The 72089-nt window shown below is 40.1% G+C and overlaps 1 protein-coding gene across 8 annotated transcripts; it reads right to left on the bottom strand.

Annotated features, from left to right (window-relative positions):
• Positions 1–38089: 38089 nt before the first annotated feature.
• PGBD2 (piggyBac transposable element derived 2) lies at positions 38090–70914 on the bottom strand. Of its 8 annotated transcripts, none has more exons than XM_060092633.1 (5): positions 70685–70914; positions 61526–61961; positions 61292–61429; positions 42272–42335; positions 38090–40148 (listed from the first exon to the last, which is right to left on the bottom strand). In XM_060092633.1, the coding sequence occupies exon 5, from the start codon at positions 40062–40064 to the stop codon at positions 38268–38270; it is 1797 nt and encodes a 598-aa protein (XP_059948616.1). In that variant the 5' UTR covers positions 40065–40148; positions 42272–42335; positions 61292–61429; positions 61526–61961; positions 70685–70914; the 3' UTR covers positions 38090–38267. The 8 variants fall into 8 exon arrangements, with proteins under 8 accessions (XP_059948616.1, XP_059948623.1, XP_059948617.1 ...); XM_060092640.1 differs by having other exon boundaries at positions 38090–40029; XM_060092634.1 differs by lacking the exon at positions 61292–61429.
• Between the last annotated feature and the right edge of the window lie 1175 nt (positions 70915–72089).

Raw genomic sequence — 72089 nt, 5'->3', positions numbered from 1 at the left:
GCACATTTTCAAGTACCTGTTCACCATTTGAATATCTTGTTTGGAAAAATATCTATTCAGGTCTTTGCCCATTTCTAAATTGGATTATTTATTTGCTATTGAGTTTTGTAAGAGTTCTTTATATGTTTTGGATATTAATCCTTTATCAGATATATCGTTTTGCAAATAAGTTTTCTCATTCCATAAGTTGTGTTTTCACATTGTTGATTGTTTCTTTTGCTGTGCAGAAGTTTTTTAGCTTGATGTAGTATCACTTGTTTTTTATTTGTTCCTTGTGCTTTAGGTGTCGTATTCATTAAAAAATCATTACCAAGACCTCTGCCAAGAAGATTTTCCCTTATTTTTTCTTCTAGAAATTTTATGATTTCAGGTCTTACATTTAACCCTTTAATCAATTTTGAGTTAATTTTTGTGAGTAGTATAACATAGGGGTTTAGTTTCATTCCTTTATATGTGCATATCCACTTCTCCCAGCACCATTTATTGAAGAGACTGTCTTTTCTCCACTGAGTTTTCTTGACTCCCTTGCCAAATATTAGTTAACCATATTTGTATGGATTTATTTCTGAAGTATTGATTATGTTCCATTGCTGTTTTTAATTCAGTACCATACTGTTTTATTACTATAACTTTGTAATATAGTTTGAAGCCAGGACATGTGATGTGTCTGGCTTTGTTTTTTCTTTCTCAGAATTTCTTTGGCTCTTTGGAGTCTTTTGTGGTTCTATATAAATTTTAGGATTTTTTTCCTTTTCTGTAAAAACAAATGTCATTGAAACTTTGATAGAGATGGCTTTGGGTAGTATGGACATTTTAACAATATTAATTTTTTCAATCCATGAACACAGGATACTTCTCCATGTCTTTCAGTGTAGAGATCTTTCAACTTCTCGGTTAAATTTTTCCTAAGTACTTTATTGTTTTTGATGCTATTGTAAATAGGATCATTTTCTTTATGTCTTTCTCAGATAATTTGTTGTTAGTGAGTTTTGTAGTACAAGACTTGTAGTTTTAGTGTATAAGACTTTCACCTCTTTGGATAAGTTTATTCCTAAGTATTTTGTTCTTTTTAATGCTCTTTTAATGGGATTGTTTTCTTAATTTTCTTTACAGATTCTTCATTGTTAGTGTATAGAAATGCAACTGATTTTCATGTGTTGATTTTGTATTCTGCAACTTTGCTGAATTCATTTATTAGTTTTAAGTGTGTGTGTGTGTGTGTGCAATCTTCAGGGATTTCTTCATATAAGATTATATTGTCTGTGGAATGAGATAATTGTCCTTTTTTGTTTCCAGTTTGGATGCCTTTTATTTCTTTTTTTGCTGAATTGCTCTGACTAGGACTTACAGTACTATACTGAACACAAGTGGTGAAATTTAGCACCTTTGCCTTGTTTCTGATCTTAGGAGGAAACCTTTCAGTCCTTGTTGATTTGTAGCTATGGGCTTCCTATATGACCTTTATTATGTTGAAGTACTTTCTTTCTCTTCCTAGTTTATTGAGAGGTTTTTTTCTTAAGAGTTTGAATTTTGTCAAAGGACTTTTCTACATTCCTTGAGATGATACTATGGGTTTTTTCATCATTCAGTTATGTTGTGTATTACATTAGTTGATTTTTGTATGTTGAGCTATACTTGCATCCCAGGAATAAATCCAATTTGGTCATGATGTGCAATCCTTTTAATGTGCTGTTGAATTCTCTTTGTTAGTATTTTGTTGCAAACTTTTACATGGATATTCACTAGGAATTTTAGTCTGTGGTTTCTTTCTTCTTGTCTTCATTTCCTTTGGTATCAGGGTAATGCTGGCTCATAAAATCAGTCTAGGAGTGTTCCCTCCTCTTCAACTTCTTAGAGTTTGAGGAGGATTGGTGTTAACTCCTATTTTTTAAAAAATAGTCATTTTTGGCTGCATTGGGCCTTCATTGTTGCACGCGGGCTTTCTCTAGTTGTAGTAAGTGGGGGCTACTGTTTGTTGCGGTGCATGGGCTTCTCATTGTGGTGACTTTTCTAGTTGCAAAGCACAGGTGTGCAGGCTTCAGTAGTCGCAGCATGAGGGCTCTATGGCATGCAGGCTTCAGTAATTGTGGCATGTGTGTTCAGTAGTTGTGGCTCACAGGCTCTAGAGTGCAGGCTCAGTAGTTGTGGTGCACTGGCTTTGTTGCTCCACGGCATGTAAGATCTTCCTGGACCAGGGATTGAACTCGTGTTCCCTGCATTGGCAGGTGGATTCTTAACCACTGTGCCACCAGGGAAGTCCCATGACCTAATGCTTCTTTAAATGTTGATAGAACTTACCAGTGAAGTTATCTGTCCTGGGATTTTCTTTGTTGGGAAGTTTTTGATTAATGATTAAATCTCCTTACTAATTATAGGTTTATTCAGATATTTTTATTTCTTCATGATTTAGTCTTCATAGGTTCTGTGTTTCTAGGAATTTATTCATTTATTCTACGTTATCCAGTTCTTTTGCATACAGTTGTTCATAGTATTCTCTCATAATACTTTTTATTTCTGTTGAATCAGTTGTAATGTCTCCTCTTTCATTTCTGATTTTAATTATCTGAGTATTCTCCCTTTTATCATGGTTAGTTAAGTAATCAATTTCATTGTTCTTTGCAAAGAACAAACTCTCTTGTAGTTTTTCTGTATTGCTTTTCTGTTTTTATTTCATTTATCACTGTTCTAATTTCATTATTTCTTTCCTTCTGCTATATCCAGGTTTAGTTTGTCTTACTTTTCTCATTCCTTGAAGTGTAATGTTAAGTGGTAGATAAGAGATATCTCTTCTTTTTTTAATGTAAAATTTACAGATATAAATTTCTTTCTTAACACTGCTTTTGCTGTATCTTATAAGTTTTGGTACTTTGTGTCTTCATTTTCATTTATATCCAGGTACTTACTAATTTTCCTCGGCATTTCTTCTTTGCTCCATTGGCTGTTTAAGAGTGTGTTGTTTAATTTCCACCTATATGTGGTTTTTTTCAGTTTTTATCTTGCCTGTTGAATTTTAGTTTCATTCCATTGTGATCAGAAATGATACTTTGTATGATTTTCAGTCTTTTAAAATTGCTAAGACTTGTTTTGTGACCTAACATATGGTCTATTCTTGAGACTATTCCATGCGCACTTCAGAAAAATGTGTATTCTTCTGTTGTTAGATCAGTGTTCTGTACGTCTGTTAAGTTCAGTTAGTCTGTAATGTTGTTCAAGATTTCTATCTCCTTATTGGTTGTCTGGTTGTTCTATCCATGGTTGAAAGTGGGATATTGAATATTCCTACTATTATTGTGGAGCTGTCTATTTCTCCCTTGAACTTCCTCATATTTGCTTCATATATTTGGGACCTCTGACCATATATATATATTTGTTGTGTCTTCCTGATGAATGGAAGATATCTTTCATTATCTTTCTATAATGTCCTCCTTTGTCTCTTATGATGATTTTTTACTTAAAGTCCATGTTGTCTGATTTAAGTAGCTACCCCTGCTCTCTTTTGGTTAACCTTTGTGTAGAATACCTTTTTCCACACTTTTACTTTCAGTCTATATATGTCATTAGATCTAAAGAGAGTCTCTTGCAGATAGCTAACAGATGAATCTTGTCTTTTTACCCATTTAACCAATCTCTGTCTTTTGATTGGGGAGTTTAATACATTTATGTCTAATGTACTTACAGTTAGAGAAGGACTTACTATGCTGTTTTCTTAACTGTTTTCTGTGTGTCTTATAGCTACTTTGTCTCTCTTTAGCTCTTTTGCTGTCTTTCTTTATATTTCATTGATTTTTTAATATGCTTTGATTCCTTTCTCATTTTCTTTGTATCTTCTGTAGGTATTTTCTTTGGGGTTACAATGGGGAGTTCATAAAGTTTTTGCATTTATAACAATGTACTTTAAAGTGTTAACAGCTTAACTTCATTCACATACAAAAACTCTTCTCTTTACATCTCTTTCTGGAAGGGCCATTATTTTTCCTACCACAATTGCATATTTAGTTTTATAAGATATTGCCCATCTGTTTTTCCAGAATGACTGTAGCATTTTACATGTCCATCAGCAATATGTGCATGATCAAATTTCTCTGCATCCTTGCTAGCATTTGTCATTGTTCCTATTTCTTATTTTAGTTATTTTGATATTTATACAGTGATATCTCCTTAGGGTTTGAATATGAATTTCCCTAACACCTAATGAAGTTAAAATCTTATGATATTCTAATTTGCCCACTGTAAACCCTCTCTAGTGAAACATTTGTTCATGTCGTTTTCTCATTTTCTAATTGCATTATTTGATTTTTCTCTGTTGACATTTGAGGGTTCTTTTTATATCCTACATACTAGTCCTTTTTAGATATATGATTTTTTTTAATTTCATTTTATATTAGAGTATAGTTTATTTACAATGTTGTGGTAGTTTCAGGTGTACAGCAAAGTGATTCATTTGTACATATACATATATCGATTCTTTTTCAGATTCTTTTCCCATATAGGATATTGCAGAATATTGTGTAGAGTTTCCTATGCTATACAGTAGGTCCTTGTTGATTAATTTTATATACATAGTAGTGTGTATTTGTTAATCCCAAACTCCTAATTTATCCCTCCCCCTCACTTTTCCCCTTTGGTAACCATAAGTTTGTTTTCAAAGTCTGTGACTCTGTTTCTGTTTTGTAAATAAGTTCATTTATATCATTTTTTTTAGATTCCACATATAAGTGATATCATATGATATTTGTCTTTCTCTGTCTGACTAACTTCACTTAGTATGATAATCTCTAGGTCCATCCATGTTGCTGCAAATGGCATTATTTCATTCTTTTTTATGGCTGAGTAATATTCTATTGTATATATGTACCATATCTTCTTTACTCATTCCTCTGTCAATGGACATCTAGGTTGCTTCCATTTCTTAGCTATTATAAATTGTGCTGCAATGAACGTTGGGGTGCATGTATATTTTTGAATTATGGTCTTCTCCAGATATATGCCCAGGAGTGGAATTGCTGGATAATATGTTAGTTCTATTTTTAGTTTCTTAAGGAACCTCCATACTGTTCTTCATAGTGGTTGTAACAATTTGCATTCCCACCAACAGTGTAGGAGGGTTCTTTTTTTCTCCACACCCTCTTCAGCATTTATTATCTGTAGAATTTTTGATGATGGCCATTCTGACTGGTTTGAGGTGATACCTCATTTTAGTTTTGATTTGCATTTCATAAGGGTAGAGTCTTCATAAGTGGATTTAGTGCCTTTATAAGAAGAGGCTAGAGAGGTAGTTCACTCTCTTTCCATGATGTGAGGACACTTCAAAAAATGACCCTCTAAAAAGCAGAAACTGGGCACTCACTAAGAACCCAATCATGCTGGTACCCTGATTCAGACTTCTAGCCTTCAGAAATGTGGGAAATAAATGTTTGTTGTTGTTTATGATAATTTGTTATGGCAGCCCAAGCTGAATAAGGTGCTTCCCATTCCTCCCTCTTTACAGCCCCTGGTAATAATTGATCTACTTTCTAACTCTATGAATTTGCTTATTCTGGACATTTAATTTAAGTGGCATCATAAATATGTGGCATTTTGTGCATAGCTCCTTTCACTGAGCACAATGTTCCTCAAATTCATCCATGTTGAAGCATGTGTAAGCATTTCATTCTTTTCTATGGCTAAATAATATTCCATTGTATGGTTACCAAATTTTCGTTATCTATTCTTCAGATGATGGACATTTGACTTATTTCCATCTTTTTTGGTTACCATGAAAATGCCGCTATGGACATTTATGTACATGTTTTTGTGTAAACCTTTGTTTTCAATTCTCTTCGGTATATACCTAGGCTTGAAATCACTGGATTATGTGGTAATTGTATGTTTAACTTTTTAAGGAGCTGACAAAGTGCTGGTCACAGCATTTGCATCATCTACATTCCTACCAGCAATGCATGGGGATTACAATTTCTTCACATCCTTGATAACACTTGTAATTTTCTGTTTTTTCTTTTTTTTCATTATATGAATCTTAGTGGGTAAGAAGTTATATCTCACTGTGTTTTCTTTTAATTGAAGTATAGTTGATTTACAATATTTCAGGTGTACAGCAAAGTGTTTCAGTTATATAAATAAATATATATTATATATACATATATATATTCTTTTATAGATTATTTTCCATTATAGATTATTACAAGATATTGAATATAGTTCCCTGTGCTATATGGTAGATCCTTGTTGTTTATCTATTTTATATATAGTAGTGTGTATCTGTTAATCTCAAATTCCTAATTTATCCATTGCCCCCTTTCCACTTTGATAACCATAAGTTTGTTTTTCATAAGTTTTGAGTCTATTTCTGTTTTGTAAATAAGTTCATTTGTATCATTTTTTTTAGATTCCACATATAAGTGATATCATATGATAGTTGTCTTTCTCTGAGTTACTTCACATACTATGATAATCTCTAGGTCTATCCATGTTGCTGCAAAAGGCATTATTTCATTCCTTTTTTATGGCTGAGTACTATTCCATTGTATATATATACCACATCTTCTTTATCCATTTATCTGTTGGTGAACATTTAAGTTGTTTCCAAGTATTGGCTATTGTAAATAGTGCTGCTTTGAACTTTGGGGTGCGTGTATCTTTTTGAATTAAAGTTTTCATCTTTTCTGGATATATGCCCAGGAGTGGGATTGTAGGATCATATGGTAACTCTATTTTTAGATTTTTAAGGAACCTCCATACTGTTCTCCATAGTGGCTACACCAATTTACATTCCCACCAACAGTGTAGAAGGGTTCTTTTTTCTCCACAACCTCTCCAGCATTTCTTATTGTAGACTTTTTGATTATGGCCCTTCTGACCAGTGTGAGATGATACCTCATTGTTGTCTTGATTTGCATTTTTCTAATAATTAGTGATATTGAGCATCTTTTCATGTGCCTGTTGGACATCTGTATGTCTTCTTTAGATAAATGTCTATTTAGGTCTTCTGCCCATTTTTTGATTGGGTTGTTTGTTTTTTTGATATCAAGCTGTATGAGCTATTTCTATATTTTGGAAATTAATTCCCTTTTGGTAGCATCATTTACAAATATTTTCTCACAGCCCATACATTGTCTTCTCATTTTTTAATGATTTCCTTTGCTGAGCAAAAGATTTTAAGTTTACTTATGTTCCACTTATTTGTTTTTATCTCCATTACTCTAGAAGACAGATCCAAAAAAATATTGCTTCACTTTATTTCAAAGAGTGTCTGCCTATGTTTTCCTCAAGTAGTTTTATAGTATCTGGCCTTACATTTAGGTCTTTAATCCATTTTTAGTTTACTTTTGTATATAGTGTTAGAGAATTTTCCAATTTCATTCTTTTACATGTGGCTATCCAGTTTTCACAGAACCACTTATTGAAGAGACTGTCTTTTCTCTATTGTATATTGTTGCCTCCTTTGTCAAAGATTACTTGACCATAAGTGTGTGCATCTATTGACGGGCTTTCTATGCTGTTCCATTGACCTATGTTCTGTTTTTGTGCTAGTATCATACTGTTTTGATGACTGTAACATTGTAGTATATTCTGAAGTCAGGGAGCCTGATTCCTCCAGCTCCATTCTTCTTTCTCAAGATTGTTTTGGCTATTTGAGGTCTTTTGTGTTTCCATGAAAATTTTAAATTATTTTGTTCTAGTTCTGTGAAAATGCCCTTGGTATTTTGATACAGATTGCATTGAACCTGTAGATTGCCTTGTGTAGTATGGTCATTTTGACAATTTTGATTCTTCCAACCCAAGAACACAGTGTATCTTTCCATCTCTTTTTGTGGTCTTCAATTTCTTTCATCAGTGTGTTATAATTTTCAGAGTATAGGGGTTTTACCTCCTTAGGTAAGTTCATTCCTATGTATTTTATTCTTTTTGATATGATGGTAAATGGGACCCTTTTCTTAATTTCTCTTTCTGCTATTTCATTGTTATAGAAATGCAACAAGTTTCTGTATATTACTTTTGTATCCTGCAACTTTATCAAATTCATTGACGAGCTTTAGTAGTGTCTTTAGTAATTTCTATGTATAGCATCATGTCATCTGCAAACAGTGACATTTTTACTTCTTCCTTTCCAACTTATACTCCTTTTATTTCTTTTTCTTCTCTTATTGCTGTGGCTAGGACTTCAAAAACTATATTGAATAAATGTGGTGAGAGTGGGCATACTTATCTTCTTCTTGATCTTAGAGAAAAGGCTTTCAGTTTTTCACCACTGAGAATGATGTTAGCTGTGGGTTTTTCATATATGGCCTTTATTATGTTGAGGTATGTTCCCTCTGTTCAATTTCTGAATAATTTTTTTCATAAATGGATGTCAATTTTTAAAAATATTTATGTAGGGGGTTTCCCTGGTGGCACAGTGGTTAAGAGTCTGCCTGCCAATGCAGGGGACACGGGTTCGTGCCCTGGTCCGGGAAGATCCCACATGTCGCAGAGCAGCTAGGCCCATGAGCCATGGCTGCTGAGCCTGCATGTCTGGAGCCTGTGCTCTGCAATGGGAGAGGCCACAACAGTGAGAGGCCCACATACCGAAAAAAAAATTATGTATTTATTTAATTGGGTGCACCAGGTCTTAGTTGCAGGAGGCAGGCTCCTTAGTTGCAGCTCCTGGGTTCCTTTAGTTGTGACTTGCCAGCTCCTTAGTTGCAGCACATGGTCTCCTTAGTTGAAGCAGGCGGGCTTCTTAGTTGTGGCTCACTGGCTCCTTAGTTGCGGCAGGTGGGCTCCTTAGTTGTGGTATGTGAACTCTTAGTTGCAACATTCATGTGGGATCTAGTTCCCTGACCAGGGATCGAACCCAGGCCCTAGGCATTGGGAGCATGGGGTCTTATCCACTGCACCACCAGGGCAGTCCCGATGTCAAATTTTATCAAAAATTTTCTGCATCTTATGAGATGCTCATATGATTTTTAATTCTTCAATTTGTTAATATGGTGTATCACATCGACTGATTTGTGTATATTGAAGAATCCTTGTTGAGGATTTTTGTGTCTATGTTCATCAATGATATTGACCTGTAGTTTTCTTTTTTTGTGATAGCATTTTCTGGTTTTGGTATCAGGGTGATGGTGGCCTCACAGAATGAGTTTGAAAGTGTTTCTTCCTCTGCAATTTTTGGGAATAGTTTCAGAAGGATATGTGTTAATTCTTCTCTAAATGCTTGGTAGAATTTGCCTGTGATGCCATCTGGTCCTGGACTTTTGCTTGTTAGGGGTTTTTTAATTACTGATTCAACTTCATTACTGGTAACTGGTCTGTTCATATTTCCTATTCCTTCCTGGTTCAGTCCTGGGAGATTGTACCCTTCTAAGAATTTGTCCATTTCTTCTAGGTTGTCCTGTTATTGGCATATAGTTTCTTGTAGTAGTCTTTTATGATCCTTTGTATTTCTTTGGCATTAGTTTAACTTCTTCTTTTTCATTTCTGATTTAATTAACTTGGGACCTCTTCCTTTTTTTCTTGATAAGTCTGGCTAAACATTCATCAATTTTGTTTATCTTTTCGAAGAACCACCTTTTGGTTTCATTGATTGTTCCTATTTTTTTTAAGTCTGTATTTCATTTATTTCTGCTCTGATTTTTATGATTTCTTTCCTTCTACTAACTTTTGGTTTTCTTTGTTGTTCTTTTTCTAGTTTATGAAGCATAAGGTTAGGTTGTTTATTTGAGATTTTTCTTCTTTCCGGGGTTAGCTTGTATAACTATGAACTTCCCTCTTAGAACTGCTTTTGCTATGTCCCATAGGGTTTGGATCACTGTGTTTTCATTTTCATTTATTTCTAAGTATTTTTTTATTTCCACTTTGATACGTTTAGTAGCATATTGTTTAGCCTCCAGATATTTGTGGGTTTTGGCAGGTTTTTTCTTGTAATTGATTTCTAATCTCATAGCTTTTTCACCAGAAAAGTTGCTTGAAATGATTTCAAGATATAATTTCACATAGAGACTGAAAGTGAGGGGATGGAAAAGGGTATTTCATGAAAATGGAAATCAGAGGAATGCTGAAGTAGCAATACTTATATCAAACAAAATAGACTCTCAAATAAAAACTGTTATAAGAAGAAGATATAACAATTGTAAATATATATGCACCCAACATAGAGCCATAAAAGCAAATGTTAAGAGACATAAACTGAGAAATCGACAGTAGCATGATAACAGTGGGGGACTTTAACACCCTACACATGTTAACATCTGTAACACCCATGGACAGACCATTGAGGCAGAAAATCAATAAGGAAACACAGGCCTTAAGTGACACATTAGATCAGATGGAATTAATTGATATTTATAGAGCATTCCATCCAAAAGCAGTAGAATACACATTCTTTTCAAGTGCACATGGAACATTATCCAAGAAAGATCACATGCCAGGCCACAAAACAAGCCTTGGAAAATTTAAGAAAACTGAAATCACATCAATAAATGATACTTTCAGAGAAACCAATTGTATTCAAACACATTCTCACCAGCAATATATTTTAAAAGTTTTTGTAATATGATATATATGGGCTTTTGGTTACCTCAATAAATAATAAAGTGATACATTTAACATATAGGCAATTTAAAATGCATAGAGTGTGAAAACAATTGCTGTTTAGCTTGAATAAGAACATCAATCTGCTTTGGGTGGGGGCGGGGGGTCATGCTGACAATCCATGCTCATGTCATGTTGGCTATCCATCATGTTCATATTTTGATTTGATGGTTACAAATGTTGAACTCCAGTAGCAGTAAGAATTCTGTCCTGAGATTGAGGAGTTCATCTCTGACTCCATCAACATCATCAGTACTGTGTGATAAAGAAAAGCATGGCAGGTTCATGGCACAATGTTGATGCTGTCAAGACAGAAATAACTTTTCAGAGCCCTGAGGTGTTTCCAAGTATTTACAAAACTCTGTTTTCAAATATGTGGACAAAGAACTTTGTAGACAGGGGACATCAGACAGCATAGACTTGCCATGCAATTGAGAACATGGAACTTCACATCTGGTGGGCACAGCTCTGCCCTGGCTGGCCTGCTGTGTTGCATGTGCTCCCAAAGACAGAAAGACTCAGTCATGTGCAGTGAATTTCAGGCCTGACTGTCACCATGATTTGCAGCAGAAATATGTGTGAATGATATTTTTAGATACCAGTAGGAACTATATTTTAAATCATATATGAAAATGTCTATGGTTTCTGTGGGTGACAAAGTCACAGGTATTGCTAACCTTATTGCAGTTTGTTGCTGACAACCGTAACCAAAGAAATGCTAGATTTTATTACAGGTTAGTGAACTTGAAAAGTTTACTTTTTTTCTCCTCAAGTTCATTGACCCATGGAATTGAGAGCTCTGCAGTGAATTGTGAAGAAGGAAGTGGCTGGGGATGTGCCCAGAGCTGCAAGGAAGGTTCTTAGGGCCAGGGCCAGGGACCTTAACTCTTTTGTGGTCAGTGGGACATGACTGAAATGTGTCAAGTGAAAAAGTGATGGCTCAGATTTGTTTTAGATTCTGTGGGAGGGGGTTTTGAAGGGGATAAAGCCAGGGTCAGGGAGGTGAGCAGGGAGACTATTTAAGAAGTTCAACTGAGAAAAGAAAGGACTTGAACTGAGGTAGTGACAGAGGAAGGAGAATTTGAATATATAATTTATACATTTAAACATTATGCTTACATGTATCTATATTGATTTATAAGCGGTGCACTTAATATTTATATATACCCATATACTTTGGAGATAAAGTGAGTGGGGTTGGTTGTTTACTTGATGTGGTGAATGAGTAAAGGACAGAAAGGTGGTAAGAGTGACTTCAACCTTTTTAGCTTGAGTGACTAGGTGGGTGGTGATGACCCAAATAAAAAACAAAATGATGCAATTGATTTGAGACATGTTGGGCTTTGAGGGGAACCTATTTTTCATGCCCAAGGTAAAACTATATCAGGTGATGAAGAAATTATTGAACAAAGTAAACTATAGGTGGAATGAAGTTGCTTAGAAGAATCCATATGTTAAGAAAAGTCATAAAGCTGGTAGCAAAGTATTTAATGCATGAACAAGATGTGGAGAAAGCTTGCTGTTGACAGTAATAAGGAGCTAAAAATGGAAAAACAGAATGTTATGGACTGCAAAGAAATAGGGTTCCTTACTCAGGCATACGTGTTGGGTTATTTCATGGGGATGGGAGCCATATTGGAATTTGAAATGCGGGGCACACCGTTGCCATATGATGGTCATGGATAGACACACAGGGCATGAGCAAAGAGAAGGTACAACCTTAGGATTTGGGAAATTTTAAATCACACCTCCCCTGAATATGAGATTTATATACCAAGTAGTTGCAGATGTCCCCACATGGGTGATCATAATTATTGTGATCAATAAAGTCACAGTAATTTGTAGTGATTGAATTCTTACTAAGTTTCATGCACAGTTTTACTCAGATTATCTTATTTGATCCTACAACTGCCCAATAAGCAATTTCTAATTTTTCTTTCCTCTTTATGGATGAAGGTGCTAAGGCTCAGAGAGGTTCCACCACTTGTCCAGCATCACACAGTTAGTTAGTAAGGCAGTTGACCTTAGAGGCTGCTCCATTGACCACCATAATCAAAATGTCGCCAATAGACCTCCTCATCCTTCCTTTTTTTCCTGTCATGAATGTCACCACCAGATCTGACTCTCCCTTCTCAGCTGACTGCATGAGCTTTTTAGTAATTCTGCCAAGATGTGTGTTCTTCAAGCACTGTCCTTCATTTCACTGTTCAAGAAACTAAAAGGCTCTTTGTTGGATGAGGCCATGTTTCCCATGGGAAGATTCTGAGAAAACCAGGTTCAGGAGATATTTATTAGGTATTACATGAAGACAGGATCCTGTGGTCAAATACATTCCACCCCTGAGCTTTACCATGAGATCTACACTCTTAATAGATTTTAACGTGCACAGTTAAGTATATTGTTTGTACTGTTAATGGTAGGCACTATGTTGGACGGCAGATTTCTGGAATTACTCATCTTGTGTAACTGAAACTTTATAGCTCTTGAAGAGCAACTCCCCGTTTCCCTGTCCCCCATCACCTCATAGCCATCATTCTACTGTTTACTGCTATATGTTTGACTGTTTTAGATGTCTCATATAACAAGGATCATGGAATATTTGTCCTTCCATGTTTGGCTTATTTCACTTAACATAATGTCCTCCAGGTCCATGCATATTGTCACAAACGGCAGGATTTCCTTCTTTTCAAAGGTTGATAAAAGAGCTCAATAGCAAAAACTAATAACCCAATTAAAAAGTGGGTGAAGGAACTGAATAGACATTTTTCCAAAGACATAAAAATGGCCTACAGGTTTATGAAAAGATATACAGCATCGCTAATCATCAGAGAAATGCAAATCAAAACCACAATGAGGAATCCTCTCACACCTGTTAGAATAACTATCATAGAAAGACAAGAGATAACAAGTGCTAGTGAGGGTGTGAAGAAAAGGGAACCCATGTGTACTGTTGGTGGGGTTATAAATTAGTGCAGCTAGTATGGAAACTAGAAAATTATGCAGCTAGTATAGATGTTCTTCAAAATATTAAAAATAGAACTGCCATGTCATCCAGAAATTCCACTTCTGGGAATATATCCTAAGGAAATGAAAACACCATGTTGGAGAGAGATTTCTATCCCTATGTTCATAACAGCCTTATTTACAATAGCCAAGACATGGAGACCACATAAGTGTCTGTGAGTGGATGAATGGATAAAGAAGTGGTGTATATATTTACAAAGGTCTGTCCCTGTCTTCATCCACACTCTGCCTGGCACAAAGTGGTGATGGATGCTGTAGATCTCAGTTGCTGTTGAATTCAAGGAAGTGTACCACAACACTTGCCTCTCCACTGGCTGCAATTGTTTCTTTTTATCAACAGGACCCACTTGGGGGATCCCATGCCAGTTGAAAGTAACTGGGTTCCCAGGGGTGAAAGGGAGGAGGTGTAAACCTGGAGAAGTGTCTGGGTGCTTAAGTGGGACTCTTCACCCTGGCACCTGACCTGCTGGGGAGTGTCCAGCTGGGCTTACTTCTTTTGGCCTCTGCCTACCCACCCAACCCCCCTCCCTGACTCCTTCCATTGGGGGAGGTCTGCCATTCTCCCCTTTTTGACTCAAATCCCTACACTACCAGGAGGGGGAGAATGCCAAGCTCTCCACCTGTGGCCAGGAATGGCCCCTGCCGTGGTCATCTCAAGCACCCAACCAGCATCTGCCCAAAAGTCAAATTCTAGCCTGTTGGTCACTTTCTGCAAAGCCTCCTGCAAGTTACAACAGGTCTGGACATGAGTTTGCTCGTCTACAGCATGGCTGTTGTTATTAACTAAATTGTGACCCCTCAAATTCATATGTTGGAGTTCCAACCCCCAGGACCTCAGAGTGTGACTCTATTTGGAGACAGGGTCTTTAAAGAGGTGATTAAGTTTAAATAAGGTCATTAAGGTGGGCCTTGAACTTACACGACTGATGTCCTTATAAGAAGAGGAGATTAGGACACAGACACATAAAAGGTTGACCATATGAAGACATAGAGACAAGATGGTCATCTACAGGCCAAGGAGAGAGGCCTCAGGAGAAGCCAGCTGTGCCTACACCTTGACCTTAGACTTCTAGTCTCCAGGACTGTGAGAGAATAAATGTCTTGTTTAAACTGCCCAGTCTATGGTATTTGTTATGCAGCCTGAGCTGACTGACACAGCAGTCATGATAGTTCTTACCTGAGAGCAGAGTAGGTGGGTTGAACATGTGAGTATAATATACAAAACTGGCAATGGCAGGTCTTGTGTTTGCCATCACCATCCCTCCACTATTAATTGTTTCAAACACTTATCAGAGGCCTGATGACCAGCATCTTTCCTGCTCTGACCGCCTCATGCTCACAGCTGACCCAGAAAATGTGAGTCTTCACTTTCATGCATGCTTTATGCATGGAGAAACTGAGGCATAAGGAGAGTGCACGAGTTGCCCAAGCTCAAGAGCAAGAAGCTGGAGAATCCCAGGTCTGAGTTGAAGCTTTCTCTATTCCCCGCTTCCAGTGAGCTGGCTCCTCCACCGAGCCTCAGTACACATACTCACCTCCTTTCATATGTTATGTGGGCTTTCACTACCGTTGTCACCATTTTACTGAGGTGTGACTGACTACAGTAAACTGCACATTTGAAATACACTTTCTGACAACATACGTATATACCTGTGAAACTGTCACCACAATTAAGATACTGAAGGTATTTACCATTCTCAAGTTTCTTCTTGCCCCTTCATTATCCTTCCCTTTAGACCCCCTACGATGTGTGTGTTTTCCAAAACCACCAAGCAATTAACTCAATTCCTACACTATCTACTTGGAGGTAGTATCAGACCTCACAGGTTAAGGGCTCAGTCCTAAAAGACTGCCCCCTAACTTCAGGTGCCAATTGCAAGTCTAGATTGTCACCTGTGCTTCTCACCAGTGGGCTGTAGATCAGAGGTTCCCACGAACCCCTCCTTGGGTTTGATTAATTTGCTAGAGTGGCTCACAGAACTCAGAGAAACATTTTACTTAGTAGATTACTAGTTTATTGTTAAAGGATGTAACTCAGGAACAGCCAGATGGAAGAGATGCATAGGGCGTGGTTTGTGGGAAGAGGCATGGAGCTCCCATGGCCTCTCTAGGCCTGCCACTCTCCCCAAATCTCCACACTTTCACTGACCTGGAAGCTCTTCAAACCCAGTACTTTTGGGTTTTTATGGAGGCTTTATTACATAGGTATGGTTGATTAAGTCACAGGCCTTTGGTGATTGATTCACCCTCTAATCTCTCTCTGGAAATCCGGGGGTGGGACTGAGAGTTCCAACTGTCTAATCATGGGTTGTTTTCTCTGGCAACCAGCCCCCATCCTTAGGGGTTTTCCAAAAGTCATCTCATTAACATAAACTCAAGTGTGGGGTTGACAGGGACTTATTGTGAGCAACAAAATACAACTTTATGGCCCTCATTAGGACAATTCCAAGGATTTCAGGAGCTCTGTGTAAGGAATGCGGTTGAAGACTAAATATATATGTATTATAAACCACACTATCACCCCCCAACTCCAGGCCTCCAAGAAACCACTGATCTGCTTTTTTTCCATATTGATTGGTTTGCATTTTCTAGAGTTCTTTATAAATAGAATCTTTCAAGTTATAAAAGTTTTAGTGTGCTTTCATTCTCTCGGCATGATTTTTCCAAGACTCATCCATACTGCTGCATCTATCAGAAGCTTAATCCCTTTTACTGCTAGTGTGGATACCAAGATTTGTTTATCCATTCACCTGTGGATGGATATTTGGGTTGTTTCCAAGTGTTTGGCTATTACAAAGAAAGCTGCTAAGAATGTTTGTGAGTCTTTCTGTAGACCTATGTTTTCCTTTCTCTAGATGAATGCCAAGGAGCAGAATGCCTGGGCTTTCTGTTAGGCATATGTTTAACTTTTAAAGAAACTATCAGTGTTTTCAAAAGTGGTTGAAACATTTTACATTCTGACCTGCAGTGTATGAGTGTTCTGGTAACTTCACATCTTGCCACCACTGGTAGGGCCTGTCTTCTACATTTTAGGCATTCTAATAGTTGTGGCATGTTGCTGCATTGTGGTTTTAATTTCCACTTCCCGAATAACTAACCATGAGCCTCTTTTTGTGTGCTTATTTGCACACAAATATCTCATCCTTGGATAGTGTCTCTTCAAATCTTGTTAATTTAAAAAATATGTTTGTTTGTTTCCTTACTGAGTTTTGAGAGTTCTTCTATGTTTTCTTCTAGGAGTTTTATAGTTCTATGTTTTATATTATTTTTATCATCTGTTTTGAGTTAAATTTTGTGTATGACATGAATTATAGATTCAAAGTAAGTTTGGGAGGATATATTTTATCAAATTATTCCAGTACCATTTCCTGGAAGGACTATCCTTTCTCCTTTGTTAAAGATCAGTTGGGGGCTTCCCTGGTGGCGCAGTGGTTGAGAGTCCACCTGCCGATGCAGGGGACACGGGTTCGTGCCCCGGTCCGGGATGATCCCACATGCCGCGGAGCGGCTGGGCCCATGAGCCATGGCCGCTGAGCCTGCGCGTCCGGAGCCTGTGCTCCGCAACGGGAGAGGCCACAACAGTGAGAGGCCCGCGTACCGCCAAAAAAAAAAAAAAAAATCAGTTGAATATATATATATATATATGTGTGTGTATATATATATATATGTATATACATATATAGATCAGTTGAATATATATATTGAATATATATATATATATAGCTCTATTTCTAGACTCTTTATTTTGTTCCATTGATTAAGTTTATCTTTTTATCAACACCACACTTTTTTTTTTAATAAGAATTTCTTTTATGTAAGCATGGCTACATACTGGATTTATCTCCCCAGTATGGGTCATTACCAATGTCATGTTTCCAGAAAAGGTTTCTGTCATTATTACTAAGTTCTTATTAGCAATTGAAGGGTGGAAAATGTGACAACAGATTTTCTGCTAATACCACACTGTCTTGATTAGTACAGCTTTATAATAAATCTTGAAGTTATGTAAATTTAGACCTTCTTTTCTAAGTTGTTTTGGATATTATAAGTCCTTTGCATTTCCACATGAATTTAGAATCAGCTTGTCAGTTTCCAGACAAAAATCTTCCTGGGGTTTGGATTGGGATTGCATTGAAATTATAAATCAATTTGGGGAGAAGTTTTCTGATCCATGAATAAGATGTATCTCTTTATCTATTTAGGTTCTCTTTAATTTCTCTCAGCAATGTTAGTTAGTTTTCAGTGTCCAGATCTTACACATCTTTTTATCCCTATGTGTTTAACATCTTTTATGCTATTGTAAGTGATACAGTTTTTTTTATTGTATTTTTCCTTTTATTTTCTTTTTAAGAATAGGATCATACTGTTTAGTACTCTTTTTTTCCCCTTGAATATCTTTTTTAAAAATTGTCTTAGAGTCACATAACATACATAAAGTGCATATAAAGTGTACAACTCAGTGAATTTTTACATATGTATAGACGTTTGCAACCATTGCCCACATTAAGAGATAGAGCATTTCCAGCCCCCAGGAAGGTTCTTGTGCCCTCTTCCTAGCCATAAACCTTCCCAGAAGTAGCCTCTATCTGGACTTCTATCATGATAGACTAGCTCTGCCTGTCCTTGAACTTTATATAAATATAAATCTTCAACAGCATGTTTGTGTGTGAGTGTGTCTGGCTCCTTTCTCTCAACATATTGTCTGTAAGATTCATTCTTGTCATTTGACTATATTTTCATGTCAACTGTTCTTCAAGGTTATTTTTCAGCTGCTAAACTGGTCAATATTCCCACAATGGACATTTAAATTAGTTCCAGATTTTCTTGTTATACCCAGCACTTTGAAGCCCAGCCTTGTAACTAGCTCTTTATACTCATCCCTGATTATTTGTAGACTTGTCATGGACTTGGTGGGCTCTGTGAGGCCCATGGAGGGAGTCGGGTTTCACAATCAATTGTTTTCAGTATCTGGAATGAGTTCTCGATTTTTCCATCTCTCATTCTAAATCACCTTAAAGAAGGATGCTAAGGAAGGAAGGAGAGGAGGGAGAGCAGTGGCCCTGCTAAGGGATCAGGGCTCTTTTCCCTTAACCCAAGAACCACCTCTTTATCCAAAAACTGTTCCAGCCAGCGTCCTCCTTTGGCCAGCAGGGAGCGTCGGAGGCTCTTAGTGCGTGGAGAAAGTCTCAGCCTGAGTTTCCCTCCTCCTATCCCGTCCCTAAAATAACTCCCCTAACATTTCCCAGCCTTCAACTCCCTTAATCCCAGCACCACGGCATTTCACAGATGCCATCGTGTGACCAAAATCACACATCGAATAAGGAGCAGGATCAGAATTCAAACTCCAGGCCATCCAACTCCGTGGTCTTTGCTCTGGTCTACACCACTGATGTCCTCTGGTGCACGGTTTCACTGTCCACTTTGTATAAATTGGAGAGACTACGGACGTAAATTAGAATCTCCTCTCCATCGTTTATCAGCCCCGTGCTGTCCCTGCAGTTAATCCACGTCTCCAAGATCTCAGGTTCCTCATCAATAGGATAACAATAGTTCCTCCCTCATAGGTGTATATAATACAGTTTATAAAATGTCAACTTCTGACTGTGTGCAAGCTTAGAAAAATACAATTGATTTTTAAAATATTGCTCTTGTATCCTACAACTTTTCTGACTCATTTATTCAAGTAGTTTTTTCATATATTCTGTTGGATTTTCTACATAGACTGTCATATCATCTGTAAATATAGACAGTTTTACTTCCTTTCCTATCTGGGTGACTTCTGTTTCTCTTTCTTTCCTTATTGCACTGGCTAGTACCCCAAGTACAACACTGAATATCAGTGGTGAGAGCAGACATCTTTGTCTTATACCTGACATTTGAGAAAAAACATGCTGTCTTTCACCATTAAATGTGATAAGAGCTGTAGGTTTTTCATAGATACCCTTAATCAAGTAAAGTAAATTTTATCTTAGCTTGCTGAGAGTTTTATTGGGAGTGATATTCGGTTTTGTCAAAAAATTTTTGTGTGTTTATGAGGTGATTATATGGTTTTTCTTTCTCTTTTCTTTTCTCCTTTCTCTATCTGTTAATATGAGAAATTATTGATTTTGGAATTTAAGCCTACCTTTTATTCCCAGAAGAAATCGCACTGGGTCATGATGTATTTTAATTTTCATATATTATTGGATGTAACTTGCTAATATATTGTTAAGAATGTTTGCATCTATGTGTGTTAGGGATATTGGTGTGTAGTTTTCTTTTCTGATTATATCTTTTTTGGCTTTTTGTATCAGAGTAATGCTGGCCTCATAGAATGAATTTGGAGGCATTGCCTCTCCTTCCACTTTCACAAAGAATTTGTGCAGAATTGGTAATATTTCCTCCTTAAATGTTTGATGGAGTTTGCCAGGGAAGCCATCTGGGGCTCGGTTTTCTTTGTGGGAAAGTATTTTTTTATTATAAATTCAATTTATTTTAAATAAATAAGTTTATCTATTCATTTTATTATACTTTTCAGAGTGAAGTTGGGTAGTTTATTTTTTCAATATAGAAATGTTTATTATAATGATCTACTATTACCCTTTTAATATCTGTAGATTCTTTCCTGATGTCATCTCTCTTACTCTTTTTTTTTTTTTTTTTTTTTCTTTTTGCGGTATGCGGGCCTCTCACTGTTGTGGCCTCTCCCGTTGCGGAGCACAGGCTCCGGATGCGCAGGCCCAGCAGCCATGGCTCACGGGGCCAGCCGCTCCGTGGCATATGGGATCCTCCCAGACCGGGGCACGAACCCGTATCCCCTGCATCGGCAGGCGGACTCTTAACCACTGCGCCACCAGGGAGGCCCTCTCTTACTCTTGATATTAGTAATGTGGGTCTTATTTCTCTCTTGACCAGTCTGGCTAGACTTTTGTCAAATTTATTGGTCTTGTCAAAGAATCAACTTTTGGCTTCACGGATTTTTTTTTCTTATTGCTTTTCCTTTTTACATTACATCAATTCCCACGCTGATAGTTATTATTGTTTTTCTGCCTACCTGGGGTTAATTTTCTCTTCCTTTTCTGGTTTCTTAAAGTAAAAGATGAGGTCACTGATTTGAAACTTTCCATCTTTTCTAATATAGGAAATTTTGTGCTATAATTGTTTTCATAGATAATTCTTTAGTAGCTTCCCCAAAATTTTGATATGTTGTATTTTCCTAACTATCTAGTTCAAAATCCTTTCTAATTTTCATTTTGATTTCCTGTTTAACACATGGGTTATTTAGAAGTATGTTATTTAATGTCCAAAGATTTTGGAATTTTCCAGAGATCTTTCTGTTATTATTTCTAATTGAATTCAATTGTGATCAGAAAACATACTTTGTATGACTTGAATCCTTTTACATTCAGTGAGAATTGTTTTATGGTTCAGAACATGGTCTATCTTAGTAAATGTTCTGTTTGCATTTGAAAAAGATGTGTTTTCTGCTGTTGGATTCACTTTTCTGTAAATGTCAGTTTGGTTCAAATCAATCAATCGTGATTGATAGTCTATCAAAAGTTCTCTAAATCTTTGCTGATTGATTTGATGCCTATTTATTTACCAATTATTGGAAGAGGGTGTATTGAAATCTATAACTGTAATTGTGGATGTGTCATTTCTTCTTGCAGTGTGATCGGTTTTTGCTGTATGTATTTCGAAGTTCTATTATTGGGTGCACAGATGTTTAAGATTGCTATATCCTTCTGGTGAATTATCATAAAATAACCTTTAACTCTGGTAGTATTCTTTGCTCTGAAATCTACTTCTGTTATTCCTGTAGTCACTCCAGTTTTCTTTTCTTTAGTGTAACATGATATGTCTTTATCCTTTTCCTATTAACTTATTTGTGTCTCGTTATTTTTTTTTATTTATTTTTTACAACTTTATTGGAGTATAATTGCTTTACAATGGTGTGTTATTTTCTGCTTTACAACAAAGTGAATCAGTTATACATATACATCTGTTCCCACATCCCTTCCCTCTTGTGTCTCCCTCCCTCCCACCCTCCCTATCCCACCCCTCCATGCAGTCACAAAGCACCGAGCTGATCTCCCTGTGCCATGCGGCTTTTTCCCACTAGCTATCTATTTTATGTTTGGTAGTGTATATATGTCCATGCCACTCTCTCACTTTGTCACAGCTTACCCTTCCCCCTCCCCATATCGTCAAGTCCATTCCCTAGTAGGTCTGTGTCTTTATTCCTGTCTTACCCCTAGGTTCTTCATGACCATTTTTTCCCCCTTAGATTCCATATATATGTGTTAGCATATGGTATTTGTTTTTCTCTTTCTGACTTAGTTCACTCTGTATGACAGACCCTAGGTCCATCCACCTCACTACAAATAACTCAATTTCATTTCTTTTTATGGCTGAGTAATATTCCATTGTATATATGTGCCACATCTTCTTTATCCGTTCATCTGATGATGGACACTTAGGTTGTTTCCATCTCCGGCCTATTGTAAATAGAGCTGCAATGAATATTTTGGTACATGACTCTTTTTGAAATATGGTTTTCTCAGGATATGTGCCCAGTAGTGGGATTGCTGGGTCCTATGGTAGTTCTATTTGTAGTTTTTTAAGGAACCTCCATATTGTTCTCCATAGGGGCTGTAGCAATTCACATTCCCACCAGCAGTGCAAGAGTGTTCCCTTTTCTCCATACCCTCTCCAGCATTTATTGTTTCTAGATTTCTTGATGATGGCCATTCAGACAGGTGTGAGGTGATATCTCATTGTAGTTTTGATTTGCATTTCTCTAATGGTTAATGATGTTGAGCATTCTTTCATGTGTCTCTTGGCGATCTGTATATCTTCTTTGGAGAAATGTCTATTTAGGTCTTCTGCCCATTTTTGGATTGGGTTGTTTGTTTTTTTGTTATTAAGCTGCATGAGCTGCTTATAAATTTTGGAGATTAATCCTTTATTAGTTGCTTCATTTGCAAATATTTTCTCACATTCTGAGGGTTGTCTTTTGGTCTTGTTTATGGTTTTCTTTGCTGTGCAAAAGCTTTTAAGTTTCATTAGGTCCCATGTGTTTATTTTTGTCTTTATTTCCATTTCTCTAGGAGGTGGGTCCAAAAGGATCTTGCTGTGATTTATGTCATAGAGTGTTCTGCCTATGTTTTCCTCTAAGAGTTTGATAGTGTCTGGCCTTACATTTAGGTCTTTAATCCATTTTGAGCTTATTTTTGTGTATGGTGTTAGGGAGTGATCTAATCTCATACTTTTACATGTCCCTGTCCAGTTTTCCCAGCACCACTTATTGAAGATGCTGTCCTTTCTCCACCCTACATTCCTGCCTCCATTATCAAAGATAAGTTGACCATATGTGCGTGGGTTTATCTCTGGGCTTTCTATCCTGTTCCATTGATCTATATTTCTGTTTTTGTGGCAGTACCATTCTGTATTGATTATTGTAGCTTTGAAGTATAGTCTGAAGTCAGGGAGCCTGATTGCTCCAGCTCCGTTTTTCATTCTCAAGATTGTGTTTGCTATTCGGGGTCTTTTGTGTTTCCATACAAATTGTGAAATTTTTTGTTCTAGTTCTGTGAAAAATGCCATTGGTAGTTTGCTAGGGATTGCATTGAATCTGTAGATTGCTTTGGGTAGTATAGTCATTTTCACAATGTTGATTCTTCCAATCCAAGGACATGGTATATCTCTCCATCTATTTGTATCCTCTTTAATTTCTTTCATCAGTGTCCTATAATTTTCTGCATACAGGTCTTTTGTCTCCTTAGGTAGGTTTATTCCTAGATATTTTATTATTTTTCTTGCAGTGGTAAATGGGAGTGTTTTCTTGATTTCACTTCAGATTTTTCATCATCAGTGTATAGGAATGACAGAGATTTCTGTGCATTAATTTTGTATCCTGCTACTTTACCAAATTCATTGATTAGGTCTAGTAGTTTTCTGATAGCATCTTTAGGTTTATGAATGTATAGTATCATGTCATCTGCAAACAGTGACAGCTTTACTTCTTTTCCGATTTGGATTCCTTTTATTTCCTTTTCTTTTCTGATTGCTGTGGCTAAAACTTCCAAAACTATGTTGAATAAGAGTGGTGAGAGTGGGCAACCTTGTCTTGTTCCTGATCTTAATGGAAATGGTTTCAGTTTTTCATCATTGAGGACAATGTTGGCTGTGGGTTTGTCATATATGGCCTTTATTATGTTGAGGAAAGCTCCCTCTATGCCTATTTTCTGCAGTGTTTTCATCATAAATGGGTGTTGAATTTTGTCGAAAGCTTTCTCTGCATCTATTGAGATGACCATATTGTTTTTCTCCTTCAATTTGTTAATATGGTGTATTGCATTGATTGATTTGCATATATTGAAGAATCCTTGCATTCCTGGAATAAACCCCACTTGATCATGGTGTATGATCCTTTTAATGTGTTGTTGGGTTCTGTTTGCTAGTATTTTGTTGAGGATTTTTGCATCTATGTTCATCAGTGATATTGGCCTGTAGTTTTCTTTGTTTGTGACATCCTTGTCTGGTTTTGGTATCATGGTGATGGTGGCCTCGTAGAATGAGTTTGGGAGTGTTCCTCCCTCTGTTATATTTTGGAAGAGTTTGACAAGGATAGGTGTTAGCTCTTCCCTAATTGTTTGATAGAATTCGCCTGTGAAGCCATCTGTTCTTGGGCTTTTGTTTGTTGGAAGATTTTTTATCACAGTTTCAGTTTCAGTGCTTGTGATTGGTCTGTTCATATTTTCTGTTTCTTCCTGATTCAGTCTTGGCAGGTTGGGCATTTCTAAGAATTTGTCCATTTCTTCCAAGTTGTCCAATTTATTGGCATAGAGTTACCTGTAGTAATCTCTCATGATCTTTTGTATTTCTGCAGTGTCAGTTGTTACTTCTCCTTTTTCATTTCTAATTCTATTGATTTGAGTCTTCTCCCTTTTTTTCTTTATGAGTCTGGCTAATGGTATATCATTTTTTTTTATCTTCTCAAAGAACCAGGTTTTAGTTTTATTGATCTTTGCTATTGTTTCCTTCGTTTCTTTTTCATTTCTTTCTGATCTGATCTTTATGATTTCTTTCCTTCTGCTAACTTTGGGGGGTTTTGTTCTTCTTTCTCTAATTGCTTTAGGTGTGAGGTTAGGTTGTTTATTCGAGATGTTTCCTGTTTCTTAAGGTGGGATTGTATTGCTATAAACTTCCCTCTTAGAACTGTTTTTGCTTCATCCCATAGGTTTTGGGTCGTCCTGTCTCCACTGTCATTTGTTTCTAGGTATTTTTTATTTCCTCTTTGTTTTATTCAGTGATCACTTCGCTATTAAGTAGTGTATTGTTTAGCCTCCATGTGTTTGTATTTTTTACAGATCTTTTCCTTTAATTGATATCTAGTCTCATAGCGTTGTGGTTGCAAAAGATACTTGATACAATTTCAATTTTCTTGAATTTACCCAGGCTTGATTTGTGACCCAAGATATGATCTATCTTGGAGAATGTTCCATGAGCACTTGAGAAAAATATGTATTCTGTTGTTTTTGGATGGAATGTCCTATAAATATCAATTAAGTCCATCTTGTTTAATGTATCATTTAAAGCTTGTGTTTCCTTATTTATTTTCATTTTGGATGATCTGTCCATTGGTGAAAGTGGGGTGTTAAAATCCCCTACTATGAATGTGTTACTGTCGATTTCCCCTTTTATGGCTGTTAGTATTTGCTTTATGTATTGAGGTGCTCCTATGTTGGGTGTATAAATATTTACAATTGTTATATCTTCTTCTTGGATCGATCCCTTGATCATTATGTAATGTCCTTCTTTGTCTCTTCTAATAGTCTTTATTTTATTTTATTATTATTTTTTTTTATTTTTAATTTTTTTGCAGTACGTGGGCCTCTCTCTGTTGTGGTCTCTCCCGTTGCAGATCACAGGCTCCGGACGCGCAGGCTCAGCAGCCATAGCTCACGGGCCCAGCCGCTCCACGGCATTTGGGATCTTCCCGGACCGGGGCACGAACCCGTGTCCCCTGCATCGGCAGGCGGACTCTCAACCACTGCGCCAACAGGGAAGCCCAATAGTCTTTATTTTAAAGTCTATTTTGTCTGATATGAGAATTGCTACTCCAGCTTTCTTTTGGTTTCCATTTGCATGGAATATCTTTTTCCATCCCCTAACTTTCAGACAATATGTGTCTCTAGGTCTGAAGTGGGTCTCTTGTAGACAGCATATATATGGGTCTTGTTCTTGTATCCATTCAGCCAGTCAGTGTCTTTTCGTGGGAGCATTTAATCCATTTACATTTAAGGTAATTATTGATATGTATGTTCCTATTCTCGTTTTATTAATTGTTTTGGGTTTGCTATTACAGGTCTTTTCCTTCTCTTGTGTTTCTTGCCTAAAGAAGATCCTTTAGCATTTGTTGTAAAGCTGGTTTGGTGGTGCTGAACTCTCTCAGCTTTTGCTTGTCTGTAAAGGTTTTAATTTCTCCATCAAATCTGAATGAGATCCTTGCTGTGTAGAGTAATCTGGTTGTAGGCTTTTCTCTTTCATCACTTTAAATATGTCCTGCCAGTCCCTTCTGGCTTGCAGAGTTTCTGCTGAAAGATCAGCTGTTAACCTTATGGGGATTCCCTTTTGTGTTCTTTGTTGTTTTTCCCTTGCTGCTTTTAATATGTTTTCTTTGTGTTTAATATTTGACAGTTTGATTAATATGTGTCTTTGCATGTTTCTCCTTGGATTTTTCCTGTGTGGGACTCTCTGTGCTTCCTGGACTTGATTAACTGTTTCCTTTCCCATATTAGGGAAGTTGTCAAGTATAATCTCTTCAAATATTTTCTCAGTCCCTTTCTTTTTCTCTTCTTCTTTTGGAACCCCTATAATTCGAATGTTGGTGAGTTTAATGTTGTCTCAGAGGTCTCTGAGACTGTCCTCAGTTCTTTTCATTATTTTTTCTTTATTCTGCTCTACAATCGTTATTTCCACTATTTTATCTTCCAGCTCACTTACCCATTCTTCTGCCTCAGTTATTCTGCTATTCATCCCTTCTTGAGTATTTTTAATTTCATTTATTGTGTTTTTCATCATTGCTTGTTTCATCTTTAGTTCTTCTAGGTCTTTGTTAAATGTTTCTTGCATTTTCTCTATTCTTTTCCCAAGATTTTGGATCATCTTTACTATCATTATTCTGAATTCTTTTTCAGGTAGACTGACTATTTCCTCTTCATTTGTTAGGTCTGGTGGGTTTTTATCTTGCTCCTTCACCTGCTGTGTGTTTTTCTGTCTTCTCATTTTGCTTATCTTACTGTGTTTGGGGTCTCCTTTTTGCAGGCTGCAGGTTCGTAGTTCCCGTTGTTTCTGGTGTCTGTCCCCAGCGGCTAAGGTTGGTTCAGTGGGTTGTGTAGGCTTCCTGGTGGAGGGGACTAGTGCCTGTGTTCTGGTGGATGAGGCTGGATCTTGTCTTTCTGGTGGGCAGGTCCACGTCTGGTGGTGTGTTTTGGGGTGTCTGTGGAGTTATTATGATTTTAGGTAGCTTCTCTGCTAATGGGTGGGGTTGTGTTCCTGTCTTGCTAGTTGTTTGGCATAGGGTGTCCAGCACTGTAGCTTGTTGGTCGTTGAGTGAAGCTGGGTGTTGGTGTTGAGATGGAGATCTCTGGGAGATTTTCGCCATTTGATATTATGTGGAGCTGGGACGTCTGTTGTGGGCCAGTGTCCTGAAGTTGGCTCTCCCACCTCAGAGGCCCAGCACTGACTCCTGGCTGCAGCACCAAGAGCCTTTTATCCACACGGCTCTGAATAAAAGGGGGAAAAAGTAGAAAGAAATAAGAAAGAAAGAAAGAGGATAAAAGAAAATAAAATAAAGTAAGGTAAAATAAAATAAATTTATTAAAATAAAAAAATAATTATTAAGAAAAAAAATTTTTTAAGTAAAAAGAAAAACTGACAGATAGAATCCTAGGAAAAATGGTGAAAGCAAAGCTGTACAGACAAAATTTCACACAGAACCATACACATACACACTCACAAAAAGAGGAACAGGGAAAAAATAATAAATATTGTTCTCAAAGTCCACCTCCTCAATTTGGGATGATTCGTTGTCTATTCAGGTATTCCACAGATGCAGGGTACATCACGTTGATTGTGGAGATTCAATCCTCTGCTCCTGAGGCTGCTGGGAGAGATTTGCCTTTCTCTTCTTTGTTTGCACAGCTCCCGGGGTTCAGCTTTGGATTTGGCCCCGCCTCTGCATTTAGGTCTCCTGAGGGCGTCTGTTCTTTGCTCAGACGGAACAGGGTTAAAGGAGCCGCTGATTCGGGGGCTCTGGCTCACTCAGGCCAGGGGGAAGGAGGGGTATGGAGAGCGGGGCGTGCCTTCGGTGGCAGAGGCTGGCATGACGTTGCACCAGCCTGAGGAGTGCCGTGCGTTCTCCTGGGGAAGTTGTCCCTGGATCCCGGGACCCTGGCAGGGCTGCACAGGCTCCCCGGAAGGGATGTGTGCAGAGTGACCTGCGCTTGCACACAGACTTCTTGGTGGCAGTAGCAGCAGCCTTAGCATCTCATGCCCGTCTCTGGGGTCTGTGCTGATAGCCGCAGCTCACACCCGTCTCTGGAGCTCCTTTAAGCAGCACTCTTAATCCCCTCTCCTCGTGCACCAGGAAACAAAGAGGGAAGAAAAAGTCTCGCCTCTTCGGCAGGTCCTGACTTTTTCCCGGACTCCCTCCCATCCAGCCGTGGTGCACTAGCCCCCTTCAGGCTGTGTTCACGCCGCCAACCCCAGTCCTCTCCCTGTGCTCTGACCCAAGCCTGAGCCTCAGCTCCCAGCCCTGCCCACCCTGGCAGGTGAGCAGACAAGCCTCTCGGGCTGGTGAGTGCCAGTCGGCACCGATCCTCTGTGCGGGAATCTCTCCGCTTTGCCCTCTGCATCCCTGTTGCTGCACTCTCCTCCGCGGCTTCAAAGCTTCCCCCCTCCGCCACCCACAGTCTCCGCCCGTGAAGGGGCTTCTAGTGTGTGGAAACCTTTCCTCCTTCACAGCTCCCTCCCACTGGTGCAGGTCCTGTCCCTATTCTTTTGTCTCTGTTTATTCTTTTTTTCTTTTGCCCTAGCCAGGTACGTGGGGACTTTCTTGCCTTTTGGGAGTTCTGAGGTCTTCTGCCAGCGTTCAGTAGGTGTTCTGTTGGAGTTGTTCCACGTGTAGATGTATTTCTGATGTATGTGTGGGGAGAAAGGTGATCTCCGCATCTTACTCTTCCGTCATCTTCCCCCTCTCCAATCCTTAGTGGCTCTTATACTCATTAATGCTGGAGGATTCCCGTGGATTCTTCCAATGAGTGTTCATTAAAAACCTAGTATGTGGCTGCTCTGAGGTGCTGAGACAGATTTTTTAAAATTAGACATGCCCAACCTCCAGGAGACTGGAATCTAATGGGAAGGCCACACACACAGACAGACACACACACACACACACACACACACACAGAGTACTGAATCCTCTACAAAGCAAAATTAACTAACTATTGATGTAAGGGCAAAGAGAGGTTAAAGAATATTTATAAACCAGTTCTAAAGTTAAAAAAATAAACAGCATTCATCAAGTGGAGACATGGTCCTGTTTGAATTAGAGTTAATCATATTCTGAATCTCTTTGTTATGAAGCTGAGTTCCTGACTATTTTGCTTTCTAAGAACACAAGACCTCTTGTGATGACTTCTAACTGCAAAAGTGTGTTTTCATCTCCTTTGGGATGAAATCTTAACCTCGAGGGTAGGATTACTGGAACTTGTATTTCACCAGATTGTTCTGGAAATTATATTTCTGACTCTGTGTTTATTGTAAAGAATGACATCTGTTAGAATATATTTGGGGAGGAAATTGAATCTACTTATTTAAATTCTAAAGTCCACATCTAAATCAAATGAGTTACCAACACAGCATAGTGGTTGAATTATAGATTCCAGAGCCAACTGATTGGCCCAAATCTTCCACTTAATGTGTGATCTTAGGCAAATGGATTAACATCTTTATGTCTCATTCTCTCATCTGTTTCTCATGCATGCATTAATAAACATATACTACTTAGAACAGTGGCTGGACAAGAGTAAGTGCTATGTAATTATTATCTTTTCTTATTCTTACAATTATTATCACTATCAACTCTACTACTACTGTGGTGATTAGTCACTACCTGACTGACATTCTTTCAGTGGCTTGACTTCTCTTGTTGGGGAGAAAGCATCAGGAGTTTTTGTCTCAGCATTTCTCCAAAAGGGATACATAGATTAAAATGTCAATGTAATAACAGATTCATTTTCTTAACAGAAAGTAAAGTCAACTACTTTGTCACTTCCCAAACCCAGCTCCTCCTGAAGCCAGAAACAATCATTGGAAGATCTTTCTCTTACAGTTATTAAGGAAAAAGTTAATCTGAGTCCATTGATATTAAGAATTACTACATGAGGTGATATAAACAGATGGCAGACTAGGAGGTCCCACCCATTGGTCCCCAACAAAAACAACAATTTAACAAGTACCCACAGATGAAAATAGTTATGAGAATGCTCCAGAGTACACTTAAGAAATTGCAACAATGCAGTGTCACACAAAAATCAAGGAAAGTGGCATAAAAATGTTTAGAAAGCATTTTGCATTTGTTATCCTCTCTCTGACTCCAGCAAAGCTCATTGTTAAGAGGAATCCCTTTAGAGTGGGTCCCAGGGCCCCTAAATAAGCGCGAGGACCTACACAAGCAGAAAGTGAAAGCTAAGACAGAATTATGAAACATTTGAACTTTGAATGTGTGCACCAACCCATACAGATCCCTTGGCAATAGGTGGAAGCCTTGCTGGCTCAAGATGTTTAAGGTAAATTTCTAACCAATCATTGGATAACCACTCAGCTATGCTGAACCAGAAGTGATTGTTAGGAAGCCTGGCTTAAACATAAAAACAATAATTAAAAACTTTAAAAACCTGATCAGAGACTTCAGTGGCCACACACTGAACAGACTATATTAGTCCAGGCAAGTCATTAAACAAACAAAATAGCAAAAACAACAACCTCTTGGGAAGATCAAAATCCAGAGTTGCTACAATATATTATCTAAAATGTTCTGTTTTTATTACCAGAAATGCAAAGAAATCGGAAAATGTAGTTTATACATTGGAAAACAAGCAGCCACTAGAGAGCCCAGATGTCGGACTTAGTAGACTGAGACTTCAAAGTTGCTATTATAAATATGTTCAAAGAATGAAAATAAGCCATGCTTAATAATTAAATGAAACTACTACAATAATACCTCACCAAACAGAGAATATCAATAAAAAAATAGAATTCTTTTTAAAAAGCCAAATAAAAATTCTAGAGTTGAAAAGTACAAAAACCAAAATGAAAACTTCACTACAGGGGCTCAAAACCAGATTTGAACTGGCAGAAGAAAGAACCATCACACTTGAAGATAGATAAAAGAGGTTATCCAGGGCTTCCCTGGTAGCACAGTGGTTGAGAGTCCGCCTGCTGATGCAGAGGACACGGGTTCATTCCCTGGTCTGGGAAGATCCCACATGATGTGGAGCATCTAGACCTGTGAGCCATGGCTGCTGAGCCTGCGCGTCCGGAGCCTGTGCTCCACAACAGGAGAGGCCCCAACAGTGAGAGGCCTGCATACCGCAAAAAAAAAAAAAAAAAAAAAAAAAAAAAAAAAGATTATCCAATCTGAAGAACAGAAAGAAAAAGAATGAAGAAAAATCAAAGGAGTATCAGAGACTTGTGAAATATCATTAATTAAACCAATATTCACATACCAGAAATCCGAGAAGGAAGAGAGAGAGGGAGTGCCCATACATAAAGATCTTTTTTCTCCAAACAGAGTCTGTAAAGTCTAGAAGAGGTGATTGCTCCTTCAAATGTGCATATACAAACACAGAGAAAAAGAAAAAGAAAAACAAAAGAAACATGACAGCACCGAAGTAACACAACAAATTTCCAGCAACTGACCTCAAAAAAAAAATGGAGATCTACAAATAGTCTAACAAATAATTAAGAATAATTGTTTTAAAGAAGCTGAGTTACAAGAGAACACAGATACACATCTCAAAGAAATCAGGAAAACAATACATGAACAAAACAAGAATTAAATTGTCAAAAGTCAAAGACAAAGAGAGAATTTTGAAAGAAGCAGAAGAAAGAACAACTTAACACATACAAGGAAGCCCCCATAAGACTACCAGTGAATTCCTCAGCAGAAATATTGCAGGCTAGGAAAGAATGGGATGATATAGTCAAAGTACTGAAAGAAAAAACTGCCAACCAAAGTTTTTTTACTGAGCAAAATTATCCTTTAAGAATAAAAAAGAGATAAAACCACTGGCATTTTTCACAGAACTAGAACAAAAAATTTCACAATTTGTATGGAAACACAAAAGACCCCGAATAGCCAAAGCAATCTTGAGAACGAAAAATGGAGCTGGAGGAATCAGGCTCCCTGACTTCAGACTATACTACAAAGCTACAGTAATCAAGACAGTATGGTACCGGCACAAAAACAGAAAGATAGATCAAGGGAACAGGATAGAAAGCCCAGAGATAAACCCATGCACATATGGTCACCTTATCTTTGATAAAGGAGGCAGGAATGTACAGTGGAGAAAGGACAGCCTCTTCAATAAGTGGTGCTGGGAAAACTGGACAGGGACATGTAAAAGTATGAGATTAGATCACTCCCTAACACCACACACAAAAATAAGCTCAAAATGGATTAAAGACCTAAATGTAAGGCCAGACACTATCAAACTCTTAGAGGAAAACATAGGCAGAACACTCTATGACATAAATCACAGCAAGATCCTTTTGGACCCACCTCCTAGAGAAATGGAAATAAAGACAAAAATAAACACATGGGACCTAATGAAACTTAAAAGCTTTTGCACAGCAAAGGAAACCATATATAAGACCAAAAGACAACCCTTAGAATGGGAGAAAATATTTGCAAATGAAGCAACTGACAAAGGATTAATCTCCAAAATTTATAAGCAGCTCATGCAGCTCAATAACAAAAAAACAAACAACCCAATCCAAAAATGGGCAGAAGACCTAAATAGACATTTCTCCAAAGAAGATATACAGACTGCCAACAAACACATGAAAGAATGTTCAACATCTTTAACCATTAGAGAAATGCAAATCAAAACTACAATGAGATATCATCTCACACCAGTCAGAATGGCCATCATCAAAAAATCTAGAAACAATAAATGCTGGAGAGGGTGTGGAAAACAGGGAACACTCTTGCACTGCTGGTGGGAATGTGAATTGGTACAGCCACTATGGAGAACAGTATGGAGGTTCCTTAAAAAACTACAAATAGAACTACCATAGGACCCAGCAATCCCACTACTGGACATATACCCTGAGAAAACCATAATTCAAAAAGAGTCATGTACCAAAATGTCCATAGCAGCCCTATTTACAATAGCCCGGAGATGGAAACAACCTAAGTGTCCATCATCAGATGAACGGATAAAGAAGATGTGGCACATATATACAATGGAATATTACTCAGCCATAAAAAGAAACGAAATTGAGCTATTTGTAATGAGGTGGATGGACCTAGAGTCTGTCATACAGAGCGAAGTAAGTCAGAAAGAGAAAGACAAATACTGTATGCTGACATATATATATGGAATCTAAGAAAAAAAAATGTCATGAAGAACCTAGGGGTAAGACAGGAATAAAGACACAGACCTACTAGAGAATGGACTTGAGGATATGGGGAGGGGGAAGCATAAGCTGTGACAAAGCGAAAGAGAGGAATGGACATATATACACTACCAAACGTAAGGTAGATAGCTAGTGGGAAGCAGCCGCATAGCACAGGGAGATTAGCTCGGTGCTTTGTGACCACCTGGAGGGGTGGGATAGGGAGGGTGGGAGGGAGACGCAAAAGGGAGGGGATATGGGAACATATGTATATGTATAACTGATTAAATTTGTTATAAAGCAGAAAGTAACACACCATTGTTAAGAAATTACACTCCAATAAAGATGTAAAATAAATAAATAAATAAAAGAATCAGTTATAAAAAAAATAAATAATAATGTTAGCAAAAATGGCAGAATAAGGACTTCTGAAAATAAATTTTATATCCATAAAAGCAATGAGAACACTGGACATTTTTCCAGAATCAACTTTTTCAGAATTCTGAAAATCAAACAAAGGCAATCTGGGGAGCATTTACTCGAGAAAAAAAAAAAGAATCTTACTAAATCAGTGAGCTTTGTGGCCTGTTAACTGGTCATTTCTTACTGTCCCTTCTCTTGTTTGGCTATAACCTTGAAAACCAACACCTGCAGCCGTGAAAAACAGGAGCAGGGCAGTAACTAGAGGGGTGGGACAGCACTGGATCTCCTTCAAAGACCAATCCCCAGGGAGGTATCATGTCATCTGTCTGTTGATTCCCTGGAAGACCCCACTAGCAAGACCATATATATTTGATCTGACTCAGCACTCATCCAGTACAAATAGGCCCCAGGGGCATTTGCTAAAAACAATCAAAGGCAACTGTTGGAACATCATAACCGCCAAAAGCAACACATAATAATTGGGTAGGGGCTTCCCTGGTGGCACAGTGGTTGAGAGTCCACCTGCCGATGCAGGGGACACGGGTTCGTGCCCCGGTCCGGGAAGATCCCACATGCCACGGAGCGGCTGGGCCCGTGAGCCATGGCTGCTGAGCCTGCACATCCGGAGCCTGTGCTCTGCAACGGGAGAGGCCACGACAGTGAGAGGCCCGCGTACCGAAAAAAAAAAAAAAAAAAGGGCTTCCCAGGTGGCGCAGTGGTTGAGAGTCCGCCTGCCAATGCAGGGGACGTGGGTTCGTGCCCCGGTCCGGGAGGATCCCGCATGCCGCGGAGTGGCTGGGCCCGTGAGCCACGGCCGCTGGGCCTGCACGTCCGGAGCCTGTGCTCCGCGGTGGGAGAGGCCACAGCAGTGAGAGGCCCGTGTACCGCAAATAAAAAACAAACAAACAAAAAATAATAATAATTGGGTAAAACCTGGCTAACCAAAAAGCTTAAAAAGAAAACATGGGGAATGAGATGTCTACAGCAGACTCTGAAAAGCTCTCACATACTTCTGGGATTCTTGAAGGCCATGTGCTTTCATAGGATTGTGCATACTCTCAGAGATGTGTGCTTGCTCAGGAATCACCTGAGGAGCCCTAAGCACTCACTTCTGGTTAACATGGAGGCTCAACACAAGCTGGAAGTGAAGGCTGAAATGAAACTGTACACTGCCTGACTGAATGCTGAAGGCAAGTTCCAACATACAAACTGAGGTCCACCACAACGACTGGGAGACTTATTGGGAGACACACTTCCTGAAGAGGGAAAATGAGTTATTGTTCAATTGGTACAGAGTTTCACTTCTGCAAGATGAGAAATTCTTTTGCACAACAATGTGAACATAATTAACACTACTGAACTATATACACTTAAAAATGGTGAAGATGATAAATTTTATGTTATGTGTTTTACCACCTTTTTTAAAAAAGACATAATAGCCTGGCAATCAATGAAGTCTTGTAGACAAAGTCATTTTCATGGTTCATTTGAAAAGTTTCAATGTTGTGCATGCTTCAACAGTTTTGGTGTACTAAATTTGTTTTGTTTTGTTTTTAATTTTGTCTAGTTTCTCAACAACTACAAGAATTTTGAAATGTCATCCAGAATAACCAGGACAACTTTCATATCCTTTCTAGTTAAAAGATTCATGAATGGTTCTGCAGTACTAGAGTAGACAAGGTAGACAATCTGTTCAAGTGCTTCCCCAATTGTGGGATTGGTGACAGACCATAGTTTCATTTTTACCTTCAAGTCTTCCTTTGGGAATATGCCAACAAGGAATGTCATCTGGCCTTGACTGCCAGTTGTGATACTTGATATTGTCTACACAGTCTTCTACTGTGTTAGTTTTGGCATCATTTATTGGCCTGGGATAGACTGCACATGCTCCTACATCAATTACACATGCTCCTACATCAATCATACATCAATTACAACCTGCGACCAAACATCTGTCTAAGTGTAAATATTTCCTTTAGCTCTTAAGAGAGGAATCACAATTGGCCATTCTGTAGCTTCTGGAAGCTTCACAAACTGTTTTCACAACCACTCAATTAATTGATTTGGACCATCAGTAAAGTAAAAAACACCTGGTTAATATTTCAGGATAATCATGATGCAAGAGATGAAAACTGAAAAGTAGAATTTGATGAACAAACTTCTCCTTAAGACAAATGTTTTAAAGTGTCCAGGATAGATTTCTAAACATGGAAAGAATGCACCAAAGGTATAAACATTTTTAAACGTTCACTCTGAAAGTATTTCAAACCTACAAAACAGTTCCAGGGGTACAGATAGTTCCCTTTTACCGATCTTCCCCAGATGCTGACATCCTGCATAACCACAGTACAGTTGTCAAAGCCAGGAAATTAATATTTATAAAACAGTATAACTACGGATCTTATTCAAGTTTCACCAATTGTCCCACTAATGTTCTTTTTGAAAGCTTTTTTGTGGAACCTGGCGAGTATCACACATCACATTTGTTATACTTCCTTGGTCTCATCTAATCGTGGACAGATCCTGATTTTGTCTTTTACAGCCTCAACACTTTCAAAAGGTATTCACCAATTGTTTTGTGGAATGTCCCTCAGTTTGCATTTGTCTCATGATTTCTCATGATTTAGAATTCAGGCTGTACATTCTGGGCAGGAATACCAGTATACCTACCATACTTGGGGAGAGTGGGGTAGGACACATGATGTCTCTATCTCAATACTGGTGGTATTAACTTTGACTGCTTGGTTGTGGTGGTGTGCCTGATTTCTCCACTAAGCAGTTTCTGTTTATTCCCCCTGGATATCTTGTGAGGAAATGCTTTGCCCTCCTAAGTTTAGCATACACTGACAGTTCTTGCCTGCAAAATTACTGCTGTGGTGTTTGCCAAATAGCAGTATTTTGTTTCCATCCTTCCTTCTACATTTATAATTAGGATTCCACTGAAGGGAGGATCTGCCCCTTTTATTTATGTATTCACATCACAATGGACCAAACATTTCCTTTTCTATGGGTATGAACAATTTTTAAGATTTTGGATGGACCTGATAAATTGCCTTCAGAAACAGTGTACAGATTTACACTCCCTCAGATACTACATGAGTCTGTCGCCTTTCTATACCCATATCAACAGTAATTATGTACAAATAAATTCATTTGTTTAAAAAAAGGATATCTAGTAATTACTTACCTTTGCAGTTTATTGCCTCTTATGTATCTTCACTGTTCATTTGTTTTTCATCTTCCATCATTTGTTATTTTTATTTATTTATTTATTTATTTGCAGTATGCGGGCCTCTCACTGTTGTGGCCTCTCCCATTGCAGAGCACAGGCTCCGGATGCGCAGGCTCAGCGGCCATGGCTCACGGGCCTAGCCGCTCCATGGCATGTGGGATCTTCCCAGACCGGGGCACGAACCCGTGTCCCCGTGTCCCCTGCATCGGCAGGCGGACGGACTCTCAACCACTGGGCCACCGGGGAAGCCCCCATCATTTGTTATTTTATATAACATTGTACATTTTACCCTTGTCACCTACGTGTTTACGAGATCTTTTTGCACTGAGGATATTATTACAGATGGAATTATTTGTAACATATTTTCTCAATTTCTTTGCATTTTACCTTTACTAATGAATGTCAATTTTACAGTTTTATATGGTCAAATATATTGATGTGTTCCTTTTTTATTGGTGCTGTTGTAGAAAGTTCTTTACCAAATAAAGATACTCAACATGCTCTCTTAGATTTTTGATTAAGTCCACATTTTTATATGTATTTCTTTTATTCTTCTGGATTATATTCCACTAGGCTTTCCAACATAAACATTTTTCTTTGTTTCAGTATTTTCCCCCAAAGTTCAGGAATTTTTAAAGGTAGAATTTAAATCACTGGGGAAATAATATATATATAACTTTTAATATTAATATGATGCTAACCATCCATTTGGGGGAAAAAACTCCCTACTTCACACTATTTATAAAAATGGATTCCCCATGGATATGTGTATTAGAAAAATATTTTTTATCAAGAAAATACAAACTCTACAAATCTAGTCAGCTGGATAAATACATGGCAGATTATCTATCCCTGGACAGTTTGTTAGCATTAGATTAAAGTGAAATAAATATGATTAAGATATCCTTCATCATATTGATACAATATTGCCTATATCTTAGATTATAACTGAGAGCATATACTATAAAATCTTTTTACTGTTCACGAAAGTTTCTCTAAAGTTTTTGGTTACGTTCAAGTCTCCTTATCAAGACAGCTATACCCCAAAGCAAGATTTTTATTTGAATAAAAAGGGGCCCATAAGTTGAAATAAATAACAGTATAAAATATATATTTACAAACATTTATGATTACTAACATAAATATTAATTTATATTACATGTAGGCATAATAGAAGATGATAAAAAGATAACTGTAATGAAGACGAGGAAAAATACAAAACCAAATCAGGGATTCACGTCTCTTTTTGTCAACACAACACACAAATGCCCCAAATGCTATATGTAATTAGCTGTAAACATCTCATAACAAACCAAGCATCCAGGGGGCTCCCTCTGCCCAGGATGCATTACCGGATGTGGTACGCCCTGAAGCACTTGGCATGGACGCCCTTCTGGCACTTCTCACAGCGGGTGTTGGTCTGTGAGTGGCACAGGGCACACCGGGTCCTCTTGTCCTGGTGGATGATCCAGTGCCCAATCATGTCAAAGCGGCTCTCAGTTTCCAGCCGCCTGCTTCTCCTCCCTTGGGATGATGTATCTGCGTTGCTCTCTAGGTACACGCAGGCCACGTATCTCCGGAAGGCCAGAAGGTCCACCTGGGCATCATGGCAGCATATCCTGTGCAGCTGCCATGCATTGTTAAGAGCAGCGTCAATAACATAGCCAATGAAACTCGAGTACCACTTCATACCCCGGATCTTCACCTTGTACTTGGCGATATTCTGGTCCATGCGGCCGACACCCCCGACCTTCTCCTGGTACAGCCTCAGCAGGGATGGCTGATGAACCTGGGCCTGCGTCTTGGCTGCTCCCGAGTGATGGTTGGTCAGCCCCACTGGCTCTATGCCCACAGCGTTGGAGCAGATGTTGACCACACTGCTATCATGCCAGCGGCACACGATGATCTCCTCACTCTCATCAACTTTGTAATCGAACGAACCCCTCTTCATTCTCTTCAGTTCTTTGGGATCTTTAAGGGGACATCGTTCAGTTCTGTACTCACGAACAGTTCCTGTGGCCTTCACTCCTTTCTTCCTTAAAATGGACATCAATTTGACACTTGTAAAAACCTTGTCAAAAAAGATGTGGTATGGCAGACACCCACGTGTCTGAAGTGCATCCACAAATTTCACCACCATACTGCCTCCTAGGTCCAGGCCCCTGTCTGGCTTAGTGAACAGTGTGCCCTGTGAGGGCTCGAACCACACCAAATAGCCCCTGCTGGTCGTTCCACACCAGATCTTGTAGCCCAGCCGCACAGGTTTCCCCGCAGGCAGATGCTTGGACCCCCGGTGTCCAAAGTACTCACACATAGACTCGCCAAAGCTGTAGAACTCTTCCAAGGGTGCATGCTTCTGGAAATTGTAGTTCATGCGGACAATGAGAGGCCTCACCTTGGCAAACCTATCACTTTCATCAAGCTCATTGTTATCTGCAAAATGCAGGTATGAGAAGATCAGTTCAAATCTGTCCCTTCTGATTGCATCAGCCACAAGATGATGATGTGAATCAGGGGATGTTTCCCAAAACATCCTTCTCCTTGGATAGGAGATATACCCACTTAATATCAAAATGCCCAAAACACACTTCAATTCCTGGGCTGTGAGACCCAGGTTGACATTCTTCTGCCAAGCATAACGATTGGTTTCATTAACAATGAAATTAATTGTTCCTTCATCAAAAAACAATTCAAAGAGGCCTACAGGACTCAGTTCCTGGCTTTTGAGATCCTCCATATGAGGATCTGATGCTGTCCAACTGGTGAAGTCCGGGCAGATATCTCTTTTGGTCCAAACATGTTGAGGTTCCACTACTGCCTTTTGCTTCTTCATGGCTGGCTGCAGCTGCAGGTCATCATCATCCTCCCCAGTGCCAGAGTCCTCAGGCACAACAAAGGCATGCAGCACATTGCCAGGCAGGTGGGTTCCTCGCCGGCCATCTTCATCACCCGAGTCCTCATCAGTGAAGTCCCCTGAAGCATTGTTGGGTGGTGCAATGAAGATCTCCTCCCTACTCTGGCCAGACTCCTCCTGCTCCAGAGCATTCAGAACCTCAAGCAACTTCATGGACTTCAGCTTTGAGCTGGTTCTTCTCCCAGTAGTGAGGCTGCTGCGATGACAGGAAACAGAATGAAGAGAGGCCATGCAGGAAAGCCAGTGCTTCAGCAGAAAACTCCACTAAAGCATTGACCAAGAGGAGGGCACTCCCACTGCAACAGCATCTTGGACCTAACACCATAAGGCATAGTGCCAGATAAGTGAATTTTCCAGACAAACACAAATTATTCATCTAAGTGCAGAAGTATTTTAATGAAGGGAGACATTCTAAAGAGGTATTCCATACTTCCTTTCCTTCTTAAATAAAGTGTCTGAATAGAGGATCCCCTCTAGTGATGAATCCAGGTGCCACTGTTATCACCTGGTTAACAGTAACTGTCAACGGGAAGGCTCGGCTGCTGAAGTGACATCCACCGATGCCTCCTGACTCAGTGGCCCTAGCAGCTCTGCTTTCATGCTTCTGCCTTATCTGTCTCTTCCCTTTTTCTTATTCACTTGGCATATATAAGTTTCCTCACCTCCCAAATACTCAAACTCTCCCGACTTGAACTCTCACTACCCAAATTCAGGACCTAAATAGATTCAGACAGATTTTCACAAAGCTCCCTCAATATCTGATATCCTACTGCATACTAACGTGCTAAATAGATTTGGAAACATGGAAAGCCCTGCTATTCTAACTCTCCCTGTGCATGTAGGAACCAAATACAAGAAATATTTGTATTTAGTGGGCACCAACCACGAGCAGGTGCTGCCCAGGGGCTGGCAGTGGGCACACTCCACTCCCTGACCTGCACAGCACTTATTTCCAAATGGATGAGACAGATGACACAACAACAAACACGCAGCTATGCAGGACGGCATCAGGTAGCGATGAGGGCCATCCTGAATAAGGGATAGAGAGTGCAGCAAAGGAATAGGGCTGGGGGTGCTACTTTAGACATATGATGAGGGAAGGCTCACAGGGCAGATGGCCTGGAGAGGTGAAGGAGTGAGCCTTGCAGACAGCTGGAGACTGGGTGTCCCAGAGGGAGAGAAAGAACTGTAGGTAGGTACAAGGCCCTGTGGTTGAAGGGACTTGATATCTATGAACAGCAAGGAGGTTAGTGACACTGCAGATGTAGTGAAGGGAGGAGAGTAGCGCAGAGGTGGCTGGGTCCAGGGCCAAGGCCCCACAGGGTTCCAGAGGTCCTGATCAGGACTTCCAGTCGTATTCAGTTATCACAGGAAGCCCCTGAGGGGATAGTGCAGGACAGTGAGGGGTCGAATACATTACTCTGGCTATGAGAACAGACTGGACTTGGGAAGGTGAGCACTGCTGCTGCCCTATGCCTTGGCCTCTGCATGAGAAAAGCCATGTACCAGAGGGAGGATGCAGGCTTTACCACAAAGGCTATTTCTCTGCCTGCTCTTAGGCTTTGGAGTTTAAGCTGCATTAGAGATTCATTCCAACCTCACTTCCAGGACACTGACTCCACCAGCCACCCCTGCTGGAGGCTAGAGCACAAGAAGTCTGACCTCTGGGGATACGAGGTATGCCTCAAGCTCTCCATAGCCAGCCAGAAAGGGAGAGGAAACCTGAAGCTCTTCCTTTCCATGGACCTCAAACTAAGACACATTCTCAAAGGGCAACAGCCATCTTCATGCCTCCCCTGACCTCCCCTGGTCTACAGCAGCAGATCCAGGCCTGCCCAGCCACAATCTCTGCTAGTCTCACCACTCAAACAGGCCCTCAAACACCTCTGTGCATACCTGTTCAAACCCTTAGAGTGAGAAAGCCTGCAGGAACTGAGGCAGCCCCACAGACAACCATCTTGTGTCTTGAAAGATGAGGAAAGTAAATCACGTTTTTAGATCAAGTGCAGAACTAGAGCTACACAGCTGCACCCGTACTGTACCATACACACTCCTTTGTCTGCCTTGTCTTTTCTCCAGTCTCCCTCTCTCCTCTCCCTCCTTGGTGCTTCATAGACACCACAAGTGCTTAGGGTGGCCAGCAGGACTGAGAACTGAAAATGTTATAGACTTGGTCTTTCAAAAGTAGAGAAGTAAATACAGTTAGCCTTGAATAACATGGGTTTGAACTATGTGAGTCCACTTATACATAGATTTTTTTCAGTAAATACGTCCTGGAATACTACATGATCCTCAGTTGGTTGGAACCGCCAGTGCAGAGGGCCCGATTATAAAGTTATACACAGATTTTCAAATGTGCAGAGTCAGCACCCCTAATACCCATGTGTTCAAGAGTCAACTGTACTTGCATAGAGCCTTTCATCAAACATTACTCCTACCTTGATGATGAAGCCATGGTATACTGTGAACATGAGGTTGTCTTTACTTGCAGAGTCTAAGAATCTGTAAGACAACAGAAGTCAGTTTTAAGAAATCATATCTTAATTAGCAAAGGAATAGGACCTTCTCTACCATTTAAGGGAAGAAAAATCTCAAGATTCACTATCAACCAGAGGGAAATGGATCAAGTACACACAGGAAATGATGTGTAGTTGACTGGCTAGTCAGAGAGAAAACGAACAAGCTCCCCCATCTCACACCTCACAACAAAATAGTCAGAACTACTGGCATTTTGTTTCTTGTGGGGGGCTGTCCTATGTATTATGTGATGTTTAACAGCATCCTAGGCCTCCATCTAATAGATACCAATAGAACAACTACCCCACTAGTTGTGAAAAACAAAAAGGTTCTAGACAAATGTCCTCTGGTGGGGAGAGTAGGAGGTAAAATCTCGCCTGATTGATGACTACTGTCCTACATCAGCACTGCCAATAGAACTTGCCATAATGATAGAAATGTTTTATATCAGTGCTGTCCAATATGGTAGCCATGAGCCACATATGGGTATTAAGCACTGGATATATGGCTAGTGTGACTGAGAAATTGAATTTTTAATTTTATGTAATTTTAAGTAATTCAAATTTAAATAGTCACATGTGGATGGTGGCTACGATATTAGATAGTGAAGTCCTAGATGTATTAAGTATTAATTGGAAAAAAGCAAAACTTTTAAAGTATATTAATGACCACAGAGGAAACCTTTCATATAGAAAACACAGAAACTTAAAGGGGGGTTGATAATTTTAACTACATCAAACTTCCAACAAATCTGTAGTAGGCAGAAGGCCCAAAGGACCCCAAATAGGTTGAACTCAAATAGGGCTACATCAAGACACATTATAATTAAATTGTCAAAAGTCTAAGACAAAGAAAGAATTTAGAAAGCAGCAAGAGAAAGAGAAATTACATACAGGGGAATCCCTATAAGACTAGTAGCAGATTTTTCAACAGAAATTTTTCAGACCAGGAGAGAATGGGATGATATATTGAAAATGTAGAAAGAAAAAACTATCGGGCTTCCCTGGTGGCGCAGTGGTTGAGAGTCCGCCTGCCGATGCAGGGGACGCGGGTTCGTGCCCCGGTCCGGGAAGATCCCACATGCCGCGGAGCGGCTGGGCCTGTGAGCCGTGGCCGCTGAGCCTGCGCGTCTGGAGCCTGTGCTCCGCAATGGTAGAGGCCACAACAGTGAGAGGCCCGCGTACCGCAAAAAAAAAAAAAAAAAAAGAAAGAAAAAACTATCAACTAAGAATGTTATTCCCAGCAAGATGTCCTTCAAAATTGAAGAAGACATAAAGACTTTAACAAGCAAACAAAAGCTGAGGGTGTTCATACCACAAGACCTGCTTGAAAAAAAAATGCTAAAAGGAATTCTTCAAGTAGAAGTAAAAGGGCACTAATTACATCATAAAATCATATGAAGATAGTGTAAAACTCATTGGTAATGGTAACTATAAAGTCAGTCAGGTAATAGGGGTGTAAAATTCACTAACAACTATAGATTTAAAGTTAAAAGTTAATGCATATATGTAGAATCTAGAAAAATGGTACCGATGAACAGGTTTGCAAGGCAGAAATAGAGACACAGATGTAGAGAACAAATGTATGGACACGAAGGGGGGAAAGCTGGGGGAGGGGAGGGGGTGGGATGAATTGGGAGATTGGGATTGACATATATACACTAATATGTATAAAGTAGATAACTAATAAGAACCTGCTTTATAGCACAGGGTACTCTACTTCGTTTTACTGTACAGTAGAAACTAACACAACATTGTAAAACAACTATACCCAAATTTTAAAAAAAGGAAAAAACACATTTTAAAACAACTATAACTACAATAATCTGTTATTAGATACATACTATAAAAAGTATGTAAACTGTAGCATCAATAATCTAAAATGTGAGGGGGAGGAGAAGTAAAAGAGTAAAGTTTAGAAATGTTATAGAAGTTAAGGTGTTGTCAGTTTAAAATAGGTTGTTATCATTTCAAGATTATTTTATGTAAACCTCATGGCAAACACAAAAGAAAAACTTATTGTAGTTACACAAAAGAATATGATAAAGAAGTCAAGGCAGGGCCTCCCTGGTGGCGCAAGTGGTTAAGAGTCCGCCTGCCGATGCAGGGGATACGGGTTCGTGCCCCGGTCTGGGAGGATCCCATATGCCGCGGAGCGGCTGGGCCCGTGAGCCATGGCCGCTGGGCCTGCGCATCCGGAGCCTGTGCTCCGCAACGGAAGAGGCCACAACAGTGAGAGGCCCACATACCGCAAAAAGAAAAAAAAAAAAAAAAAAAGAAGTCAAGGCATAATAATAGAGTAATTCACCAAATCATAAAAGAACACAACAGGAATAGAAAAAACAAAGGATTTATAAAACAGAAAACGATGAGCAAAATGAAAAGTTAGTCCTTACCTATCAATAATTACTTTAAATGTAAATTCATTAAATTATCAAACCAAAAGTCACGGAATGGCTTAATGGATAAAAAAATAAGATCCAATGATATTCTACTGACAAGATACTCACTTGACCTTTAAACATACACATAGGCTGAGTGTAAAAGGATGGAAAAAGATATTTCAAGCAAATAGTAACCAAAAAAAAAAAAAAAAAAAAAAAGCAGGGGTAGCTATACTTATGTCAGTCGAAATGAACTTTACTAAAATGGAAACAAGAAAATAAGATAATTACATAATGAAAAACAACAATCCATCAAAAGATATAACAATTGTAAATAGTTAAGCACTAAATATTTGAGCACCTAAATATATAAACCAAATACTAAGAGAACAAAAAGGAGAAATAAACAGTGATAAGATAATAGTGGGGGACTTTAATACCCCACTCTCAACAATGGTAGATCATTCAAAGAATCAATAAGGAAACATCAGATTTGAACGTCACTATAGACCAAACGCACATAAAAGACATATACAGAACATTCTATTCAACAATAGAAAAATATACATTCTTCTTAAGCACACATAGAACATTTACTGAGATGTTACATGTTAGGCCACAAAAAAAGTCTTAGCAAATTCAACAAGACCAAAATCATACTAAGTATCTTTCCTGAACACAGTGGTATAAAGCTAGAAATCAGTAACAGGAGGAAAACTGAAAAACTCAAAAATGCATAAAAATAATTTTCCTGAATAACCAATGTAGCAAAGAAGAAATAAAAGGAAAATAAAAAAGTATCTTGAAACAAACAAAAATGGAAACACAATATACGAAAACAGGGGATGTTAGCAAAAGCAGTTCTAAGAGGGAAGTTTATAGCCATAAACACATACAGAAAGAAAAGAGAACTATCTCTAATAAACAACCCAACTTTACACCTCAAGGAACTAGAAAAAAGAACAAGCTAAGCTTAAAGTTAGCAGAAGGAAGGAAACAATAAAGATTAGAGCAGAGGGCTTCCCTGGTGGCGCAGTGGTTGAGAGTCCACCTGCCGATGCAGGGGACACGGGTTCGTGCCCCGGGCCGGGAAGATCCCACATGCCATGGAGCGGCTGGGCCCGTGAGCCATGGCCGCTGAGCCCGTGCGTCCGGAGCCTGTGCTCCGCAACACGAAAGGCCACAACAGTGAGAGGTCTGCGTACCACAAAAAAAAAAAAAAAAGATTAGAGCAGAAATAACTAAAGCAGAGAAGAAAAAAATGAGAAAAGATTAAGAAAACTAAGAGTTTGTTCTTTGAAAAGATAAACAAAATTGACAAACCTTTAGCTAAACTATCCAAGGAAAAAAACCCAACAAAATTATAAATCAAAGAGGAGACATTACAACGGATACCACAGAAATACAAAGGATCTGTGCACCTGAAACTATAACACTGTTAATCAGCTATACTCCAGTATAAAATAAAAAGTTAAAAAAAAATACAAAGGATCATAGAGGGTAGTAGGAACATTTATCTGCCAACACACTGGACAATGTAGAAGAAATGGATAATTCTTAGAAACAAAAAATATACCAAGACTGAATTAAGAAAAAAGAGAAAAAGTGAATGAACCAGTTACTAGTAAGGAGACTGAATCAGTACCCAAAACCTCCCAACAAAGAAAAGCCCAGGACCAGATGGATTCAAGGGGAATTTTACCAAACATTTAAAGAATTAATGCCAATCCTTCCCAAACTCTTCCAAAATATCAAAGAGAAGGGAACATCCCTAAACTCATTTACAAGGACAGTATTACCATGATACCACAGCCAGAATAAGGACATTACAAGGAAGGAAAACTACAGACAAATATCTTTGATGAATACAGATGAAAAAAATCTAAATAATATACTATCACACCAAATTCAACAGTACATTAAATGAACAAATGGGTATATCACAGGAATGCAAGGATTCTTCAATATACACAAATCAATCAATGTGATATGCTGTATTAACAAATTGAAGAATAAAAACCATATGATGATCTCAATAGATGCAGAAAGAGCTTCTGACAAAATTCAACAGCAATTTATGATAAAAACTCTCCAGAAAGTAGACTAGAGGGAACCTACCTCAACATAAAACAGGCCATATATGAAAACCCACAGCCAACATCATTCTCAATGGTGAAAAACAGAAACCAGTTCCTCTAAGATCAGGAACAACACAAGGTTGCCCACTCTCACCATTATTATTCAACATAGTTTTGGAAGTTTTAGCCACAGCAATCAGAGAAGAAAAAGAAATAAAAGGAATCCAAATCAGAAAAGAAGAAGCAAAACTGTCACTGTTCGCAGATGACATGGTACTATACATAGAGAATCCTAAAGATGCTACCAGAAAACTACTAGAGCTAATCAATGAATTTGGTAAAGCAGCAGGATACAAAATTAAGGCACAGAAATCTCTTGCATTCCTACACACTAATGATGAAAAATCTGAAAGAGCAATTAAGGAAACACTCCCATTTACCATTGCAACAAAAAGAATAAAATACCTAGGAATAAACCTACCTACGGAGACAAAAGACCTGTATGCAGAAAACTGTAAGACACTGATGAAAGAAATTAGAGACGAAACAAACATTTGGGGAGATATACCATGTTCTTGGATTGAAAGAATCAACATTGTGAAAATGACTATACTACCCAAAGCAATCTACAGATTCAATGCAATCCCTATCAAACTACCAATGGCATTTTTCACAGAACTAGAACAAAAAATTTCATAATTTGTATGGAAACACAAAAGACCCCGAATAGCCAAAGCAATCTTGAGAAAGTAAAATGGAGCTGGAGGAATCAGGCTCCCTGACTTCAGACTATACTACAAAGCTACAGTAATCAAGACAGTACTGTACTGGCACAAAAACAGAAATATAGATCAATGGAAGAGGATAGAAAGCCCAGAGATAAACCCATGCACATATGGTCACCTTATCTTTGATAAAGGAGGCAAGAATATACAATGGAGAAAAGACAGCCTCTTCAATAAGTGGTGCTGGGAAAACTGGACAGCTACATGTAAAAGAATGAAATTAGAACAGTTCCTAACACCATATACAAAAATAAATTGAAAATGGATAAAATACCTAAATGGAAGGCCAGACACTGTAAAACTCTTAAAGGAAAACATAGGCAGAACACTCTATGACATAAATCACAGCAAGATCCTTTTTGACCCACCTCCTAGAGAAATGGAAATAAAAACAAAAATAAACAAATGGGACTTAATGAAACTTAAAAGCTTTTGCACAGCAAAAGAAACCATAAACAAGAGGAAAAGACAACCCTCAGAATGGGAGAAAATATTTGTGAATGAAGCAACTGACAAAGGATTAATCTTCAAAATATACAAGCAGCTCATGCAGCTCAATATCAAAAAAACAAACAATGCAATCCAAAAATGGGCAGAAGATTTAAATAGACATTTCTCCAAAGAAGATATACAGATTGTCAACAAACACATGAAAGGCTGCTCAACATCATTTAATCATTAGAGAAATGCAAATCAAAGTGGCAGTGAGGTATCACCTCACACCGGTCAGAAAGGCCATCATCAAAAAATCTACAAACAATAATTGCTGGAGAGGGTGTGGAGAAAGGGAACTCTCTTGCACTGCTGGTGAGAATGTGAATTGATACAGCCACTACGGAGAACAGTATGGAGGTTCCTTAAAAAACTAAAAACAGAACTACCATATGACCCAGCAATCCCATTACGGGGCATATACCCTGAGAAAAACAATTCAAAAAGAGACATGTACCACAATGTTCACTGCAGCACTATTTACGGTAGGCAGGACATGGAAGCAACCTAAGTGTCCACCAACAGATGAATGGATAAAGAAGATATGGCACATACATACAATGCAATATTACTCAGCCATAAAAAGAAACAAAATTGAATTATTTGTAGTGAGGTGGATGGACCTAGAGTCTCTCACAGAGAGTGAAATAAGTCAGAAAGAGAAAAACAAATACCGTATGCTAACACATATATGTGGAATCTAAAAAAAAAAAAAAAAAAGGTTCTCATGAACCTAGGGGCAGGACAGGAATAAAGATGCAGACATAGAGAATGGACTTGAGGACATGGGGAGGGGGAAGAGTAAGCTGGGACAAAGTGAGAGAGTGGCATGGACATATATACACTACCAAAGGTAAAATAGATAGCTAGTGGGAAGCAGCCGCATAGCACAGGGAGATCAGCTCGGTGCTTTGTGACCACCTAGCAGGATGGGATAGGGAGGGTGGGAGGGAGGGAGGGAGATGCAAGAGGGAGGGGATATGGGGATAAATGTATACATATAGCTGATTCACTTTGTTATACAGCAGATACTAACACACCAGTGTAAAGCAATTATACTCCAATAAAGATGTTCAAAAAAAAAAAACATCATACACCATGATTAAGTGGGAGTCATCCCTGGGATGCACGGGTGGTGTTGATAAAACATATGCAAATCAACGTGATACACAACATCATTAATAGAATGAAAGATAAAAATCATAGGAACATCTCAATAGATATAATAAAGCACTTGACAAAACACCATATCCTTTCAAGATAAAACTCTCAACAACTTAGGTATAGAAGGAACATACCTCAGCATAACAGAGGTCACAGATGACAAGCACAGAGCTAACATCATATTCAGCGGTGAAAGACTGAAAGCTTGTCCTCTAAGATCAGGAATAAGACAAGGATACCTACTCTCACCACTCCTATTCAACACAGTACTAGAAGTCCTACCAGAGCAATAATTTAAGAAAATGAAATAAAAGGCATCAGAATTGGAAAGGAAGAAGAAAAACTGTCTCTATTTACAGATGACAAGATTTTACATACAGAAAACCCTAACAACTTCACAAAAAAACTGTTAGATCTAATGAATGAATTCAGTAAAGTTACAGGATATAAAATCAACATACAAAAACCAGTAACATTACTATACTTTAAAACTGAATTCTCTTAAGAACTGGAGAATGGGACTTCCCTGGTGGTCCAGTGGCTAACACTCCATACTCCCAATGCAGGAGGCCCAGGTTTGATCCCTAGTCAGGGAACTAGATTCCATATGCTGCAACTAAGAGTTCTCATGCCACAACTAAGGATCCTGTATGCCGAAACTAAAGATTCCGCGTGCCACAACTAAAGATTCCGCATGCTGCAACTAAAGACCCCGCATGCCACAACTAATACCTAGTGTAGCCAAAAAATAAATATTTTTTAAAAAGGGAATTGGAGAATATTACCCCACTACAAAAGCATTAAACAATAAAATATATAGGAATAAATTTAACCACAGAAGTAAAAAAAAAAAAATCCCTATACTGGAAACTACAAATCATTGATGAAAGAAACTGAAGACAAAAATATCCCATGATTATGGATTGGAAGAATTAATACTACAATGTCTATACTACCCAAAGCCATCTACAGATCCAATGCAATCCCTATCAAGATTTTATGGCAATTTTTATAGAAGTAGAAAAAAACAATCCTAAAATTTGTATGGAACCACAAAAGACCTCAAATAGTCAACGCAATCCTAAAAAGAAGAACAAAGCAGGAGGCATTACACTCTCTCATTTCAAACTATATTATAAGGCTATAGTAATCAAAGGGATCAAGATGGCAACGTGAGAGGACATGGAGCTCACTGCCCGCCACAAACAAATCAAAAATATATCTACACATAAACAATTTTCACTAAAAACTGAGTGGAAACTGGCAGAAGGACTGCTGTACAAACAAGGATGTAGGAAAGATATACACGTGATCAGGTATGAGGGGAAGAAAAGATGGGGTCAGGGCCTGGTGCTCCTGGAAGGGGACTCAGAGGAAATGGAAGATTATAAGGGCAGACACCTGCCCCGGGAAGTGAGCAATTCAAGCCACAGATTAGATGCCCCAGTCCTGGGGTGCTACATGGAGGAAATTAGATATTTTTCCAAACAAAATATTGAATGGCCAACAGGTACATGAAAAGGTGCTCAACATCACTAATCATCAGACTTCCCTGGTGGTGCAGTGGTTAAGAATCCAGCTGCCGATTCAGGGGACACAGGTTCGAGCCCTGGTCCAGGAAGATCCCACATGCCGTGGAGCAACTAAGCCCTGTACGCCACAACTACTGAGCCTGCACTCTAGAGCATGCAAGCCACAACTACTGAGCCTGCGTGCCACAACTACTGAAGCCTGTGTGCCTAGAGCCCGTGCTCCGCAACGAGAAGCCACCGCAATGAGAAGCCCATGCACAGCAATGAACACCCAACACAGCCAAAAATAATTAAATAAATAAATAAATTTATTTTTAAAAAATCACTAATCGTCAAGGAAATGCATATCAAAACCACAGTGAGGGCTTCCCTGGTGGCGCAGTGGTTGAGAGTCCGCCTGCCGATGCAGGGGACACGGGTTCATGCCCCGGTCCGGGAAGATCCCACATGCCGCGGAGCAGCTGGGCCCGTGAGCCATGGCCGCTGGGCCTGCGCGTCCGGAGCCTGTGCTCCGCAACGGGAGCGGCCACAACGGTGAGAGACCCGTGTACCGCAAAAAAAAAAAAAAAAAACAGAGTGAGATATCACCTCACTCTTGTTAGAATGCCTGTCATCAAAAAGACCCATCAAGGGCTTCCCTGGTGGCGCACTGGTTGAGAGTCTGCCTGCCGATGCAGGGGACACAGGTTCGTGACCCGGTCCAGGAAGATCCCACATGCCGCAGAGTGGCTGGGCCCGTGAGCCATGGCCGCTGGGCCTGCGCGTCCGGAGCCTGTGCTCCGCAACGGGAGAGGCCACAACGGTGAGAGACCCGTGTACCGCAAAAAAAAAAAAAAAAAACAGAGTGAGATATCACCTCACTCTTGTTAGAATGCCTGTCATCAAAAAGACACATCAAGGGCTTCCCTGGTGGCGCACTGGTTGAGAGTCTGCCTGCCGATGCAGGGGACACGGGTTCGTGACCCGGTCCGGGAAGATCCCACATGCTGCAGAGTGGCTGGGCCCGTGAGCCATGGCCGCTGAGCCTGTGCGTCCGGAGCCTGTGCTCGGCAACGGGATAGGCCACAACGGTGAGAGGCCCGCGTACCACAAAAAAACAAAACAAAAACAAAAAGACACATCAAGCATGTGGAAAAAAGGGAACCCTTGTGCACTATTGGTGGGAATGCAAACTGGAGCAGCCACTACAGAAAACAGTATGGAGGTTCCTCAAAAAAGTAAAAATAAAGCTACCATACAGTCCAGCAATTCCACTTCTGGGTATACATCCAAAGGAAATGAAGTCACTATTTGAAGAAATATCTGCATCCCCATGTTCACTGAAACATTACTTACAATAGAAAAGATGTGTCCACTGAAGAAAATGTGGTACATATATATAATGGAATGTTATTCAGCCATAAAAAAGAAGGAAATACTATCATTTGTGACAGCATGGATGCATTTGAGGGCATTATGCTAAGTGCAATAGGTTAGACAGAAAAAGACAAATATCGTATGATCCCACTTATATGTAGAATCTAAAAAAACAAACAAATGAACATATATAAAAAGAAACAGATTTGTGGTCACCAGAGGTGGCGGATTTAAGAAGAGGGAATTGGTTGATGGTGGTGAAAAGGTCAAGTGTCCAGGTATAAAATAAATGAGGAAGTCTCAGCTTATAACTGGGAAAATATGTACACGATGACCATAGTTAACACTGCTGTATAGTATATTTGGAAGTTGCTAAGAGATTAAATCCTAAAAGTTGTCATCACAAGGAAAATAAATTTCTTCTTCGTAACTATATGAGATGGATGTTAACTTACTATAGGAATTTACAATGTAAGTATGACAGGTCATTATGTGGTACAGTTTAAACTTATACAGTGTTGTATGTCAATTATAGCTCAATAAAACTGAAAAAAAAACAAAAAGCCAACTTCAAAACAATAGGAACGTTTCGTGGAGTTCTTACTCACCCTTGACCTACCCCCTTTCCAGTGCTGCAGCAATCTTAGTCTTGAGTAGCCAGAAGCCCAATTCCCAGTTTTCCCCTCAAACTAAAGGGAGAAAGAGCAAACCTGACTGCAAATTATTGTGTATTTCTGCTCTAACGTGTCTTAAGGATACCTAAAACACTGGTGTGGCAGAAAAAGCTGTGAGGCAGAATACAAATCCACAGACGTCTGGAGCAACAGACTGTGGGTAAAGATACATAACAGACCATTTAAGGCTATTTGGAAATACAGGACATTCAAAAGCTTCCACGTATATGGAGGAATTTAAGAAAGCCATATGCAAGCCCAAGACACACGCTCAGAAAACTCCTGAGAAGACCTTAAACTTTTACCTCAGGCTAATCCCAAGATTAAGAGTATCCTAACTAAGTGATGAAGGAGTGTCCCAGCAAAGAGCAAATATGTAAAGACGGGGAGAAGTAGATGGTCTTTTTGGGGTTTTTTTCAGTGTTTTTTTGTTTGTTTCAGCTCCTGAGATTCATGGAATTCTCTGTCAAAAGATTAGCTGAACACAAGCTATAAGGAACAGAGTCTTCAGTGATCACACATGACAATATACAGTCTTTGCAGAAATAGTTTGGAAAAGTCCCAAAACCAATGAACTACAATGGCCTTCAAAAAATAAAAAAAGCAAACCCTGGGGAAGGCAAGGAGTCTAATTTCCAGAGTTACCACATCATAATAGAAAAACATTCAATTTTTAGCAAAAAAATCACAAGGCACAAAAAGAAACAAGAAAATGTGGCTCATTTAAAGCTGATAGAACCAACTCTGAGGAAACCTAGACATCAGACTTACTAGACAAAGACTTTAAAATAATCATCTTAAATATGCTGCAAGTAAATGGAAAACATGGACAAAGAACTAAAGGAAATCAGGCAAACAATATATAAACAAAGCTGAAATGAAAAATTCGCTAGAGGAATTCAACACCAGAGTTGTGAAGGGAGAAAAAAAGGACTGAACACAGGACTATTAAAAATATCAACTCTTACAAACAGAAAAATATATATATATGAAGAAAAGTGAACAGAGCCTAAGAGACTTGTGGGTCACCATCAAGTCAGTCAACATACACATTTTGAGAATCTCAAAAGGAAAAGAGAAAGAAAAGGGCACAGACATTACTTGAAAAAACAATAGCCATAAGTTTCCCAAATTTGAGGGAAGAGACAGACCTAAAAATCTTGAAGTAGGATAAACTAAAGAGACCCACACCAACCCACATCATAGTCAAACTGGCCAAAGCCAAAGCAAGAACCTTGAAATCAGGAAGAGAGAAGCAATTCATAGTATAAAGGATCTGCAATAAGATCATCAGTCAATTTCTCATCAGAAACCTTAGAGGCCAAAAGGTAGTAAGATGATATACTTAAAGTGCTAAAAGAAAAAAATTGCGAACCATGATTTCTATATTCAGCAATACTGTCCTTCAAAAATGAGGGAGAGGGCTTCCCTGGTGGCGCAGTGGTTGAGAGTCCGCCTGCCGATGCAGGGGACACGGGTTCGTGCCCCGGTCTGGGAGGATCCCACGTGCCACGGAGCGGCTGGGCCCGTGAGCCATGGCCGCTGAGCCTGCACATCCGGAGCCTGTGCTCCGCAATGGGAGAGGCCACAACAGTGAGAGGCCCACATACCGCAAAAAAAAAAAAAAAAAAAAAAAAAAGAGGGAGAAATTAAGATATTCCCAGACAAACAAAAGTTGAAGGAATTCATTACCACTAGACCCACAATACCAGAAATGCTAAAGAGAGTCCTTAATGTTGAAAGGAAAGGATGCTAGACAGTAACTCAGTCATACTTGAGAAAAGATAAAGTTACCAGCAGTAAAGGTAAATATATAAACCCATATTTTTAAAAAGAAACAACATTGTTGTCATTTTAGTTTGTAACTCCACTTCTTATTTTCTACAGAATTTAAAAGATGAATGCATAAAAAACAATTATAAATGAAAGATGTAATTTTTGACATCAGTAATATAAGGGGGGAAGAACTTTGTAAGAGAGGAGTTTATGTATGCAACTGAAGCAAAGTTGCTATCAACTGAAATTAGTTATATTAGGATATTCTATATAATCCCATGGTAACTGCAAAAAAAAATCTAAAGAATATGCATGAAAGGAGATTAAAAGGAAATCAAAACATGTCACTGCAAAAAATCAACTAAACACAAAAAAGGTAGGCAGTAATGGAGGAAAATGAGAGACGACAGAGCTATAAGATAGATAGATGGACACAAAACAAATAGCAATGTGACAAAATAAGTCTCCTCTTTTCAGTAATTATTTTTAAAGTAAATAGATTAAACTATCTAATCAAAAGGCAGATGTGGGGGAGGTGATATCAACAGATGAAGGACTAGGAAGCTCTAGGTCCTCATTCCCCACAGAAATGCAAGTTAACATCAAAATATGGGCCAGAATACCTTTATGAGAACACTACTAAATTGGAAAAACCCAGTTTTCCTCCTCCTGGGTAGGAAAAAACCCAGTCTTTCCCTCCTTTGTTTCTCTCCTGTGTGTCTTCTTTACCACTCGCACAGAACACTTCACTTCTGACACTTCTAGTGACCAAATTCGGGGTGGGGGGGTCCGCACAAGTAACTCTCTGCAACACCAGCTGGGTGTCCAACAATTCTGACACTATCTACCTGGAGACAGTGTCAGATACCACAGGCTAAGGGCTCAGTACCACAAAACTGCTCCCCACATCAGATGCCGATTACAAGTAGTAGGTCCCCAGGTTACCCACAATTTCTGTCTGACTTGGCTACAAATCAGGGGTTCCCATGATCCCTTCCTTGGGTTCAATGAATTTGCTAGAGCGGCTCACAGAACTCAGGGAAATGCTTTATGTTTACCAGTTTATTAAAGGATATGATAAAGGATATAGATGAACAGCCAGATGAAGAGACGCACAGGCCAAGGTATGGGGAAAGGGTGCAGAGCTTCCATGCCCTCTTCAGGCATGCCACTCTCGCAGCACCTCCATGTGTTCACCAATCCGGAAGCTCTCTGAATCCCGTACTTTTGGGATTTTCCTGGAGGCTTCATCATGTAGGCATGATTTATCATTAATCCCATTTTCAGCTCTTTCCCTTCTCAAGAGAATGGGGAGTGGGTGGGGCTGAAAATTCCAAGCTTCCAATCATGGCTTGGTCTTTCTGGTAACCAGCCCTCATCCAGGAGTCATCCAGGCACCCAAACAGAGTCACCTCATTAGAACAAAGGACACTCCTATCACGCAGGAAATTACAAGGGTTTCAGGAGCCCTGTGCCAGGAACCCAGGTCAAAAACCAAATATTAGGACAAAAGATGCTCCTAGTGCTCTTATCACATAGGAAATTACAAGGATTTCAGGAGCTCTGTTCCAGGAACTGGGGCAGAGATCTATACATATTTTCTATTATCTCATAGCCCACCCCCTGGGCTCTGGCCACAGACCCCTTACAGCAAAATGATACCCAAGTCAAAAGATAGTGGCACATTACTAGAACCCCATGCAATCATTAATAATCATTCCAGTTCATCATTTTGTTGTATGAGGATGTCTCCCAGGGTTAGGCCACTCCAGTTTGCAGTCTTTCATTCGATCGTATCAGGTTCCAAAAGCAGGAGTGGTTTCAGCAAACATATGGCTTCACTCTTTCAGACATCTGACATAATTGAGCTAAGAAACAATGTCGTCTCTTGCTCTGAGCTCTTTTGAGGTACTAATGTAATACTGAATTTACCTTTTTACATAACACATTTATTCACTACTTACCCTTAGCTACTATTCCTTCTTCTCTTCATTTATACCTAAACTCTTCCATTTTTGGAAGGTTCATTAGATTCAACCATTGGGCCGGTCTAGGCTGCAGAAAGCAATATTAGCCTAGCAAGTGCCTTCCCTCAGTCCACTCCCATTTAGAGAGGGTGAGGTTACGTAGGTGCAGAACTAGTGGGCTATCTTTACCACCAAGCAATATAGCTTCATTCAGTCTTGTCAGATGGGATGAAGGCACATTCTGCCCCATCAGGCCCTTAGGAATTCTGACATAAGGTTTAAAAATATAGTTATAGTTTCTTGCTTAGGAATCAATCAACTTGTATTTGTAGCCCTGGTCATCAGGTAGGAAAAACAAACAAAAAGTTGAGGTGATGTGAGGAAGAAAAAGAAGAGAGAGAGAGAGAGAGAGAAAAAAACTATAGTTATTATACCAACATCCTCCTCCTTTGGCAAGAAAGTAAGTCATATCAGCATCCTTTGTCACCCCTACTTCCCTAGATCCACCAGAAAAATAGAGGAATCTATCCAGTGGGGACACTCTTCTAGTTCCACTCATGTTTAGTATGAATGGACACTCATGAAGGTGTGTAAAGCCAGCCCTTCAAGCCTTTATCTTCCTCCATTTTAGACAACCAATGTTTCAAATGCCCATTCCAATTCTCTATCAAACTAGTACTCAGAGGAGAATATTTCTCTGCCCATTGTTGGACATTACAGACTGTAAAATGTGTTCCTTGGTCTAAAGAAATGACAGTCAGCAACCCAAATTGGTGCAGTATCTTCTGTTCCAGTTCTTTCACAGTATTCTGAGCGTTTTCATCTACCATTGGGCAGGCATAGCCCTGTCCAGAGTCAGTGTCTATTCCCAGTGTCAGGACCCATTTGTAGCCCCCCATGGCTCACATGCCAACCATGATCAGAGCCTTCCCACCAGGGAATCTGCCATATAGCCATGTGCAATCTCTGTCTCTCTCATTGACAGAGAGAACTTCTCTTACTGGCATTTTGTGCATGAGAGTACAAGAAGACTACGAGGAAATTCAACCCATCTTTACTTTGCTGCAGTGACCCCTATGTCCATACATTTCACGGACCCAGGTGGCCATCTCAAGGGAGCACACAGGAGTATCTGCTTGCTGATTCCAATCACCTACTAAACCTGGAAAGGAGTTCTTCTGATGGGCATTGACATGTCCTACTTTAATGCACCCCTCAAATTTCCACAAACCTGTGCCCTACAAGGGCATTCCTTTAATGGGCCAGGTTTCCATTGCCCTCCTGCCTGACCATATGGCCAGTCTATTGGCCAGCATCCATGAATCAATAAAAACCCAAACATAGGGGCTTATACCATTGTTCAATTCTTCCATCACTGTTAGGAAAACAGCATGCAAGTCAGCCCACCAATCTGATTTGTTTTACCTTCTTCAATCAGCGTGGTGGCCTTCCAAATAGGATGTTGTCCATTCACCTTCTAAATGCCATCCACAAACGAAGCAACTCTTTGTTGGTCAGTTGAGAGTTCTTTATAGGGCACTGTCCAAGAGACCAAAGAATCCAGCAACTCCTCACACAGTTACAGAGTCAGTCGTAGAGAAAAAGGAGCCCCCTATTCGTGAGTATCTCCTTGCACCCCCCAGGCAGCATCATCCTGTATAAACCATTTCTATTTTATTATGAAATCCTTCCAGGCACTGCCATCCACATTAGAGTGATTCTCTGACATCATCCTACACATTGAGTATTTCAGGTTTTAAGATAATTTTATGTCCTTCAGTCATAGGGGTAGCTTCAATTAATAATGTCAAATGGCAAGATAGTAAATGCCCTTCAAATGGAAATTGTCTAGTATAAATTCCCAGTAGTGATCGCTGGGAGGCACTCACAGGCTTTTTTTTTTTTTTTTTTTTTTTTTTCACTCACAGGCTTTTGTCATAAACCGCAGTCTAGGCTCCACGGGCTATCACACAGAGACTCTGTCCCTACCAGCAATCCAACTTCTATTCCACACTCCTTACTGGTTCCTATTGATCATGTCTGATTAATATTGCTCAAAGGGTAGAGTTACATGCCTTCTGTTTACGATATTAGGTAGGGGAAACATCCCCCAGATACAACGCCCATCCCCATAATACAATCAGCAAAAAGAGACGCAGCCACTTCACATAAAGCCTGTTCAAACATCAATTCTACAAACTTCAATCTTAATTCTATCAATCCTCACTGTGGCCTCCATTAGGATCACATCAACAGGCTTTGTCTTACAATATTAGAAAGGGGAAGTATTCCTGGGCCAAACACAATATCGATTCCCATAAAATATTCAGGTAAAGAAGACACAACTTCTTTACATAAAGCTTGTTTAAACATTTCAACTTTCACAATCTTATTAACTCTTACACTTTTTTTTTTTGGCTGTGCCACACGGCTTGTGGGGATTGTAGTTCCCTGACCAGGGACTGAACCCAGGCCCTTGGCAGTGAAAGCACAAAGTCCTAACCAGTGGATCGCCAGGGAATTCCCAACTCACACTTTTATACTCTAAATCTAACTGTAGCCTGTGTCAGGGCTTCACCAATATGTCTTGGTACCACAGTTCATAGGACTCCGGTATCAACCCCCTGACCATTTTACCCACTCATGTGCAAAAGGCTTTGGGTCCTTAGTAAGGGTTGAGCCAAGGTACCCTGGCCCTTTTGTCAACTGTCAACTTGATTAATCTGCCTAACCACTGCCCCAAGTGACTGCTGGCGAGGTTCCTCATTGTAGTCTCTGCCTTCTGGCTTTTTACTTCTCCAAACTGGGATAAATAGAGCAGACTTGTTTGGGATCCCTACATGCTGGGGGACCAGCAGGAGATCCCTTTGGCTAACACCCAGTCTTTGGTACTGCTGTATTAAAACCTTTAACCCCATCAATGTCCATTTTATTCATCCCACTTCTTTTTGTTGTTTTTTAATTAACATCTTTATTGGAGTATAATTGCTTTACAATGGTGTGTTAGTTTCTGCTTTATAACAAAGTGAATCAGCTATACATATACATATATCCCTGTGTATCTTCCCTCTTGCGTCTCCCTCCCTCCCACCCTCCCTATCCCACTCCTCTAGGTGGTCTTCATCCCACTTCTTAACAACCATCTAAATAAAGGTTTCCACCCTGCTGAGACAAGTCCTGTGACTCTCCCCTTTCTGTTTCACCTTTCTTTCACCCCTATCAATATTTGCTTAATTCACCTTATTCCTTAATAACCATATAAAAATTTCCACCCTGCTAAGACCAGTCTCTTGATTCTTTCCCCTGCTTTGGCTTGTTCTCTTGTCCCTGGAACGGGGGTCAGAGACCAATGGAAAACCAAAGCCAATAGAAAACCAAGAAGGGATTCCATTGAAAGGGGAAGGAAAAGTTCATGGCATTTTGCACACACACGCTTCTCCCCCATCTCAGTGTAGTTAGGTGGAACTAGGAGAAAACCTAGTTCTGGTTTGCCTGGGGCCTGCCTGAGGAACAGATTTCTGTCTCACCAGACTTGGAGCACTGACAGGCATGTTGGCATAGCTTGGAAGACACTGAAAAGGTAGGCAGGTTTCACAGCACAGTAGCTACAGAAATTCTGCAGTTCAGCAGGCAGATGTCTGGGAGAGCAAGAAATTACAAGCTTCTGAGAAGAAATAAGGACAAGCAGTGTAGAGAAATTGAGACAGTTAAAAAGTACACACACAAGTCCAGAGAAGATACATCACTAGAAAAGGATGGGGAGGTCCCAAACTTCCAGGTGGGCTGATTGGTGAAAGTATTCTGCTAAACGAAGCCAGTCCATTAAGACCGGGACAGGAAGTTGTTTTGTTAAATGGCCAAATCTCAGCAACAGATCACAAACTACACAAAGAAACAAGGAAACATGGCCCAATCAAAGGAACAAAATAAAACTCCAGACTGGACCCAAAAGAAAAACAGATTGCTGAATTTCTTAATGAAAATTTCAAAACTACTTCTTAAAGATATTCAATTAGCTAAAAGAAAACACAGATATACAACTAAACAAAATCAGGAAATGCATGAACAAAATGACAGTATCAACAAAGAGATAGAAATTATAAAAAAGAAGCAAACAGAAATTCTAGAGCTGAAAAATATAATAGCTGAGCCAACCTTACCCTGATACTAGAGCCGGACAAAAACACTAGAAGAAAATTAAAGACCAATAGCCTTGATAAATATGAACACAAAAATCCTCAATAAAATACTAGCAAACTGAATTCAAAAGCACATTGAAAGGATTATACACAACAAAGTAGGATTTCTGGAATGCAAGAATAGTTCAACATGTAAAAATCATGTAAAATAAAACATGTTCATATTAATTGATGCAGAAAATGCATTTAACAAGATTCAGATAGACGACAATTCAGAGTCAGGAAACACCTGGTTGAATCACTGCACTTCTAAAAGATATCATGGCAGGAAAGCCAAATTCAGCTCGCCGATTCCACACACAGTTCACCTGGGAACAGCTTGGAGCACTAAAAGATACATTTGAAAAGACCGTGTACCCAAATTGGTTCATCATAAAAGAACTTTCTTCAAATATTCATCTTGATGAGTCAGTAATAAAGACTTGGTTTAAAAACCAGCGTGTCAAAAGGAGGAAGGAGGATCAAGCTCAGCGAAATCTGTCACTAGAAGACCCGCAACAGGTCATTTCAGTGAAAGGGGAAGAGATGCCCTTACCTGGCACTTCAGGAAACACTCATCCCATGAGTCCCAGCCTTTCAGATGCTCCCTGTCATGAACTACATGAGCCTTTCTGTGTTGAGCAACATGAAGGGGCTGCCAGCACTCCACACCGTTCCTCCTGTGATTTTCTGCCTGATGATCTCCAACAGATACGTTTCAGAGACTCTGCTCTTCCTTGGGCCTCCATTCCTTACGACGTGGATCAACTTATACAATTATATGTCTTACCTGAGGATGATGATTCCAGCAGTCTAGATCAGTACCTCTTCCCAAAGTGCTCCAGTTGAGGGAGTATGGCAGGCACTGATCTCCAGAGTGATGGCAAACAAACACATCCATGGATCCTCAGAAAGTTCTGTGATCCAAATCTTGATCAACTGAGATACATTTCTAAACACCTTTAATGGGTCCACTTCAGTCTAAACAGGTCACAGCCCAGGAATTTTTTTTTTTTTCTGAAAGAATAAATCCTTCTATCTTTCATCATTACCAACAATTTCTGTCCTCTAAGTGCCTCCTTAACCAAACTTCAGTATAAAGGACAGTCATCAGGTGTCTTTGGAGAAATAGCAGAAACCAACTAGTTTTCCTAGCTTGTCCCAGTTGAGCTAGCTCCGTTAATACCATGTAAAAATACCTATTTCGCATGAACCATCTTAATCTCCTAAAAAAAAAAAAAAAAGGATTTAGGAGTGTAACATTAGCAACAGAGTGGACTAGGTGGTCCCAGCACTTGTACCTGACAAAAAACAATGATTTAATAATTATCCACTGGGCTTCCCTGGTGGCGAAGAGTCAGTGGTTGAGAATCTGCCTGCCGATGCAGGGGACATGGGTTCCTGCCCCAGTCCGGGAGGATCCCACATGCCATGGAGCGGCTGGGTCTGTGAGCCATGGCCGCTGAGCCTGCGTGTCCGGAGCCTGTGCTCTGCAATGGGAAAGGCCACAACAGTGAGAGGCCCGCGTATCGCAAAAAAAAAAAAAAAAAAAAAAATCATCCACATTAAAAAAAATAATAATAATAATAATTATCCACTGATGAAAACAGCTCTGGGAGAGCTCTGGAGTTCAATTAAGAAGTGGCAGGGTAACAGGCACATGAAAAGATGCTCGACATGGCTAATCATCAGAGAAATACAAATCAGAACCACAATGAGATACCAACCCACGCCTGTCAGAATGGCCAACATCTAAAAGAACACAAATAACAAATGTTGGCGAGGACATGGAGAAAAGGGAACCTTCATACACTGTTGGTGGGAAATGTACAGCCACAGTGGAAAAGAGTATGGAGCATCATTAAACATGGGTTCTATAGCAAATATTTTATAATAACTATAAATGAAGTATAACCTTTAAAATTTGTGAATCACTGTATTGTACAACTGTAATTTGTATAATATTATACATCAACTATACTTCAATATTTTAAAAAGCAGCAGCAAAAAAAAAAAAACAAACAAGATTCAACACCGTTTCACGATAAAAACACTTAATAAACTAGGAATAGAAGGAAACCATCTCAACATAACAAAGGCCATATATGAAAAAATATCACAACTAACATCATATGAAATAGTGAAATACTGAAAACTTTTCCTCTACCAACAGGATCGAGATAAGGATGCCCACTCTGGCCATTCTACTCAACGTAATACCAGAAGTCCTAGCCAGAACCTTTCGGCAAGAAAAATAAATAAATAAATAAAAGGCATCCAAATTGGAAATGAAGAAATAGCATTACCTGCTTGTGGATGACATGATCTTATATGTAGAAATCCCTAAAGATTTTTTAAGAACCTGTTAGAATAAACAAATTCAGCAAAGTTGTTGGAATCTAAATTAACACACTAAAATCTATTCATTTTAGTTGCATTTCTATACACTAACAATGAACAACATGAAGTGGAAATTAAGTAAACAATTCCATTTACCACAGCATTGAAAAGAATAAAATATTTAGGAACAATCCTAACCAAAAAGGGGAAAGAGTTGTAAACTGACAAAAAAACATTAATGAAAGCACTTTAAAGAAACATCAAAAAATGTAAAGACATCTCAGGTTCATAGACTGGAAGACTTAATGTTGACAGTATGTCAATACTACCCAAAGTAATATTCAGATTCAATGCAATCTCTATCAAAATCCCAATGGCATTTTTGGCACAAATAGAAAAAGCCACCTAAAAATTCACATGTTATATCAAGGAACTCCAATGGCCAAAACAATTTTGAAAAAGAACAAAGTTGGAAGACTTACACTTCCTCATTTCAATACGTATTACAAAGCTACAGAAATCAAAACAGTATTGTACTGGCATTAAAGACAGACATATAGATCAATGAATCAGCATAGAGTGCCAGAAATAAACCTTCATGTATACAGCCAGGTAATTTTCAAAAAGGGTGCTAAGACCACTCAGTAGGGAAAGGACAGTCCCTAACAAATGGTGTTGGAAAAACTGGATATCGTGCACAAGGATAAAGTTGAACACTTATCTTGCACCATATACAAAAATTAACTCAAAACATACCAAAGACCTAAATGTAAGAGGTAAAATTATAAAACGCTTAGAAAAAAACACAGGGGAAAAGATTCATGACATTGGATTTGGCAATGATTTCTTGAATATGACACCAAAAGCAGAGGCAACAAAAGCTAATACAGACAAATGGGACTACATCAAACTTAAAACTTCATCAAAGGATATAATCAACAAAGTAGAGAGGCAATACATGGAATGGGAGAAAATATTTGCAAGTTATATCTTACAAGGAGTTAATATCTAGAATATATAAAGAACTCCTATATCTTAGTAACAAAAAAAGTAACCCAACTAAAAAGTGGACAAAAAACATGAACAGTCATTTCTCTAAAGATATACAAATGGCCAATAAGCATACAAAAAGATGCTCAACATCACTAATCACTAGGGAAATGCAAACCAATACCATAATGATTTATCACCTCATACCCATTAGGATGACCACTATCAAAAAACAAAAAACAGAAAATAACAAATGTTGGTAAGGATGTGGAGAAATTGGAACCCTTGTGCACTGTTAATGTGAATATAAAATGGTGCAGCCATTATGTAAAACAGTATGATGGTACCTCAAAAAATTAAAAACAGAACTACCATATGATCCAGAAATACCACTTCTGAGCATTTAACCAAAAGAATTGAAAGCAGGGTCTCAAAGAGACACCCAGGTTCATAGCAGCACTATTCACAATAGCCAAGAGGTGAGAGCAACTCACATGTCCACCTACAGATGAATGGATAAAGAAGATGTGGTATGTATCTACAATAGAACATTATTCAGCCTTAAAAGGAAATCTTATCACATGTTACAACATGGATGAAACGAGAACATTATGCTAAGTGGAATAAACCACTCACAAAAAGACAAATACTGTATGATTCCACTTACATGAGGTGTCTAAAGTATTTAAATTCATAGAAACAGAAAGTAGGATGGTGGTTACCAGGAGTGGGTGGAGGGGAAAATGGAAAGTTGATGTTTAATGGGTATAGTCTTAGTTTTGTCAGATAAAAATGTCCTGGAGATTAGTTGCACAGCAATGTGAATATACTTAACACTACTGAAATGTACACTTAAAAGTGGTTAAGATGGTAAATTTTATTTCATGTGTTTTTTACAATTAAAAATAACAAAATTTAAAGCAAGCATTATCAGAGAAAATGAGGGTAACTTCACGGGGAAAAAAGGTGGGACTCATCAGAAAGATATAATAATTTTAAACTTTATGCATCTAACAATATAACTTCAAAATACAGTAAAAAGTAATAGAATTATAGAAATTGACAAATCTATCGTAACAGTAAGAGATTTCAACACACCTCTTCCAGTAACTGATGGTCAAGCAGACAAAATTACTGAGACTTGAACAACAGAACTGACATGTTTGACCTATCCTACTGTAAAGGGAGACAGGGAATGACATTAGCACGGTGGTGGAATAGGAATGCATCTCCCTAAACAAACAATGATTTGGAAGGCAACTACAGACAAAAGTGCCTTTGTGAAAGCCTTGGGATCCAGATAGGAGGTTGCAAAACCCCAGTGAACCCCAAGGCCAAGGATAGCTGCTCTAAAAAGGCAGGCCCACACCCTGGTGGCAAGCTCATATGGGTTCTGCCAGCAAACTGAAAGCAGCCCCAACTCCCTACAGACTCAGCTCCAGACCTGCCTGGTCACGGTCCTGTAACCATCTGACAAGGGACCCAGGAGGAATCATGCATCCGTACCCCTAGTAATAGGCCTACCATCCTTGGACCAGACTACAGATCCTGAAGCAGCCCTATGACCTGGCTCTAGCCCTGCTCCCAGTCCTGCTCACCCAGGGATCCAGCAACACCCATCTGTGCCCCTGGCAGCAGGCCTGCCAACCTTAGTGCCAGCTGTGGGTCCTGAAGTGGCACTGAGACTTGGTTTCAGCACTGCTCCAGTGTGGTCCTAGAGGCAGTCCTGCCCACCTGGGGATCTGGCAGGAACCAACCAACCAGCCAAAAGCATTTAACCATAAAGAAAATGACTGATAACTTCTACTACATTTAAATTAAGAACTTTTCAGCCCATCAGAATAAACTCAAAAATGGGAGAAGTTATCTGTAACAAATATAAGGGATTAGCATCTAGGAGGTAAGAATAATCTAGGATATATAAAGAAATCCCAGACACAATTAAGAAAAACACAAATAACACAACAGGAAAATGGGCAAAATGGTATCAGGAGGCACTTCTCAAAGGAAATACAAAAAGAAGACAGACAGGAAAAGATGCTCAATCTCATTACTGTCCAGGAAATGAAATTAAAACGACAATCAGATATCATTTCACAGACACCAAGTTGGCAAAAATTTTAAAGGCAGAGATTGTCAAGTGTTGAAAAGGACAGTGAGTAATGCAAGAGGCCACATACGGCTGAAAGGAGTGTAGACAGTGTGCTAGTACCTACTAAAGCTGAACATGCACAAACCCACGCACCCAGCAGTCCACCCCAGGTATTTACCCTAGAGCAGGGGTCCTCAGCCTCGACACTCGCATTAGGAGTCAGACAATTCTTTGGTGCGTGGGAGAGCAGGAGGAGATGGGAAAGCTGTCCTGTGCATTGTAGTAAGTTTAGCAGTGTGCCTGGCCTCTACCCGCTAGAGACAGGAGCACACCACCTCCCAGTTATAACAACCAAAAGTGTTTCCCTTTCTTCCCTTACCCCATCCCACCTCACCTCCCTCACCCCTGTTTGAGAATTACTTCATCTGTGCACCAGGAGACCAGGACAAGAATGTCCACTGCAGCACTGTTTATTTAGAGGAGCAAAAACTAGAGACAGCCCAAACGCCCATCAACAGAATGGATGCAGTGCAATACCACAGAAAAAGTGAGTGAAGAACTTTAGCCACACACACGACTGAATGGATCTCAAATAAAAGACAATAAGCAAAAAAAAAAAAAAAGAAAGAAAACTTGCTACATGGTTTCATTTTATAAGGATCAAAAAGTTAAACAAAACTAAAATATTATCTGGAGACACATACACATTGTAAAACTATAAAGAAAAGCAAGGAAATGATTAAGAGGAACTTCAGAATATTAGTTACCTCTGAAGAGAAAAGATGCAACTGGGGCAGACATACAGGGGATTTCTAAGATTTCGACAAGGTTCTATTTCTTTTTTTTTTTTTTTTTTTTTCTTTTTGCGGTATGTGGGCCTCTCACTGTTGTGGCCTCTCCCGTTGCGGAGCACAGGCTCCGGATGCGCAGGCCCAGCGGCCATGGCTCACGGGCCCAGCCGCTCCGCGGCATATGGGATCCTCCCAGACCGGGGCACGAACCCGTATCCCCTGCATCGGCAGGCGGACTCTCAACCACTGCGCCACCAGGGAGGCCCCAAGGTTCTATTTCTTAAACTGAGTGGAGTGTTCAAAGTTCTTTCATGACTCTTTAAACTGTTCCTATGCATCTTATATGTTTTTGAATGCATATTTTGCACAGTTATACATGCACTCACAAAGGCACAGGGACATTCCCACACATCTGAGCAAATATGATCAAGTTGACCCATTCAATGTCCTTTGAGAAGACCACTCTCTGCAGTGACACGGAAGTGGCAGGCAGAAGGCATTCATCTGTGGTGCTCCAGAGCACATATATCTTTTGCAGTTAGAGGAAGAAAATTAGAATACAGTCATCTCCGCACTCAACACTTTGTGTCTCTCATGAAGAATCTCCTTATAGAATCCTCATAAAATCATTTACCTAAATTTTCTCAAAGCCCAGCTAGTCTGCATCCCAGCTTGTCAACCCAGTACCTCTGATCACCCATGTCCTCCTCTGGCCCACTTGACAGTGCACTTAACTTCCTCTAAGCTTGTGAGAAGAGCTCACTGCCCAACCAGACCACAAGCTCCAGGCATCAAGGAAGTGAGTCCCCACAGGCATTCAATGAATCTGTGTATGTAACCACAACCTCTACAGGGCTCCTGCCTCCCTTCTCTTCTGACCTTCCTTGGCACTCACACAGGCTGGTTGCAGATGCCAGGTGTCTGAGGTATGGGAAAAAGACTTTGGTCCTGCAACTCCCCAACCTCCCATTCACACGTATGCAGTCTGGTAAGAATGTGGACTATGGAGCCAACAGGGGTGAGCTGTGTGACTGTGGGCAAATCACTTACCTTCTCTATGCCCTCATCTCCTCACCCACAAAATGGGATCTGCATGGTACCAACCCTTGTAGGGTGTTATGAGGATGAGAGTCAATGCCTGTGAAGCACACACAACAGGCCTGGCTCTACAAGTGGTAGCTATTTTTTCAGATCCACAACCCTTCACCTACAATTCTCAAAAGTCAAAAATGTTGTGAAAACTGAACATAATTTCAAAATTTGGGCAACAAACTGCCTGGCAGCAAAACCTGAAAATATCTGAGGCTCTTTATAATACCTATTTCTATTACTTACTATAGATACTGATAGATATTGCTAAGGATATCCTATATTTGATTAAGGAGTGCTTCAGTGTGACTCTGATAAAATTCAAACATTCTGACTTTTCCCCATGTCTGGTTGGGTTTGAGTCAGAGAGTATGACCTGTGTTACCATTTCACAGTCACACCACTCTCAGCAGCTCATCTCATCACCTTTTCCTGACCCTTATCCACTCACCAACATTCAGTAACAGCCCCCAACCAGTCATTCCCACACCAGCCCATCCTCATAGCCTAGGGAGAATTTCCCGAGGTCACAATCCCACGAGCCCTGGAAATAGGTCAAGGCCCCTAACAGCTGGGTCCCCAGCCTTCTCCCACCTGGGCTCAGGCCAACTCACATCCTGCAACCTCCTTCTCCAAGTTGAGGCTTCCTCTATCACAGATTTCACCTCAATTACAACACATGACCCCACCACATGCCCTCTGATGGCAGGGCAGGTGCAGAATTTATTCACCTCTGCATCCCCAGAAGCCAACACAGCTCCTGGCATGCAACAGGCACCCAATAAATACTTGCTGAACTGAACAACTTGTGCTGCTAAGAAAATGGCCATACTGCAGGGCATCCTCCTCATCCTGTAGCAGGCCTTCATCTTCATCTTCACTTTCTGGCTTTAAGACAGCTATTTTAAAAAGTATTAGGAACTCTTAATATTTGATTGCCCCTAACCAAAATGCATTCCCAAAGATTCTTTGAAACTCTGCATAGGAAATGTCTATCAGTGGAGACCCAATTGATACAGTGGACTGGATGTGGGCGGCTTGGAGCTGTGTTTTGCGCATATTGGGATGGAAATTCTTTTTTTTTTTTTTTGCGGTACGCGGGCCTCTCACTGTTGTGGCCTCTCCCGCTGCGGAGCACAGGCTCCAGACGCACAGGCTCAGCGGCCATGGCTCACAGGCTTGGCCACTCCGCGGCATGTGGGATCTTCCCGGACCAGGGCACGAACCCGTGTCCCCTGCATTGGCAGGCGGACTCTCAACCACTGCGCCACCAGGGAAGCCCCTGGAAATGCTTTTGAGATAACCCAGAAAGGTAGCGATAGGCCACAATCCCTGTGGGTCTGAGACGGAGAAATGGCCTGGGCTGAAGTGATAAATAAGTGAGTTTTCTGAGGATTTATGGAATGCTCAAAGCCACAAGAATCCTTGAAGCCACAAGAGATCATGCAAGGGAGGAAGCCCACACTGAAAGTGAAGCTGGCCAAGGAGGGCATCTGCAGAGATCTGAGGGAGGAGGTTGACTTGAGAGGTAGGAGGAGAACTAGGAGAGGCTGAGCAGCCAAAGGCCAGATGGGTCAAGGCACAGAGGGTGACCACCTATACCAAAGCTGCCGGAAGGCTCAGCTGGACGTTCTCAACTGGCCCTGGCATCCAAGAAGAAAAGCCTCTTTGAGATCTGGTGGTCCCAAGGGCCACTCTGAAGGATCTTGGAGGTAAGGGGGCTTCTCCTGTTTAAAATATAAATTTTTCCAATGAGACACGACAACTAAATGCATCTAAATCCTGACTTGGATCCTATACTACAAAAAGGAAATGGACAAGAAGAGCAAAAAAAATCTGAATAAGGCCTGTAGATGTTAGGTGTCCTGGTTTTGCTAATTTTTCTGTTAAATAAGATGTTAACATTTGGGGAACCTAGGTGACTAGAATGTGGGAATTCTTTGTACTAGTTTTAAAACTTTTTTCAAATTCTTAAGTTACTTCAAAGAAAATTTTTTTAATAAGACATTTTATAAACGTAAATGCCTCAAAGCTAAGCCAGGTGTACCACAGCTCAGGAATGGCCTTTGTGAAACGGGGCCCTCCTCCTTCTTCTCCTACCCATCTCAATACCAAACAAAAAGGGGGGGAAAGGGGAAAACAAAGACCCTATGCAACGTCTGCGATCCCAGAAGCAGGCAGAAACTATAAATGCGAGAAATTCCCTGCACCCAGCGCGCCCCGCGCGGAGCCGCCCCTCCCCCTAAGGGGCGTGGGGTGGGAGCCGCACCCCACCCACCCCGCCCGACCCCGCCCGACCCCGCCCACAGGTGTCCGCCCACGCCGCCCCCAATCCGACCCGCGTCAGCCTGACCCAGCCCCAGCTCCGCCCACAGTCCGTCCGGCCTCCAGCCCGGGCCCGCCCCCGATTCCTACCAAGGGTCCCAGCCACTCCTCCCTTAATACATCCTGCTTTTAGCAGGCCCCGGTCCCGCCCACAGCCCGGCCTCGCCCAAAGTCTCCCGCCCCCAAGCCCGCTCCGCCCCAGCGGGGTCCTCCCCTGTCCCAGCCCAGCCTCCCCGTCCCGCAGCGAGAGCGCCCCCGTGCGGCCCTCTGAGCTCCGCGCCCGGGCGCGGAGGTCCATTGTCCCTGTCCCGGTCCCACCTACCCATCGTCCGCCCGCGGCAGCGAGGGCCAACGCCTCGGGCACCGTTGAGAAAACGCAACGCCAGGGCGCGCCGCTCCCACATCCAAGAGGGGCCCAGTCGGCGGTGCAAGCGGGACGACGCCTACCTGCGCCGAACGGACCGGAGCCTCGTGGGTTCGCGCCAGATACCACCGGCAGCGCGGAGCCCAGAGTGCCGCTGCCCCGCCGGCGTCGGGCGTCGCGGCCGCGCAACGTCCGGCACGAGAGCGCTCCGTTCGCCTCGGCCCGCCTTCTACTCTCCGCCCAGGACACGCCCCTGTCCAGGACACGCCCCCGATTCAAGCGACCATCGAGACATTGGGGCCTCCGCGGCGCCTAGAGGGAACGCAGAAGTTCCTCTGAGGCAGGGCCCAAGACGGCAGAAATATCTTCTGCCCCTCTTGCAGCCCCTTCTCGTCCTGTCTCCTTACCTGCTAGCCTAGGCACTTTCCTCGCTATTACTCAGGAGGGCACGAAGTCTTTTTTTCTTTCTAGGTCGGTGGTTCTCCAATGTAGATCCAGACCAGTGGCAGCTTCACTTGGGAACTTGATAGAAATGCAAATCCTGGGGCCCCACCCCAGACCTACTGAATCAGAAACTCCGAGGCCAGGCCCAACAATCTGCGTTACTGGACCAACCTCACGCCCTGGACTTTTGGTCTGGATAATTCTTTGTTGTGGGGCCCTGTCCCATGTATTGCAGGTAGGATCACCTGATAAAATATAGGGCGCCAAGTTAAATTTGAATTTCAGATAAAAATATACTCTAAAATTAATCTTGGAGTTATGTATTTCATCTGACAACCCTACCCACAGGTATTTTTATTTGCTAAATCTGGCAGCCGTGATTTTAGGATTTTGAGCATCCCTCGCCTCTACCCACTAGGTGCCAGTAGCACACCACACCCCTGCTCCACCAGTTACAACTAAAATTGTCGCAGACAAGGTACCTTGCGCGCAGCGGGGGGGGGGGGGGGGGGGGCGGAGAGAAATCGGGGCGGGGGAATCCCCCTTCCAGCCTGGACCACTCCCATCGCCTCCCCATACACACACTTTTGAGACTGCTCCATAAAGTATATAGGAAGTGACTTTACAGAAAAGGGTGCCTTGGCCTCCAAGCGTTTTTCTAAACACAAAAATCCTTGGGACCAAACTGTGCTAAACATTCAAGAAGAGGGCCAAGTAGTGAAGGTTTTGTATTTGCTTCTCCACCCTGGCACTTCTCATAAGGGTTTTGGTCACTGTAAAGTGTAAACCACTTGGGTCAGAAAAATAAGTTACCATGCCCATTTGTGAGATTCTGGAGCCAAGGGCACACTCAAGTTTGTCATTGTTTTTTCCACAAATACGTATTGTTGCCATGCAGACCAGATACAGCGGAGAACAA

The sequence above is a fragment of the Mesoplodon densirostris genome, chromosome 3, assembly GCF_025265405.1.
Source record: "Mesoplodon densirostris isolate mMesDen1 chromosome 3, mMesDen1 primary haplotype, whole genome shotgun sequence".
NCBI classification, from domain to species: Eukaryota; Metazoa; Chordata; class Mammalia; order Artiodactyla; family Ziphiidae; genus Mesoplodon; species Mesoplodon densirostris.
This window is presented reverse-complemented; position numbering and strand designations above follow the sequence as displayed.

Coding starts and splice junctions, on each gene's coding strand:
- PGBD2 (XM_060092633.1), bottom strand. CDS start 40,064: ATGGCCTCTCTTCATTCTGTTTCCTGTCATCGCAGCAGCCTCACTACT.